This window comes from Lupinus angustifolius, chromosome LG04 (assembly GCF_001865875.1).
Source record: "Lupinus angustifolius cultivar Tanjil chromosome LG04, LupAngTanjil_v1.0, whole genome shotgun sequence".
NCBI classification, from domain to species: Eukaryota; Viridiplantae; Streptophyta; class Magnoliopsida; order Fabales; family Fabaceae; genus Lupinus; species Lupinus angustifolius.
Window position 1 is genome coordinate 8,028,060 of NC_032012.1, and position 60,948 is coordinate 8,089,007.

Here is a 60,948-nt window from a genome sequence, read left to right on the forward strand (position 1 = left end):
GCCAACTCACCACTCTATCCTTAATTTGGGTACCTATGCATTAATTGCAAATAACATGTGGTCTTTTATTTTTAAATAAGAAGCTAAAAGGAAAAAGCCAAATAATGGAAGCTATCATAGTCATAGTCATAGTCATGGACCAATTCCTTAACCATTCAAATTCTATCCAAATTAACGGTCATTTTTCACTCTTTTCATCTTTTCTTTTCTTTTCTTTTTTTTCCTTCAAAATTTTCCATATTTCCCCACTCTCCTTTGTTTATTTTCCAATCCTGGCACTGTAACCAAGGTCAATATTTTCACTCTAGAGATGGCAATTCTCATGTTTCAATCTTATTTCATTTTGTAATAAAGTAATATTGAATAATAATAAGTATAAAGGATTTATATTATAAGTTTGATTTAGAAATGTGTTTTAGTGCTATTATTAATCAACCAGTGGACCCAAGTCCTCAACGTATCATCATTAACCTCATCTCATAAATTGTCATTATCTTTCACAAACGCTCTTAGGACACCATCAACATTTAGGCCCATAAATATTTCTTTTTAAATATGTGCACATCAAAGTGTATATATATATATATATACATGTTCATGAAATTTTCAATCAATTAGATATTGGTCTAGACTTTATTAGATCTTTATAATGATCAAAATATCAAAGTTTCAATTCATATGAGCGACATTTATTATGAGAAGTTAACACATACACAAAAATATTAGTTTCTTAATCATCGAGTGAAGAGATACAAATGATAGTACCAAAAAATGATTTTTTTTTTTAAAATATAGCATTCTTATCATAGTAAAAAATACAGTCACCATAGAGGGGATACGAAATTTCACTCATTATTCATGTATTAGTGTTAATTATCATTAAATAAAAATAAAATATGTGAATGAAAAATTACACTAAAAATGTAGAGTTATTAAAAGAAGTTATCATCAAAGAAAGGAGTGGTTGGACTTTGAAGCATTTGTATGGTGTAATGGTACTAAGTATAAAGTGTGTGTGCATGAGAATTGAGATGATGAAAAACACAAAAAACAATAATAGTAACTTAAAAGCAATCATAGTTTTCATTTTTGGTTACTAAGGGTTAAGAAAAACTTGTTCACAATTTTTTCAAACACTTCAAAACTTCACCTATATAACCATCTCATTAAAATAGCATAACATGTATAAAATGATTTATTTAAACAACAAATTGATTCTCTCAAAATACATAAATGCCACCAATTATAAATAAAAGTATCAACATATGAAATAAGTTTCATAAAGTTAAAATGTCATCACATATTATACATTAAGTGCATGAAAAGTTTCAAAACTCATCAAACAAATATGTAGAATGGTCAACACAACTTAATGAAAAAACCAAATTAATAATACTTAATTGTATAAAGTATTCTAACAATAATAATAATAACACAAACATAGTGAACTTTATAGTAGCAATTGCATCATGTAATGGTGTACTTGTATATAAGCGTGTGTATATGTGATGATGAAAAAACACAAACACCAAACAACAATAATAGTCACTTTTAAAAGTAACACAACACTCTCATCTGTCACTTTTTTCCTCTGCTTCATTTCTAACCTCAGAGAGAGAGAGAGAGAAAGAAACACTAACATAAGCATTCATAATTGATACTGAGAGAATGGGAGAAGGAAGAAGAAGATCAAAACTGAGAGAAGCAGCAAGGAAAGTTGCTGCAGCAGCTGCAACATATGCATGTGGTTCATTATCAAGAAGGAAAACTTTGGTGGATCCACTCACTATTGAAACCTCTTCTAGTCTTTCTGCCATTGTATGCATTCACTTTCTCTCAACAAGTTCATTTTTTTCTTATCTGGGTGTTTAACATTTTCCATAAAGATTCAAACTTTATCTGCATTTTTTAATTCACTGCAATTTTACAAAACTGGGTCTTCCTTTGAAAATTTCTGCCTCAGTAAAACTGAAAAATGTGGATATTTTTAATTCATAATGTTCCTCACTTCCTATAATCCTACTTATGTTTGCTATTCCATTTTTATTTTGTGGTTTTCCATTCTCATTTGTTTTCTCTAATAATAATTTTTGTTCATAGTGGGTTGATTGGACCAGCTATGAATTGATTGTGATTATTAATTTCATTTTGTTTTTATATTTCAATTCTGAGGGAACTACTTTATATTTTGAGTGTTTTTTCATTCTTTGTCTAAGAAATGGTAGAAATAAGAGATTTTGATGATTTTTATTTTGGATTTTGTGCATTTTGCAGATCTCAAATTCCTCATTTGTGTCTCCATCAACAAAAAATAATTCCTCAGGAGAGATAATAGAAGACACAGATTCCAGTATCACTACCAAATTCAATAACCATGAGCTTCATAGTAAGGTAAATTAACCTCTAGTTCCTTAAAAAATCCCAAAAAAACATGTTTTTGATTGATTAATTATTATTAACAATCTAGAGTTGTAGTTTGGTCATATCATTAAGAAATTTTGTACCAAAAATATTATTAAGAAATTCATATTTTTGCTGAAGTTTATGATTAAAGACAGTTCTCCACTTTTTCCACACACATTTTTTTTCCTCTGAACCATTTTCACTTTAAGGCTTAGGAATACAATGAGCCTCAAAGTTTGACCTTATGCAACGGTTCATTTCTTTATTTTATTTTATATCTTTTAGACTACCCTTCTGCTTTATTATATTTCTCATCTATGAATGATTTGGCATCAGTGTTAAAGCATTTATTTTGGTACTGAAATTTATTTATAAATTATAATAGTAATGGTATTGAATTGAATAGAGGATTCTAGCATGTGGATGCTACAGCACATGGCACAATAGTGAAGCCAAGAATCAAATCATCATAAATGCAGACCCCACTTTGGGAAGTTTCACCTGCTACAACATGCATGATCATACCTTTTCCTTCTATTATCATGAAAACCTCTGTGGACATGTCCAATAGCTTCGTAATGAAGGGAGTGAACTTTTGTGATGCACACAATCTATTGTCACTTGAGTGAGGAATTTCATTTTTTTTATGACCCAAAAGCTTCACTGTGTCTGTCCCTACTTCAATCAATTGGTAAAAAGTGAGATAAGTTTGGTTAAGTTTTGCATTTATCTATGAATGTTGGCATAAATACAATAAGCCTTTACTAAAGCCTATATTTTTACTTATCATATCTACCTATGAGTGAGGATCACCAATAATAACCAAAGAATATTATGCATCTGTTCTCATCTTCATTTGATTTTAGCCCAACTTTGTCCATGTGCCACTACTCTTATTGAAAAGAGCTTCTTCCAATGAACTGTTAGTTTTGAAGTACTTTTGTGTGTTTGTTCCAATGTATCACTATTTTGAATAGTATCACCAATTAATAGTATTATTTGGAAGATCAAAGATAATAATATTACCAATTGGATCGCCCAAATTTCGTGTAACCAATTAAGTCCTTTAAAGATGTAAAACAATGTTAATTTGGAAGACTTAATTGGTGACTTAAGTCGTTAGAAAGACCAATATGGCTATGCTTTAAATCTTTTAAGGACTTAATTGGTAATAGAAAAACTTTCAAGGATCTAAATGGTGACTCTATCTTTGGAGAACTAAATTGAGCATTTACTGATTTTGAAAATTATTGAGGAGTGTGTGATAACAGTGTGTCAGTGCACACATCTGTACATTCAGAAGTTCCGGACAATCAAACAAGCAAAGTAAGCTTGTTTAGTTTACTCGTAGACTCATAGTAATACATTCATTTTGTTGATTCATTTATTCTAGAATCAAAGCTTAGTTTTTACTCATGTTGTAACAATGTTATTTTCTTGGTCTCTAATGTATATACTTGTAGTCCTTCTCTTCATAGACTGTTCTTTTGGTTCCTCAGCTTGTTTTACATGTTTTGCAGAATCTGTGCGCAATATGTTTAGATCCTCTGAGTTACCACAGCAAGGCAAGCAGTCCAAGCCAAGCTATATTCACTGCTCAGTGTTCTCATGCATTCCATTTTGCCTGCATCTCGTCCAATGTCCGCCACGGTAGTGTCACTTGCCCCATTTGCCGTGCCCATTGGACACAGCTCCCTCGCAATCTGAACAACAACCTTTGTGGTTCTTTCACTTCTAGTCACCAAAATGATCCCATCTTGCGAATCCTTGATGATTCTATTGCAACGTTCCGTGTTCATCGCCGTTCTCTTCTGCGTACCGCCCGCTATGATGATGATGATCCGGTTGAGACTGATGACACACCTGACAGTCCTAAGCTTTGTTTCTCACTTGAGCCTATCCCACCGAATGCGCCGAATAGTTTCCATCCAGCTTTGCAAGTTAGCAAGAATGCATCATGTCCATGCAATCTATCCCTTCATCCTTTAATATGCAGCTCCTCGTCACTATTACAATCTCCACATATGCAAACCCCTTATGACATGTGTCCTTCCTCCAATAGAGCTTATCTTTCTGTAAATCTGACCCATGAACGTGCAACTGACTTGGTCCTAGTTGCTAGCCCCAATGGTCCACACCTAAGGCTTCTCAAGCAATCAATGGCTCTTGTGGTTTTCTCCCTCAGACACATTGATCGCTTGGCTATTGTGACATACTCATCGGCCGCAGCTCGTGTCTTCCCTTTAAGGCGCATGACATCCTATGGGAAGCGCACCGCCCTTCAAGTTATTGACCGCTTGTTTTACATGGGGCAAGCTGATCCGGTAGAAGGTTTGAACAAAGGGATTAAGATACTCGATATTGGTCTAGACTTTATTAGATCTTTATAATGATCAAAATATCAAAGTTTCAATTCATATGAGCGACATTTATTATGAGAAGTTAACACATACACAAAAATATTAGTTTCTTAATCATCGAGTGAAGAGATACAAATGATAGTACCAAAAAATGATTTTTTTTTTTAAAATATAGCATTCTTATCATAGTAAAAAATACAGTCACCATAGAGGGGATACGAAATTTCACTCATTATTCATGTATTAGTGTTAATTATCATTAAATAAAAATAAAATATGTGAATGAAAAATTACACTAAAAATGTAGAGTTATTAAAAGAAGTTATCATCAAAGAAAGGAGTGGTTGGACTTTGAAGCATTTGTATGGTGTAATGGTACTAAGTATAAAGTGTGTGTGCATGAGAATTGAGATGATGAAAAACACAAAAAACAATAATAGTAACTTAAAAGCAATCATAGTTTTCATTTTTGGTTACTAAGGGTTAAGAAAAACTTGTTCACAATTTTTTCAAACACTTCAAAACTTCACCTATATAACCATCTCATTAAAATAGCATAACATGTATAAAATGATTTATTTAAACAACAAATTGATTCTCTCAAAATACATAAATGCCACCAATTATAAATAAAAGTATCAACATATGAAATAAGTTTCATAAAGTTAAAATGTCATCACATATTATACATTAAGTGCATGAAAAGTTTCAAAACTCATCAAACAAATATGTAGAATGGTCAACACAACTTAATGAAAAAACCAAATTAATAATACTTAATTGTATAAAGTATTCTAACAATAATAATAATAACACAAACATAGTGAACTTTATAGTAGCAATTGCATCATGTAATGGTGTACTTGTATATAAGCGTGTGTATATGTGATGATGAAAAAACACAAACACCAAACAACAATAATAGTCACTTTTAAAAGTAACACAACACTCTCATCTGTCACTTTTTTCCTCTGCTTCATTTCTAACCTCAGAGAGAGAGAGAGAGAAAGAAACACTAACATAAGCATTCATAATTGATACTGAGAGAATGGGAGAAGGAAGAAGAAGATCAAAACTGAGAGAAGCAGCAAGGAAAGTTGCTGCAGCAGCTGCAACATATGCATGTGGTTCATTATCAAGAAGGAAAACTTTGGTGGATCCACTCACTATTGAAACCTCTTCTAGTCTTTCTGCCATTGTATGCATTCACTTTCTCTCAACAAGTTCATTTTTTTCTTATCTGGGTGTTTAACATTTTCCATAAAGATTCAAACTTTATCTGCATTTTTTAATTCACTGCAATTTTACAAAACTGGGTCTTCCTTTGAAAATTTCTGCCTCAGTAAAACTGAAAAATGTGGATATTTTTAATTCATAATGTTCCTCACTTCCTATAATCCTACTTATGTTTGCTATTCCATTTTTATTTTGTGGTTTTCCATTCTCATTTGTTTTCTCTAATAATAATTTTTGTTCATAGTGGGTTGATTGGACCAGCTATGAATTGATTGTGATTATTAATTTCATTTTGTTTTTATATTTCAATTCTGAGGGAACTACTTTATATTTTGAGTGTTTTTTCATTCTTTGTCTAAGAAATGGTAGAAATAAGAGATTTTGATGATTTTTATTTTGGATTTTGTGCATTTTGCAGATCTCAAATTCCTCATTTGTGTCTCCATCAACAAAAAATAATTCCTCAGGAGAGATAATAGAAGACACAGATTCCAGTATCACTACCAAATTCAATAACCATGAGCTTCATAGTAAGGTAAATTAACCTCTAGTTCCTTAAAAAATCCCAAAAAAACATGTTTTTGATTGATTAATTATTATTAACAATCTAGAGTTGTAGTTTGGTCATATCATTAAGAAATTTTGTACCAAAAATATTATTAAGAAATTCATATTTTTGCTGAAGTTTATGATTAAAGACAGTTCTCCACTTTTTCCACACACATTTTTTTTCCTCTGAACCATTTTCACTTTAAGGCTTAGGAATACAATGAGCCTCAAAGTTTGACCTTATGCAACGGTTCATTTCTTTATTTTATTTTATATCTTTTAGACTACCCTTCTGCTTTATTATATTTCTCATCTATGAATGATTTGGCATCAGTGTTAAAGCATTTATTTTGGTACTGAAATTTATTTATAAATTATAATAGTAATGGTATTGAATTGAATAGAGGATTCTAGCATGTGGATGCTACAGCACATGGCACAATAGTGAAGCCAAGAATCAAATCATCATAAATGCAGACCCCACTTTGGGAAGTTTCACCTGCTACAACATGCATGATCATACCTTTTCCTTCTATTATCATGAAAACCTCTGTGGACATGTCCAATAGCTTCGTAATGAAGGGAGTGAACTTTTGTGATGCACACAATCTATTGTCACTTGAGTGAGGAATTTCATTTTTTTTATGACCCAAAAGCTTCACTGTGTCTGTCCCTACTTCAATCAATTGGTAAAAAGTGAGATAAGTTTGGTTAAGTTTTGCATTTATCTATGAATGTTGGCATAAATACAATAAGCCTTTACTAAAGCCTATATTTTTACTTATCATATCTACCTATGAGTGAGGATCACCAATAATAACCAAAGAATATTATGCATCTGTTCTCATCTTCATTTGATTTTAGCCCAACTTTGTCCATGTGCCACTACTCTTATTGAAAAGAGCTTCTTCCAATGAACTGTTAGTTTTGAAGTACTTTTGTGTGTTTGTTCCAATGTATCACTATTTTGAATAGTATCACCAATTAATAGTATTATTTGGAAGATCAAAGATAATAATATTACCAATTGGATCGCCCAAATTTCGTGTAACCAATTAAGTCCTTTAAAGATGTAAAACAATGTTAATTTGGAAGACTTAATTGGTGACTTAAGTCGTTAGAAAGACCAATATGGCTATGCTTTAAATCTTTTAAGGACTTAATTGGTAATAGAAAAACTTTCAAGGATCTAAATGGTGACTCTATCTTTGGAGAACTAAATTGAGCATTTACTGATTTTGAAAATTATTGAGGAGTGTGTGATAACAGTGTGTCAGTGCACACATCTGTACATTCAGAAGTTCCGGACAATCAAACAAGCAAAGTAAGCTTGTTTAGTTTACTCGTAGACTCATAGTAATACATTCATTTTGTTGATTCATTTATTCTAGAATCAAAGCTTAGTTTTTACTCATGTTGTAACAATGTTATTTTCTTGGTCTCTAATGTATATACTTGTAGTCCTTCTCTTCATAGACTGTTCTTTTGGTTCCTCAGCTTGTTTTACATGTTTTGCAGAATCTGTGCGCAATATGTTTAGATCCTCTGAGTTACCACAGCAAGGCAAGCAGTCCAAGCCAAGCTATATTCACTGCTCAGTGTTCTCATGCATTCCATTTTGCCTGCATCTCGTCCAATGTCCGCCACGGTAGTGTCACTTGCCCCATTTGCCGTGCCCATTGGACACAGCTCCCTCGCAATCTGAACAACAACCTTTGTGGTTCTTTCACTTCTAGTCACCAAAATGATCCCATCTTGCGAATCCTTGATGATTCTATTGCAACGTTCCGTGTTCATCGCCGTTCTCTTCTGCGTACCGCCCGCTATGATGATGATGATCCGGTTGAGACTGATGACACACCTGACAGTCCTAAGCTTTGTTTCTCACTTGAGCCTATCCCACCGAATGCGCCGAATAGTTTCCATCCAGCTTTGCAAGTTAGCAAGAATGCATCATGTCCATGCAATCTATCCCTTCATCCTTTAATATGCAGCTCCTCGTCACTATTACAATCTCCACATATGCAAACCCCTTATGACATGTGTCCTTCCTCCAATAGAGCTTATCTTTCTGTAAATCTGACCCATGAACGTGCAACTGACTTGGTCCTAGTTGCTAGCCCCAATGGTCCACACCTAAGGCTTCTCAAGCAATCAATGGCTCTTGTGGTTTTCTCCCTCAGACACATTGATCGCTTGGCTATTGTGACATACTCATCGGCCGCAGCTCGTGTCTTCCCTTTAAGGCGCATGACATCCTATGGGAAGCGCACCGCCCTTCAAGTTATTGACCGCTTGTTTTACATGGGGCAAGCTGATCCGGTAGAAGGTTTGAACAAAGGGATTAAGATACTCGAAGATCGCATGCACAAGAACCCTGAGTCATGCATCCTTCACTTATCGGATAATCCAACAAGACCATACCATGCAGTAAGCATGGAACTGCCATCTACACCAATCCATAGATTTCACGTGGGGTTTGGCTATGGCACTTCTAGTGGTTTTGTAATGCAAGAGTTCGAGGAGTTCTTGGCAAAGATGCTGGGAGGCATCGTTAGAGAAATCCAACTTAGAATATGTGGGGCTGAGGATGAAGTTGGGAGTGGCAGGGTCATAAGAATTGGAGAGATAAGAGGTGGAGAAGAAAGAAGAATTCTGTTGGACTTAGGTGATTGCACTCATGTGTATGTAGAGTATAGCTACATTGAAGGTGAAATCGATGAGTGTGTTAGAAGGACAGGGGAAACTGTTGTAGGTGTTGGAGACCATAAAGGGGACGATGTTACAGAAGGCGCGGAGGAGATAGGGAGGGATATGAACATAGGTGGTAGGACTAGCAGTGTTGAAAGCTTGGATTTTCATGATCCTTACATGGCTAGAAGATGGGCCAAGCACTTGCATGGTTATAGACTTTGAAATTGCAAATATGTATATGCAGATCAATACAAATGCATTCCTTTAAGGCTATTCTGTTCTTAGCCGCATCCACCTTTTTTGTCTTCAGTTTTTAGCTAGGTTTGTAATGCTATAGAACTTCAGAAGATACAATATATATATACAAGATTATTTCTAGTGCACCACCCAACAATAATTTGTGTCAAGAGGAAGGTTAAACAAAATTGCACTAATCAATAAATAAAAGAACTTATGTCAAAATGAGTTATGTTATGATTCCACTAGACTAAAAAGGTTATGATAAGAAACATTCAATTTTTTTGTACTTTTACTAAGGTTAAACAACCCTCTATGGATAATGTGTCCAACAAATTGAACAGATACCAAAGACAAACCATCATATTGTTGTTGTTACTTACTACTCTAGAGGCTTTTGCCAATAGATTTCTCCTTTTTCATACTATCAACAATGGCTCCACCATTAGCCCATTATTACATATGAAATATTACAAGCAGGACCACACCCTTTCTACTTTTCCATTTTCTACTCTCATTCTGCTTAACCTTATCAAACTAATTCAAATCATAACCTTCATCTAACTCACACCCCTCTAACCCTTTTCTCAGGATTGGACAAAGAAATCAATTATTGATATTTTAGTCTAGAGTGTCTATTAGAAAGAGCAAGGACATTGCAAATTAGAACAAAAAATTACATGGCATACAGATCCTACAAACTAACATTGTTTTTTTTATAAACTACAAAGTAACACAAGATACTAATCACTAAACAAACATAAATCAACAACATCAATAATCCCCTATAAAACATCAATCATTAGTCATTACAAGAAGTTGACCATCTAAAACACATCATTAGCATATATATTTTTCTATTTTATAAGATAATTGAATTTCATTTTTTTTTTGTATAACTAAAATTATCTTCGCACCATGTGAGTAATTAAATCCTTTCAAGTATGATGTTGTCCATCCAAATAAATGTTTCTTAATACTCAAACTTTGACCTGATATCTTATTCATTGAACCTTATACTATTAGAGCAATACACATTTGTTGAGTTTCAATTTAAAACTATAGACTAAACCTCAATAACAGATAGAAAAAACAAGTTAATTGATTGTTCATTATCAATTGCACATGCACCACTGCTGAATAGATTATGTTAATCACCCACATTTCCTTTCTCCAAACACAATCCACATCCACATGACCACATTCACTCCATTTAGTTGCATTATTACAGCACAGAAAAAAGGACTTAATGACATAGATACAAAAATGAAAAAATAATTAGTAAAAAATACAGAGAAACAGACAGAGACAGCAATAATAGACCCACACAACAATACACAGAGACAGCAACAACAACCCTTAAAAATTTCTGTTTCTTTCTTCTCTACGTTGAGAACAAAAATGGAAAAAAATTCTTCTAATCATTTTACCCATAAGAATGTAACATATGTCATAAAATGATACTTTATTTATTAATCTTATAAGTTATGTGTGTCACAGGAGGATTTAGTAGGAGATATAGTATCGCTAAAAATAAATAGAAAGAGACAAAATCCCTGAAAGGCGTGCCACTATTAACGTCACCTTCTGTTTTACTCGTACTGTGTCTGTTTTTTCACCCTTCACCTTCACCACCTTTCTCTATCTTCACTCAAATCTCAAAAAGTTTCCACCTTTACAACACAATTCATCACTCACACACTCTTTCCTCTCTGGGTCTGTTGAATTATCTCCATTGAATAAGAAAAGGAACCATGTTCCCGAGAATGATACACCCCATTGAAGATGTTGAAGGTGATGGTGGGTCCAACTTCTCTCACAATCACAAGGGAGATCCATGTCTTGTTCTCACTGCTGATCCAAAACCTCGCCTTCGTTGGACTCAGGACCTTCATGAACGGTTCATTGATGCTGTCACTCAGCTTGGAGGTGCTAACAGTAAGTGTCATTTTCCTTTTATCTTGTCAAAGTTTTAATCTTTTCTTCATTTTAGTTCAGTTTTCTTTACATGGCATATATGCAATTTCCTTTGTTTTTTTCATGAAAAAATTTGGCAGACTTTAAGTCTTGGCTTAGTTTGATGCATAATCTATGTCGGGATGCTTTGAAAATGATCCAGCTTTGCCTTTGAAGAGCAAGAAAAAAATGAGGGGCTTTCTCTGTTATGAGTCTAAACTTATGTGTTATGCATTTTGTTTCTAGTTGTAATCACGTGGAGTTGTTTTTATGTATATAGAATAAGAGTGATCTTGCTTATAATGCATGTGGTATATAGTTCATACAATGTTTCAACAGCCAAATGCAACAAGTATAATTTGTATTAACAAGTAGAATTTGTATTACATGATATATTTAATCTTCAAATAATAATATGATACAAGGGGAATTGGTTTGCCCATTAAAAACTAGTAAAGTAATGTTTGATCGCAGCCATTATGCCGAAGTATAACCGTAATGCTAATCCAGTATTAAGAATGGCTATTCTGCTTGTGATATTAAGAAGCTGAAACTGAGTGACTCTATTGCATTCTTAGCCCAGCTCATTCCTTAATATTGCATGATACTTGAGGGGTGAGGCCCAATGACTATTGCATTGTGAAACCAAACACATAACTCGATATTGCGGCCGATTTCGATACTTACACCATCTTGTCTTGTCTAGCCGTGATTCTTGAGGAGTGAAAATCGGTGATTATTGTGTTGCATAGCCAACCAACATTACTCAGTGTTGCATTTGAGTACTCCATGGTACTTACACCGTTCTACCTCGTCTTGGGACTAAGAGCTTGTAATTTCATGTGTTGTACTTAGGGATATAAGTGGATTCGTCCAACCCACGAACTAGACGATTCTGTTCCGATCCAAAACGGATTTGACTGTTTGTTTGGTTGAACCGGTTGGATTGGAGTTTCAGAGGCAAGTCTTGTCATCTTTGGTTCGGGTATCTAGTTCAATAATTTTGATCTTTGAACCTATCTAACCCGGACCGAACATGGATACTTATTTTTTCACAATCTGATTTGTGATCAACTGATTAATTAGATGATTTTCGTTGAATCCAATGAACGAGTTGATTTATGTTTATGATTGGGAGGTTGAAAGTGTAAACATAACATCTTGCTAGACTTCAACTTAGACAGGCTAGGTCATCAATTATTTTCTTGCTTTTGAGTTGTTATTGATTGTCTTATGAATATATTTTAGAGACTCTCAACAATATGACAAATATGAGTAATAAGAAGACAACTTGTGGTTTTATCACATGTCTGGTTTGAATATTAAGAAGATAACTTGTGGTTTTATCAATTATCACATGTTTGGTTTGAATAGGTGGTATTTGATATTATGACTTGATGCATTTGCATTCTTAGGTCAAAACATAACATAACTCTGCTTTTAAAATGTTCAGTTGAGATTAATTAGCATAATGGTTTTTTATTTTCATATGAAAGTATCATGCACAATATATGAAAGTAAGTAATTATGATATAAAAATATCATCCACAATATCTGGATGTTTCATGCTAATAAAGTTTACAAAATCAAAATAATTGTGCTATATATCTTCGTCTAATAACTAATTGTGCATGGCAATCACATATTTACCTAGTCAATTATTCTAAAACAGTTAAAAATCATTATCATAATAAATCTCAACTTAAATTTAATAGCATAGTTATGTGGAAGTCAAATGCTGACAATTCAAAAATATATACCAATCAATTAAGATATATCCATTTGAAAATAATTGGCAAGGAATATCCAAAACAGAATCGCAAATGGTTGGCCATTCCTGATTGAGTTTACCGTCTTACAAATGGTGTGGCTGGGCCTAACACACACCCAAAGGCTAGCTCAAAGGGTGTGTTATAAGCATTATGTTTGGTCTTTTCTCGTCCCATGTAAGATCTCTTGATAATACTTTTGCACAGCATATTTAACATCCTATGTCTGTTGAGGCTTATAGATGATCTTAGCTTCACTTGTTTGTGAAATTGCTACTAAAGCCTACTTTCGAGTTTCCATTTTTGACTAGATCCTGTTGGAACTTCATGTATAGATTATCATAAATATCATTTTCTGACATTGATGTTGCAGAAGCTACACCAAAAGCAATCATGCGGACTATGAATGTCAAGGGTTTGACTCTATTCCATTTAAAGAGTCATCTTCAGGTCTCTTTAATTCTTTACATAATGATAATACTCTGCCCAATTTTGAGCTCTGTGATGTAAGTCGGACCTTTCCTTGCTGCATCGCAGAAATACAGATTAGGCAAGCAATCAGGCAAAGATATCGGTGATGCATGCAAAGACGGTATGGTTGTCAAGTTTCCAATCATGTTCTTGTCCTCTGAATTTTTCCTATCCTACATTTCTTTGTGCCATCCAATGTGAACCGATACACATTAGTGGTGGCACGATATATTACTGATACACATTAGTGTGGAACTGCCGATGTAGAATAACAATTTGGGAATCTTGGTGGACATTTTCCATATAGGGAGCAAAACACCCAAGTTTTGGAAGAGTGAATAGCCAAGTAATATATGGTTAACCCATTGATTAACTCTTTGAATTTGAACATTTATTAACCATTCTTTGTTCGCTTTGGATAACTGTTCCTAAATCGAAAGAAAGTTTGCGAGGACATCCTAAGTTGCTTAAACGACCAAGTCTTTTTCCATTAGGTGGGACCCGGCTTCATTGATCCAACAACGTCATAATGTCCTATTGTAAAACATGTCTATCTACAAATCATTTAAATCTAAAAGATATCCTATATTGTCATTTCAGCTCTCTTTTTTTTGTTTTGTTATAGTCTTGGCTTCTGATAACTCTTGTTGAAATGTATGGAAGGAATGTCAGGCTCATATCTTCTAGAAAGCCCTAGTAATGGTAACTCTTCTCCGAAGTTGCCAACTTCTGATACAAACGAGTAAGAACTTTCATTTAATTCTAAAAAATATTTCGTTTTCCTGCGGATCTTCGACGATCTTGAAATTAATGTTATGCATAGGGGTTATGAAATCAAGGAGGCATTGAGAGCACAGATGGAAGTGCAAAGTAAACTACATTTGCAAGTAGAGGTAAATTTCCTTTTCCTAGTGCAAGTTGTGAATCCAATATGGCTTAGTTAATTTATACATCATTTGTCGGTACTTTAAAGTTAGAGGAAGTTAGCATATTGACCGTGATTGAAGCAAGTTGCTGCTTGTTGCTTTTGTTAATTTATGACATTATTAAGAAATTCTTCGAAAAATGATTTGTAGGTAATGTATACTAATAATTATAACAATTTCACTGTAGGCGGAGAGGCACGTGCAGATTCGCCAGGATGCAGAGCAGAGATACATGGTCATGCTTGAAAGAGCTTGTAAGATGCTGGCTGATCAATTTATAAGTGCTAGTGTTATAGACACCGATAGCCAAAAGTTTCGAGGAATTGAAAGTAAAGCACCAAGAGATCCCATGGTTGATGCTATTGGTTTTTACTCCTTGCCATCTTCTGAGGTGGCCAGAGTGCATATCCCAGAAGAAGAAATACCACCGAGTCTGCCACCCCAACGGGGTGATTGTTCAACCGAAAGTTCTCTAACTTCACACGAGACGTCCGGAGGAATAGGTTTAGAAGGAACTCCTGGTGGCGGAAAAAGAAGGATGTCGGGCATGGAGTCGATGGCAGCAGCACCTTTGATATGGAGTGAAGCTAAGATTAGAACTCAAGCCGTCAATGTAACTCAAGGTAATTTTCATGGAACGACTAGGTATGGCATGTAAGGATAGCTACATGAACTCTCTGACATGTTCGTGTCTAATGTCTTGTTAACGGGAACCGGGAAAAGAAGCGGAATGTACACATCCCACGGTCGTCAACCTACGCATTATCCCACGTTGTAAATTCAACCTATGGTCGTCAACCTACGCATTAGGCCACTAATTTTGTTAACTTATTACTTAAAAACTCATGGCTCCATAAATAAGCTATCTATCCTTTCATCATGCTCTAGTAATGCATGGTGGATTTGTTTGTTAGTAGTTGTGCATTGGTTCTATGATGCATGTAGTAGGAGGAATTTCACAGTTAGCACATGTTGGAGATTGATTATTATAACATAAATGGTGTTATCTGCTGAGTATGTCATAGTTGTGCAATGTCTCAACAATGAATTAGAACTTGCTTAAAAAATGCACATGAATATTATTGAATAAATCATTTTCGATGTGCGTTGTTGAACTATTTTGTATGATTAAATGAGAAGTTAACTAATAAATATAAAATGAATAAAACTTATAGTTTATAAGTTCATAAACAATAAATAACTTGTCAAATAGAAGATTATAAAGTTTTAACTTATTAAATATGTTTATTTATAAAATTCATTTATTCTCTCTCAAACAAACTAGTTTATAACTTATGAAGTCTTTGATAATATTACCAGAAATGGTCTCATTCACATTATTAAAGGCATGAGAATATTGGGAAAACAAGAATTTCACAAGTCTAGTTTTTTATCAAAACTCCAGCTACTGATAACAATAATTTTTTTAATGATCATATTGCATCTTCTATATCAAAAAGTGTGTTACCTACTTGTGATTGATTAAAAAAATATATTGAAGTTAAAAAATTAATAATCAAATATTTTTCTAACTAATCACAAATGATAGCACAACTAATACACTTTCGAAACAAAAGATATCATCAAATAATGAAGGACCAAATTTTAATTCACAAGCTATCCTATTTTTTTATTTTTGGTGTATTTCATGCTGTCCACTATTGTAGTTTTGTACATACACTTCACAACTAATGAGTTCTTTACTTTGATAATTTATACTATATCTATACTATATATATATATATATAAGTAAAACATGGTGTAACTTCCATCATGATGTAATTTTTATACCTTCACATTATTTAATTTTTACAAAAAAACCATATAATCCTAATTAATCACCAGTAACACATTAATTAATCACGTCTCTCACCTTAAACTAAATATTATCAAATTATAATATAAAGTACACCAAATACAATAAATATATTCTAATTATAAAAAAAATGAAATATATAAAAATTAAATACGTAGTACCATATAATATTGACCAGCAGATACGAAGTGTCTGTATACACTAGTATAGTATAAAGGCAAAACATGATGTAACTTCCACGTGTAATTTTCACATCTTTTTTGCTCTTAACATTATTTAATTTTTACAAAAAATTATATAATTGCAAGTAATTATCACCAACACATTAATTAATCACATGTCTCATATTAAATTGAACATTATCATAAATAAATAAAATATATAATATAAAGTTCACTGAACAAAACAAATATATTTTAACTTTAAAAAATGAAATATGTAAAAATTGAATACGTAGTATCATACAATATACACCAGCAGGCGTGTCTATACACACTAGTGGAACATAAACTACATCCTTGTGGAATATGACATGCTTGCCAAATAAATAACCTAGTTGATATTTCATTCAAATACTTAAGATAAAATATTAACCAAGACTATATATTTATATACTTCTACATACAGCATGTGCCATTTTTTTCTTGCAAAGAATATTCTTCATAAGCGTTTTTGGAAGAAAAAATGGATTTAGGTAACATTACAAGTGATTTTAAATAATTTGGACTTTGGATGTTATATTAAAAAAAACAATTTTTATTTAATGAAATTATAATTAATGAGACAAAAAACGACTTCAAAAACATGTGTTCGAAAAAAAAAACATTTAAAAATTAATAATTTGAAAATTTGTCAAATTAAAATATCAAAAAACTAAATTACTTCAATTAGGATAAAACTAAAATATGAAGCTTATCCATGAGAGAATATTCAATGAGTAATGTCATTAATGAGAGGATATTTTGGAAAAAAGTATTTTGGTTAGAAAGTTGAGGGTTCGATTTTAAAATGCTCAAAAAGTTGAAGGTTCAACTTATGTGTGAACGACACTTGTTAAAATGGATAGTAAGCAAATACATATCCCGAAAGAAGGGAGTAGTTTCTTATCTTAGTTAGAGTGAATACCTGTTTGATTTTCAATTTATAACAAACAAAAAACATTAATGTAACAAAAGAAGAAAAAGCTTAATAGAGGAATACACAGTAGAATGATACAGTTCCGAAATTGAAGGGGGCGAAATTTTGTTGGAATTTATAGATCTAGGTATGTCTTTGTAATTCTATTTGTTTTCCCTTTCATTCTTTTTCCACCTTCTTTTTCAACCTTCTGCTTCTTCTTTGGTTTTGTTTTGTGTTTATGTTTTGGTTTCTTCTTACCTTTTTAAGCTTTTACCTCTACTTTGTTATTGACCCAACTTGTCAAGTTTTCTGCTTGGCCTTAGTAAATCCACATTTCTCAGACTCTGTCTCAAAGGGTGTCAAATTTTCAGCTTTTCAGAGTTCTTGGGTTGTTTGTGTTGTGGAGCTAGAACCCCAATTGAAACTTTTACTTTTTATTTATTATAATATCAATTCATTGGTTTTTATTATATATTTTCCATTGTTTTAGTCATGGTTTGTCTTATGAGTGTTCTCCTTCAATTTTGAGGATTTATATGATATTCTAGGGAACTTGTAAAAAATAGTCAACTTTAGTCATGTTTCCAATTTGCTGATGGTGTTGTATTGAATGAATGAGTTCTCTGTTAAGCGACCATGCTGATATTAAATTTCAAGTTCTCAACACAGGAATTATACATTTATGGTGGCTTATTGAGTATAATGACAAATAGACTTTATTTAATGGTGGAAGGCCATGTTAGATCCTCATAATGACCAAAAGGTCAAGAGTTCGATTCCTGGAGTGACACTTGTTAGGAGATGCACCCCGAAAGGATTAGTTTCTTACCCGAAAAGGGCGAGGGATACCCTTGGTACTACAAAAAAATAGACTTTATTTAATTTCTAATATTATTTTTATTCCAACAAAGTTTAGTTTTTTTTAGGTGATATGTCTTACATATTTATGTTAGGGAAAGAATTATTAACTTGAATTGTGCCAGCTTCTCCTATATTTCTAGCATTCTTGGTATATATCAAAGAGTAAATTCTCCTATATTTACTCTTTTTTGTTTTTATAAATTTAACTCCCGAGCCTGTGAGCCAACCTGGTTTGAACCTACTTAAGCCATGGTTAAGTGAGCTAGTCCATGGCAACCGAACCCTACCATTTTGGTGGGTCGAGCAGGGTTGGCTAGCAGTCCACAATTCACTTTTGGTGGTATTCCTATCTTGAGGGACCAATATATTTATGTGTCTTTGTATGCATGTCTGATTTTCTGCACATTTCTCTATTAACCACTTCCAATATGCAGTTAAGTTTGATATGTTAGTATTGATTTTGATATTATATTCTGTTCGTTTACTTGTTTGCTGTCAGATAAATGACAAATGTATCATCCAAAGAGCTTTCCTAGTCAAAGTCTAATTAGAAGCAATTCATTAGTTCATGATCACCATATAGATTGTGGTGGCAGCACAATGGATCCTGGCAATGCAGGAAACAATCTCACCAACGATCCTAATCTCTCTTCAAAGCAACGTCTACGTTGGACGCATGAGCTTCATGAGCGCTTTGTGGATGCTGTGGCACAACTTGGTGGACCAGATCGTGAGTATTTTCCCCCTTTTTGGGTAATTGTAAATGGTTTTTTCTTGTTCTCTACCTGAAGCATACAACATGATTTTATTTAGTAAAATGTGATTGCTAGTCTATGTAGCACATAATAAAATAAAATGCCTAGTTCTCATCAACTTTACATTAGTTACTCCAAATATGTCAAGTGCCAAGTGTTACTTTTTTTTTGCATCACCTGTGAATGTTTACAGTTTTAGTAATCGCTCGCTCTCATTTTCTGCACAGTATGTGTACATGAGTAATTATTTTTCATGCAACATTGTATCAGATAGGCACACCTACTAGATAACTCATTGGGAGATCATATGAGAATTTGCTTGGCAAGAAATTCATAAGATAATGTAAAAAGTGACATCTGAAGAATATTGGTTATGTTTTCAGATGTTTAATACTAATGTTTGCTAGATATCGTAATGTTCGATGAAGAATTGTCAAGGTCTTACGCATGATTTTTACATCTCTTATGATAAAAATATTTGAAATCTTTAATTATGCTTTTTCCAGGTGCCACACCCAAAGGGGTCCTCAGAGTTATGGGTGTTCAAGGCTTAACAATTTACCATGTCAAAAGCCATTTACAGGTAATGTGCACTTTAGGACCCCTTTACTTGATGTCCATTTTTCTTTTCATTAATCTTCATTGACTTATGTTTCTACTGCATACAGAAATATCGTCTGGCAAAATACCTACCTGACTCCTCACCCGATGGTATGTTTATCTGATTTTTGTTGTTTCAAATGACCATGCACATAATATTTCGGGCTTATTGATTAGTGTTCTTAATTCGTTAAGCATATTCATTTTACCTTGTAACTTTGTATTATCCCGTATATTTGTCTGCTAACTTTTAAAATTGTTGATAGAAGGAAAAACTGCTGACAAGAAAGAAACAGGGGATAGGCTTTCCAACCTTGATAGTTCATCGTAAGTATAGCTGGATGTTTGTGCTTTTGGATTTTCATACTTATGCAAGTTGATGGAAGCTTATGGTCAAAATATTTGTGTTCTTGTTGCTAGTGCACATTACGCTGGGCTTTAACCGCATCCCATGTTTTACATCCTGGAGTCATATTTATGCCAGAGTTAACAATATGGACTTTGTTATGTATTTTTATGTGTTCAATGCCTCAAAAATGTTACTGGGAAAAACAAAAGTAACTTTTGTATTACAAAATATTGATTGTTTCATGAGTTGTAACTGAACGAAGTTATTAATGGATTTGTCCGTCTGCAGCGGGATGCAGATTACTGAAGCACTAAAGCTTCAAATGGAGGTGCAGAAGCGACTACATGAACAATTGGAGGTATCTTTTGTTGAACTGATCTAACGACTTATATTAGAAGATTGTATTATTTATGATTCCTATGATGTTTAATCATGCAAGAGATGATGAAGTGATGAGATTCATCTTTTGATTAAGGGCCGCTTGTTTAGGCTTTTAAAAAGTGATGCTGACATTAATGTTCTTTATGAAAACTCCAGGTTCTAGTAAAAGTTGAGTTTAAACTTTCCCCCCTAAATAAATGTTTAGTAAAAGCCCAAACAAACAAGCACGTAATTTCAGAACTGTTTTTTTAATTCCAATCACAAGACATAGTACATTACATGTATGTACTTCTAATCCAGGGAGACGAAGATAAGGTTGTTAAATACCTTATGCAATCCTAATCTAGGGAGAAGAGGATAAAGTTACATGAATGCATCTGCAGGGTATTAAGTATACAAGTAGTGAAGTAAACTAGTTCTGTGTTAGTAAGTTATGCAGTGGAAAAGGCTATTGTTTTAACAAGATGTTGAATGGGTAATTCTGACAGCAAAAGATGATAAGCACACTGTTGTTCATCACATGTTAATGATAATCATAGACAACTTCTATACAACAAGCAAGCCTTAGTTCCACTAGGTTGGGTCGGCTACATGGATCGGACGATGTCATAATGTTCTACAATAAATCATGTCCATTGACAAAGCCATATATACAAATCCTATCTAGTTTATAAATCCAAATTGAACATGCTTTCTCCTTCTAATTTTCAGTTTTGAATCAAGGAAAGGCAGAATATACAGAATAGTGAATTATAAACAAGATTCTCAGCTTGTAATTTTTTTATGTGAAACAGGTGCAGAGACAGCTACAATTACGAATCGAAGCTCAGGGTAAATACTTGAAAAAGATAATTGAAGAGCAACATCGTCTCAGTGGGGTTCTTTCAGCAGATGAACCTGGCTCTGGAGTCGCACCCTCAGCTCAAGGAGGTGCGTGCCACGAACATGATAACAAGACTGACCCGGCAACCCCTGACCCAGAAAAGGCTGCCAAAGATCATGCCCCGGCAAAGAGTCTATCAAATGAATCTTTTTCATCTCACCATGAACCACTGACACCAGATTCTGACTGCCACATTGGTTCCCCAGCTGAGAGCCCTAAAGGGGAGAGATCAACCAAGAAGCAAAGGGTGAGCATGGAGGAAGCAGCATATTCTAAATCAGATATGGTGCTTCCACATCAGATACTGGAGTCAAGCATGTCATCATACCAGCAGCCGAATACTGTTTTCCTTTGCCAAGAGCAATTTGACCCTTCATTGAGGGGTATATCTAGCAGAAATGGTGAGGAGTTGGAGAAGTAATCTGATTTGATGTGATATGTAGATTGTGCACTAGGACTTATTATAGTTTTTCTGTGTTTAATCTATTCCTTCATAGATTCCCAAGGTTTTTATTTTTCAGTTGATTATTTGACTGAATGGTTTTAACTGGGATAGATAGCTTCTTGTCACAGCTTTTAATTTCATATCATGGTGACTATGACTGAGAGGCTAACATGATATCTTTGATTAGACAGAAATGTAACTATGCTTAGGAACAGATGAGTGCTATATGGTTTTGCATTGTGGTATATCTTAACATAATATACAGAAAATTGACTCTGTTTAAAAGTGAAGTTTGTAATATCTAGATGTGTGCATGGGAAATCTGCCTTGTGATATTGTATTATTTATGATATATAGCAACCATAAGTAATATTAAACTTAACAATTTGCATTCTACAGGTTATATGATAAATTTGTCTGCATAGTCTTTAATAAACATTCTGAAAGACATTTTAACATTTTCTATTTCCAAAAACTGTTTTCATTTTAATAAAGCTAAAGAAAATATCAGTGTAATTTCAAGCAAGGTTAATGTGCAAGTGAAATCAAGCCTTAAAAGTCATTTGCTTCATTTCATTTTTCTGAGTTTTTAACTGTCACATTATCCATTAAAAGGGATTGGAAATTTGAGGAAGAAAAAGGTTACTTGAATTACTTGAAGTGTTTCACAGTAAATTAGTAACAATGCTACACAACATACAGAGCTCAGGCATGTCACAACAAAAATGTGGTGAAAGCAAAGCTAGGGAGAAACATGAGCATAAGTACAGATGTTGAATTTCCTAAAAGATAATCCCACTACTCCCACTTACAATTGAATTTCAAGAACTTCCTAAATGAAACATTGGTGTTAAGAAAACAGTTAGTGTTAGATTAAATGAAATATATGATACAACATCAGTCAAGACAATGACTTGTGTCTTCGATGGGCGGATCCCCTTAGAAGGCAACACCGTAGACGTCGACTGAGGGACTCCAACCTCTCAAATCTGTCTGATTTAATCTTCTTCGCTTTCTTCTTTTGATTCTTACCGTCTTCTTTCGGGACTGACGACTGTTCTCTCATACTTCCCCGAGGTGTTGCAAATACCTTGAGATAGTATTTTGATATTATTCACATGGAGCACATAATAATGGCAATGTAATAATTCGAGAACTTGTGTGTGTGTGTGTGTCAGAGAGAGAGAGAGAGAGGAGGGGGGAGGGGGAGACAGACCTCGGAATTGTTATCATCACCCCTAAATTCTGGCAAAGATTCTTCATCACTGAGTGCCAAAGAAGAACATCTGCCCCAGCTTTCTCTAGTTGAGCTAGCACATGAGTAACATTCTTCAGTCAGGCCATTTGGTTCATTCTACAAAACCATTAAAAGTCACTTTCAGGACAGAAAAAATAGTCAATATCAGCACAGGAACATATTGAAACCACTAACTAAATTGATAGTGAGCAGATAATGGCATCTCAACGCACGATACTCTCACTTAGTGGGGCCTGGGAATAGTAGATTACACAACCTTACCACAACAAGTGAAGCGGCTGTTTCCAGGATTTGAACCCATGACCTAATGGTCACTAAGCAAAACCTTACCATTACGTCAAACTCACCCTCTGATAGTAACTAATTACTACATTAAAAATACTATTACTTAATTCCAGAAATGGTACTTGATAAAATCACCTTTGCATATGAAAGCTCATCATGGATAGGCTCATTGTAGCCATTCATGACTTCTCTGATCATGGACTCCTGCATTAAAATTGACACAATATTTAAACAGAACAGAGATTCATAAGAAAATAGCATGGACAGAAAGAAAGGCATCCTACTGGAGTCACTGGAGCAACTTCTGAAAGAAGTTTGCTAACTGATGCTTCGGTCGAAATGCTTGGAAGAGCAGACGATGAACTAGCAGCATTGGTAGTTGGAGACTGCAGGCTAGCGAGTATCTCATATAATAGACTCTATCATGGAAATAATAGCAAATTAGTGCTCCATGGAAGTAACACCTACATAATAAAGCTGAATCAAAGAAGACCAATACCTACAACATAAAGTTGTGTTTGGTTTGTGAAGACATTTTCAATTTCTATTACCTACAACATAAGGTTGTGTTTGATTTGTGAAAACATTTTCAATTTCTATATCTTATTATAATTTCCAAAAAAATAATTTACATTTTCAATTTTCCTATTTTTGAAAATATGTTGTTTTATTTCTCATTTTCATTTCCTTATCCCCACCATGTACCCACATCCCAAATTCCCAATCTCTCAGGTTGTGGCTAAACTTCACTCTTATTCTTCCTCCTCCCCCATCACACCAGTTTCAGATAGTTACGACTAGGAGATCCTGTATATCCTTTACCAATTTTGTTCATATATGAAGGATTATCATTTGAAGCTTTTGTTGATCTATCATTCCAAGTTCACAAGTTGCATTCAGGGCACAAAATATAAATTCGGGAAAACTTCTTGTAGATCCAGCTTCTCTTTACAGTGCAGCTGCCACTTTAGGGTCTTCTGCGACGGGAAAGAAGGAAAAGAGAAGGCTTCAGAGATCATAGCCATCTCACAAGTCATACGTGTATTTCATGGTTTCATGGTTCCTAAGTCTTCTATTTCCCTTCTTTCCCCTCCAAAATTCAACTCGCAAAACAGACCCTTAGTGGAATCATCAATGTTGACCAATAGAGTGATCATAGGGGAAATATACTGAAGATAGTATTTAACCAAGCAGTAAATCCGAACGGAATTCCAAATGCTAATTACCTCATCAGAACCAATTCTCAAACTCCCCAAATTGTAATACTTCTCAAGCTTCTGAGCTCTAGAAACGTGAGGAGGGCGAAGGACATTGTAGAAGAAATTGGAAACTGAGTCATAAAAGGACTGTGGTCGAGAGGAGTTGTGATCACCATCAAATTTTATGATATTTTTCTCCCCCTACAAATATAAAAGATGGAGTTAGATACTTTGGCTATGTCAAAGGAGTCGAAATCGCTAGAAAAATATTTGCATTTAAGGTTTGAAATAATACTGCATAAGATTCAGAGATGAGATCAGAGTGGTGAGGCTGAACAAATTGGTCATCATTAGCATGTCCAAATAAAACAGGAATGAATGTCTTCGGTGCAACCTGCAAGCTTTAAAAGCATTAATTTAAGATAGACATGGAAATGATATAACTCAAAAAATTGTTTAAGCCAGAAAATGAATGCTTCTAAAATTTGAAAGTCAAAATATGCACGATAAATTAAATTTACATTAATAACTCTACAATTTCAAATTTTACATTGATCTCTAAATCTTTCTTAATGTTTTGCCTATGGTTTTTCTTACCTCCCTCTTCTTCTAAAAATTGGACTAACCTCCATTTGATTTACTCTCCTTCCTGAGACTTCACCGTTCTTTTAAAAATAAATAAAAAATTAAGAAAAAAAGGCTACAAAATTAACTCATACCTGCAAACAGTTCAGATCCATGATGTCAAACTTTGCCCTCTTCTCAATAACTCGCCTCATGTAGTGTACAGCCATTTTAACCTAAGCAGCAAATCTCAGAATAAATACCAAAACTTGAAACCCAAAATACAACAATCCAGAAGGCAATCCAAGTTTAACATTGGTTTTAGATCCATGTTACTCAAAGGATTGAAAAACGAAAGGAAAACCAGCATAAAAGGGGAATAAACACAAAAGCAACTAACCAATGCCAACTAAGACAAGAAAGCAGATATAAAATCTCTAAGATGAAACACCTTACCAACTTCACAATCACAGATATTAAACAATCATACAATCGGTTTATTGAATCAAACAGGACATAGATCCTCCAAAGAAGAAAACTATAAACCTAAAAGCACTTTCAAACCTAATGCATAGATAAGACTCAGAAGTGTAAAACTATATATATGTTTTTCACTTGTTACTTTAAACTACAGTGATTTTCCCCGATAATTGCACCAATAAACAGCATCATTGTTCATTAATGAACATGGATCCCGCCTTGAAAAAATTCTGCAAATATCCATATGAATTAATGCCAAAAATATCCTAGTAAATAAATCCCTAGTTTCGTAATTTAAATTTTACAAATTGAAAAGAAAAAAGCTACATTGTAAGGAACCTGAAATCCTAAATAAAATCTCATCAAAGATAATCTTATTCTTCATTCTCTGGGATTCCTTTTTCCACTTTAAGAAAGAAGTGAATTAAAAATTAAGATGGTTATATTAAAACTATGATGCCCTCATACTTCAGATTAGCCGATAAAGAAATCTCTAAATCAGAAGACCTGAACTACAGTCCAGCTGATAGGCTAAAATCAGAATAACTTAGTAGAAGGCAAGGCCGGGTGGCAGGTATCCTAGTTGGCAGGTGTTGAACATATGAAAAATGTCCTTACTCCTTAAAGGAAATGAGAAATTGGAGCGCTGCTTAATCTCCTTCAACAACACAAAGAAACAGCATATTGATTTGAGTCATAACAATGCAACAGTTAAATCTTTTACAACCAGAGAATGTTAAGATTGATGATGCGACCCCTGTGGCAGACATCATGCACTACAGGTTCCTCATTCATGTTGCCGCATGGCAGTCATGAGGGAACCAGATCATCCTTTTCATTTTTAGTTGTGCATTTATGAGACGAAGGTTCCATCTAAATCCTATGCACACACACAGAGAAAGAGAGAGAGAGAGAGAGAGAGAGAGAGAGAATACAGTGAACTTTGGAAGCCGAATGTTATATACATCGGCAAGCTCCATCATCAGATCATATAAATTTGAAAAGGCACTATCCAACACCATTCCAGCAATAGAAGGGTCTTCAGCTCCATAAAGAAGGCTATAATACACCAAAGCAGGGTGAATAGTCAATTAGAGTATAGATTCTTGGACGACTCATGATTACATATACATATATACATATAGGGAAAAAGGGGCTGATGGATAATACTTCAAACCCATATATAAACTTTTAAAAACTATGTATTCAAAAGTTTAGAAATAAATAAATGATATTGTGTTTCAGTTCCTTATCTCTTTTCCTTCAAAATCTCATTTTTTTTTTAATATATCCTTTCATTGAGGACCATTTTGTTTCGGTGTTTAGGTCCAACCTATCATACAATTAAAATAGTAAAGCGCAGAAATCCTTACATAAATCAGACAAGTTAATTGGAAGATATAATACCTGGTAACAGCACCCATCGATCGTCCCCAGAGACCTATACAAGATACTTGCTTGTTGCTTCTTAAGTGTGACACCACTATCTTCAGATCTTCTTTCTGTTAACAGATAAAATAGTTTAAAGTTTCTCATATATAAAGTAACAGGAAACATTAAGCTTGAATACTTCATAAAAACATTATGGAAAAAATGCACAAGTAAGCATGAAAGTTTTTAAATGTGATGTATCGCTAGCGTTGTAAAATAAGAAATATGCAGGATCTCAAGTTAACAGCCAGAAACTAATTAAAAATAAATATATGTGGAAAGAGGCTACTTACTTCATGCCAACCGAGGCTAACATGGTCTCCATCAGATAAGCCTGATCCCGAGAAGTCAAGAGTAAAAACAGTAATATTTGATGGAAGAAGGATAACAGCAGCTTCATTGGCATCAGCCCGACATCCACTGCAACATTGTACACATACACGCATATCAAAAGTGAGGAAATTGTCTATTCAATTGAAATGGGCATGTCATGCTGAACATATACAATATTAAAAGATTGCATTTGTAATTGTAAAATTCAAAATCAGACCAATATAGAATCTTTCATAGGCAGCAATAGCAGTACATATAAAAATTGAAATACCTGTTTCCATGACAATATATAACACAAGGAAGAGAAGTATCTTCTGGGAGTGGCGAAGGGAGATAATGACTACACTGCAAGGTATGGCCTCTGGCATTCTCGAGCTGCAGTATTACGAAAGGAAGAGATAATCAAGCTTCCAAAAATAATTGTAATCATCAATTAGCTTCCAAAAAAATAGATAACTTCAATAGCATATAACAAAATATGCCATACTTGCCTCCAAATCCTGCCTTTGGTATGTTTTTCCAGCAAGGGTGAATTCCTTTTCCCATAGATACTGATCTGGATTGTACTCAGCCCTGTATATGCAACAAAGTAGATACACTGAAACTGTAATCTGATTATCTTGAAAAAGGTAACCACAAGTTGATCAATGAACGCAGGGGCACTTAATTATTTGCATTAGTTGAATATAAGAAGACAAATTTCAGAAACAACATTAATGAAGTCTATGAGACATGTCCAGTTGAACACAATACATTGAAAGGGGTATTTCAATCAAACAAAAAGAAAAATCTACTAGCTTGAACATTCCAGTATAAGTTTGCAATGCAAATAAACTAGCGCCGAGCCACACGAACCAGTACAGCAAAAATCGATACCTGGGAGGCCGAATAACGAAATTGATGAATTGCTCAATCATCTTGCTTTTCAATGTAGCTCAGAGCAGCTCCGCTTCAGACTACACATGCAGCGGAGTCTCTGAGAAGCTCTAAGTCAATTCTCCCCCATCTACCAAAACAAATGAAAGTTGTTGATCTGCACTTAATCTCAAATCCTCCCAATATAGAAAGAACCCTACTTATGAATTTGGATGCCAAACATTAATTAAGTGCAACTATTTCCAACACAAGCTTTTAATGCCCAATTCATGTAAGAAAAAACAACTACCTACCTACCTACTAAAAAGTTTAATTTTGAATAAAAAGGAAACACCATGAATGAAGCTCAACACCAACTTTTCTTTCAAATTTACAAGAAATCTGGTCCCAAGTAATGATTTGAAAGAGAGTGTGAGATGAATAAAGCAAAAGCATTTCCAGATCAAAATCAAAATGCCCCCAAAATTTTACCAAAGCTGCATCTAGAAGACCATAGAAAGGAGCAGTAAGTCAATGGTTTTAACCCCAAAACCCAAACAAAAAGTTAACTTTTTTTCCCACCATTATTTCAGAAACTTCATTCAAGGTAAAAAAAATCAAACTTGAGTTAATGGGTAGACGCAAATTCAATGAAATAAGTGTCAAAAGGGAGAAAAATTTGTAGAAAAGGGGTAATATCTCATAAAAGCAAAAATGTGGGGTTAGAAAAAGACAAGGGACAATAATTCCTAGTATTGATGAATGATAATAATGCAAGTGCCCTAAGAATCTGATTTTGGAAACAAAAAAGGAGGAAGCGGAGAAAACGGAAAGAGAATAAGAAAAAGAAAAGAACTTTACCGGAATGGAAAAGAGGGTGTGACCCCAGCAGAAGCAAAATGGTTGTATAAAGTGTAAGCAATTGAATAGAATGGAATAGAATAGAGACTTATTGTTATGGTTGTTGATGTTGTTATAGATATTAGATAGTGCTTTGGGTTTTAGAAAGAAGGAGAAATAGTAGGAGATGATGGGAAAGGACAGATAAGAAAGTTGAGACAGACACAAATCACAATGGCTGAAACAACCAGAAATTCCTGTCTTTTCTCAAATTATTATTACTTTTTTATTTTTGGATTCTTTTAATTATTTATTTATTTATTTGGATTCATCATTCATTAGATTCATGAGAGGTTATGTTTCAATGGTTAATAAAGAATGGGACTAGAGGTGTAAACAACTTCACACATTTTTTTAACCACACAATAATATTGATTTAATTCTCAGTGAAAAGTGGCTTATATTAATTTAATTTTGAGATTAAAAAGTATGTATAGTTTTTGAAAGTTTTGGTTTCACACAATTTCTCAATTTCCCTTGTTACTAATTTTTTTTTGGTTACTTTACTCTTTTTTTGGTTACCCTTGCTACTAATTTAAATGAATGCTAACCATTTTAAGTTATTATATTATTTTTTTTATATAATCAGTCTTATTGTGGATAAAGAATTAATTCTTTTCTAGACGTGTGATTGTCGTTCTTAACAAATATCACTCCCAAAAATCAAATTTTTAACATTTTAGTCTACATAGGTATTTAGTTTGAGCTTATATCACTAAAAGTGGCACCAGACAGATAAAACTTTTCTCAAATAGCTACTCTATGATTGAACTTCTTACCTTGGAGATCCACTTCTACTTTTTGGTATCATTAGAACTATTGATAACCAAATTTTAGAAAATTAGTGATACCAGCTTTAGTAAAATGATTTGCCTGTAAGAATCTTTATTTGGAATCCATGAGTATATAAATGAAATAAAACATAAACTGTTCAATTTCAAAAATCATCAATTCAAGACATTCACTTAATTTTAGACCCCTCTTGTCACACCCTTTTCCTCCAACCAGATATGGCATTAATATGGTAAATGAAGCAAAGTCTGATTAGTTTGAAACATAAGTCTAATACCTTACCCCTTAATCAGTTCAAGTAACAACAATATTTTTCATTGCACAAGAGGAAAATAACACAAGTTTGTTTTGGAAACAAAAATTAATAAACTTGATCTGAAGTTTAAGCCACATCTTCTTGCCTTGTAGGTTGGGTGATAATAACATTTTAGCACTTGGAAATAGATTTTTCATAAATCATAATTTTTACCATCAAGATAGAAGAAGAGACAATGGAGAGTAAAATAGCAGGTTATCTTTTCTGTAGCACATGATACACAAATTACAGAAGCATATTTTTTTATATCTGGAAACCTGAAGTTGTGTTTAACCTGAATCTAACAGCAGCCACTGAGCAGCATGAGTTCACTTCAATGAACATCTGTGCTCTACACTGCCAATATAAGAAGGATTGAGATCCTGCACATTATCCTCAAAAAAAATTCTTCGTCTTCCCTCCCGTATACTTTCTGAAGTCATTAGCTCTGACAGCCATGACCTTAACTCAGGCATTTTGGATTCATAGAAGAAGTAATAATACTTCAAAATTTCTATTTTTGTGCATCTATTTATAAGTTAAGCTTGTATAAAAAAAATCTGTAACAAGCTAGCTGCTTGGTTTTACTATGCCCTGAAGCTTCCACCCACCAAATCCTGCAGCATCAAATGCCTGCAAGATAAAATGTTAAATGCAGATATGTTTGTTAGTTGAAAAGTAAATAACTTTTCCTTCTGGAAGATAGTATAATATTAAATGAAAAACTGAGACTCACAACTCTCCTAAAAGCTGAAGTTGTTGGCTCATGAGTGACTTTATTACGTCTCTAATAGAAACAAAATCTACTCCAGAGAAAAGAAGCACAAATGGAGTGTTGTTTCATTGTTATAGTGAAACTGTGAATTGTGATCTGAATTATTTGGGGTGTGTTCAAGTATTATGTGTACCACTATTGACTTGTTCTCATCGTCATAATACTAAGACATATCCGATTGTAAACCTTGATTGACTTAAGCAGAAAAAGAATATGACTGCTGCCTTATTCATTTAGTATATTTTTGTTGCTGCGGGGATGAAAACGTTTTACTTAACATGCACGAGGATACTCCTTCGAGAATCGGGATACATATTCTAGAGAGAATTATCTAACTCCAAGTTTATAGCTTTCTGGCAAAAAAGCATTAAATTGAACCGTGTGCGATGGTGGCATGTGAGTAAGTTAGTAGCGCAACTGACTTCCCAAAAGTATAGACATAAATTGTCATTATTATTTATAGCACACAATATACAGTAGAGGCAGTGAATCGACTTGGAAGAAGATATCACTGTATGTTGTTGTATGAAGTATTGAAATCTAACCTCATCCCAAGATTTTCCAGTAGCCTCAAGCAGTGCAGCGTTGCATGTCTTTAATTCTACAGATGCCCCAGAAAACATTGAGGCCGCCTCTTCCCACCCTCTATTGTGTCCCATGCACCTGCAAATACCACCCATCAGATCTTATAAATTGTAATTTGTAAATCAAAATTATTTCTCAGAAATCAAATGGAAAAGATATTATCACAAAAAACAAAGGGCTTCTATAGAAATTTAAAATGTACTGGACATTGCTTCACTAAGTATAGACGTTATATAACAGAATTAATGTAACAACCACCCAGATGAGGTGGCCTTCATGCTAGATTCAACCACCATCATGAGTGAAACAATATGCATTTCAATTGACTGTGCTTAAAAAGTTCAATACACTGCACAAGAAGTTCACAAGTGGGGTGCAAAAAAAGGAAATGTTACTCCACTGGTTTTCCATATTTGACATTAACATGTGATTTCCCAATAATGTCAACAAACAACAATAACCAAGCCTTAATCCCACTAGGTACTGATCATAGCCATGTTTGTATCCACACATTTTTTGCCTTACTAGCAGGAAAGGATTAAAAGACATTTCTCTAGTATACATTTAATAGTTTAAACTTTAATCATTCGGCCACTTCCTTCTAAAAATATTATAAACCACATAAAAACTTGGAATTCGTATATACTCACATGATGGTGAGCATCTCATCCTTTGTATATTTACAAATAACCTTTTGAAGGTGCTCTGCCGTTTGTCCATCCATTGCTGCAATTGAATAGAAACTAGGAATAAAATGAACCTCAGCTTCCAACAGTTCCTGCACTTGCTCCTGCATTATCTTGAGTGTTTCCTTAGTTCGTGCTGCATCACTGCAACAATAGAAGTCAATGTTGAGAACCTTAAAATGCTACCTACGTAAAGCTGACTAACCCTACGAGCCTTCAAAACAGTAAACCATATCCAATGACTAGCGTTGCATAACAACTGCCACAACATTTCCTAACCTAGACAGGATAAGTTCAGGAATCCAACCAAGCTGTTGGAGCTTGCGGGAAAATCTCACAGCATCCGCTTTCCCAGCTTTACTGAGAGGCCGGTCATGATCTGCAGAAAAACCAAATTTTCACTTAGAATCAACACAATTCTAAAAATACCATGTTTCCAGAAGAACCTAATGCAGCATCACAACAAAACATGTGGAAATTACTCACATGTGTACTACTAAAGTTCAAGATTTTAAGCATCAACAGTGTTCAAAAATTGCAATAAAAAACATGTAGCCCACCATTTATTCTACCTAGAACAAATAACATTTTTCCAATTTCAATCCAATTCTTAAATGGAAACATTCCCACTTCACCCAATGAAGAAAAAATTTGATATTTGAGAATGTGAACTTGAAAAAGCTATAAACTGCACAAAACATAAAACCCACTATTTGTGCTAACTAAAATCAACAACTTTTTTCCATTTCCAATCCAAATACAAAAACGGGAACGTTCCCACCTCACAAAAAACCATAAAGTTTGAAACTTTAAGCTTAGGAGAGGTTGAAATAGGGTTATTACCGCGGAGTGAAGGATTTTGCCATGAACTATGAGCATGGCGAAGGAGGATGAGGCGGCGAGACATTGATTGAGATGAGGGTTGGAGTAATTGGGGATCTTGATTTTCAATTAGGAGAGAAGATTTGATGACAAATGGATTAGGTTTTCGAATTGGGTTGAAGTTGAGAGGAAGAGAATGCATGTCATAGAGTGCCATATTCATTCTTGTGTTACTCTCTCCTTCTTCTCTGTTTGATTATTATGTGGAGTATAATTTCTTTTTATTTTTTTTATCCATTCAATTTTGTCTACAAAAAACAAAACTTTAGTCTTAATGATTTTATTTGGGTGTGGTTAATATTTTCACCATTTACTTCTTATTTGAGTTATATTTTAATTATATTTATTGGGTGAGGTATGTTATATGATAAGTTCTGTGAGTACATACAAATATGGTTTGTTTTTATTCTTTTTTGGCAATTAAAGAATTTAGTGTAATTTTGATATTTTAGCTTATTAAAAAATGACATTTTTATAATGTGACATTTCTCATTCATAAGCTAGAGTATTAAATCATCTTTTGTTCTTCTATAGTTGGAGAATTGTGTTGGAGAATATAGATTATTATAGTGATATTACTTCTAAGTATGCAATTTAAACACCCTTAGTTGGACATTTCTTTTAGTAACACCTAGACCTACCTTTGAATCTCAATGTTCAATAAAATGTCAATTTAATCTTAGGGATTGAAATCATTAAGCAATTTGGTCCCTAACATTACAAAAACACATCATTTAACTTTGCATTTCAATTAATTTGGTCATTAGTATGACTACTACCATTATTATTGTAAGATTAATCTTTCCCTTAAATTTGTTTACAAATTAAATTCGAAAAAGAAATCATTCACATGCTCTTAAACCCTCACTCAATCATAAGAAATCATGTTTGAATAGTTATTCCTTTCTCTTATTTGGAATGGTACTCATGTGAAGAACTATGGCCTTTACATGAATCTAGGGCATGAAAATTGTGCTCCCTCTTTTTGAATCCAATATAACTCAATTTCAATTAAGTTTTGGTTCTAACATTAGGATTGTATATTCATTAATCGATACAATCTAATATTAAGGAATCAAAAAAATCATTCAACTTCAATCACTATGACTACTCTACAATTTCCACTTTTTGCCACAACATATCATAACATAGTTGTTTCTTCATAATTGACAAATCAACATTTAGATACGTTAATCTTTCCTCTTGTTCATATTGTAATCGGCTTGTTCAGATGCAATAGGAAATCACGAAGATCGTTTTGTAGTTCTCTTTCCATTTAGCATGGACCAATATGAAAATTGAAGTCGAGTTTGAAGTCGTGCACAAAAGCCAATCCAATATACTTGATTCATTCCAATCCATCCAAACAACATGATGAATTGCATTCTAAACTTAAAATAAGCTAAACTTAATTCCAAATCATCTTTTTAGGTCGTTATGAAACTATTTTCAGTTTTACTGTCGTCCAACTCATTCATCTAATTACTTTATCTCATCATAGATAATTTTGATTGAATCACACACAATCAAAAACTCTTTTCTTTTAAAAAAACATCATACACACAATTTCAACCTCTAAAATTTATTGGAAAAATTGCATATTTATTATTTCTAGTTAATAAACCAAAAATCTTCCAAAAACACTAATCCATAGTTTATGATATGAATGAAACTCAAATGAAGATGAAGTTGCGGTTAAGGACAAATCGCATTGTGTTATCTATTCTCTCTCTCTTTGATTTCTGTTCTGCTTCTTCATTGGTATAGGTGCAGATCAGATTCAAACCCTTATCACCCAGATCCAACTTCCCATTTACGATTACAATCTCCTTCCCCATTTTCATTATTCATCAACCCTCAATTAGAACAACAACAAAAATCAAGGTCAGGATTTTATGATACCCATTAAACCCCTTCTTATTATTTCATTCATTGAATTGCAATTGCTCCACCCCTTTAATTTTTCTCAATTCAATTAACCTTTTTCTATCTTAAAGTTTATGTTTTTACAACTTTGTGTATGCATATGCTGCAAATTCGTTTCCGGGTAAGTATCCTTTTGTTTAGGGAAAATAGGATTTTTTTTTTTGGTTATGTATGTAGATGTTCGAATTCGGTTTCTGAAGTAATTGAAAATTTTGCCCAAATTAATGCTAGTTTCTCTCAAATTTTGCTAGTTTTGGCTTATTTAGTGCATGGTCAGGTTTAAAGTTCAAATTAGATTAGGTGAGATGTTTTTTTATTATACAAAAGAATTTAGTTTAGGGTTTAGTTATTGTGTACCTTACTGCTAAATATCCATAACTGGTATGCTTTGCTCTATAAAATTAAAACTTTAGTATCTGTACCTTCAAAGGTCATATCATACAGAATTTTATGTTTATGGAATTTGTGTTCTTTACACTAAAATTTAACGGTAGTATCTATAGCGTATAGGTCATAGACTTTTATGTTTAATTTTTTTACTTAATGTGTTTATGAAACTCATTTTAGTTTACTTCCTTTATGTACTAGAGAACTTCCTTGAGAAACATGTCTCAGAACCAAGGAGACGAAATGGAATACGCTGCTAATGCTGATGATAATGAAATGGCAGACGTAGAAGATGATATATATTTCCGTGGCAGAGCATTTGGAGAATCAGATTCCGATGAGGAGGAGGATGATGAATATGACCCTTTGGTTTGTTTCGAGTCTTGAGCAAAACTTCTGTTATCATTTGAACTTATGCTGCGTGTGATTGTTTGTCAACTCCTGTTGCAAAGTCTTTCAATGTTTTTCATGTTTGTTATCACTCTTGTATTGTTGCTACTTTCTGATTTGCCTCCTTACTCCTAGGATGACTTTGGTTTAAATGACTAATATTTGCTACAGTTTTGCCATTGTAGTAATTTTTCCACGTGCTTGCACTGTTTAATGTGGTGGGGCATTGGGTTCTGCAGGAAAACCGGATAACAGATACTAGTGCCGCAGAAGCTAGAAGGGGTAAGGATATCCAAGGTATACCGTGGGGTAGACTGAGCATTAGTCGTGAGACATATAGACAAACTAGATTAGAGCAGTACAAGAATTATGAAAATATACCACAATCAGGGGAACGGTCAAAGAAGGTAAACTATGCCTTGTTTACAGATCCTACGTATTTGAGTAATGATTTTGAGGTCATTGACCTTGTAATTTTCCCCCTTATTGTCTACAGGAATGCAAACCAACAAAGAAAGGGGGGATGCATTATGATTTCTGGCAAAACACTAGATCTGTGAAGTCAACGATACTTCATTTCCAAGTATGTTAATATAGTAATCCTTTACCTTTTAATCATGCGTGGATATGATAAGATTTGTTTGGTTTACACTCCATGTTATCTTGTCTCTCGTGGAAAGACATGTGCCTGCATGCAGACCTGTGTTAAGTAGCTTGTCCTACTGGGATTTATCTTTATGATTTCCTACTTGCTTCTGGACACTTAAATTACGCAACTGCTGCCAATAATGTTAAGTATCACTAATGTGAAATTTGTAATTTGTCATTCACTCATTTGCAGTTGAGGAACTTGGTTTGGTCAACATCAAAGCATGATGTATATCTTGTTTCGCATTACTCAATTGTCCACTGGTCTTCATTAAATTCTAAGAGATCTGAAGTCCTGAATGTATCAGGACATGTAGCCCCATGTGAGGTAGGTAACCATGCTGGCACTGTTTTGTTGTTGAAACTTGAAAGCATCACTTAGAAAATGCTTCTGAGACTTTACGTGTCTAATGTGAATAGAAACATCCTGGAAGTCTCTTGGAAGGATTTACACAGACACAAATCAGTACTCTTGCTGTTCGAGATAAGTTGTTGATTGCAGGTGGCTTTCAAGGAGAACTTATCTGCAAGGTTTTTCTTTTGTACTTATAGTTTCATTTTCTGGAATGATAAGTATTTTTTAGTCAACATTTTCTTAACAGATGTAGTTTTTCATGTAACATAGTCAATGAGATATAATTGTCCTCACTATTGCCATTCCCCCTGCTTTTTGTGGCACAATTAGTTTGTGTTTTACGCTCATATACTAATATATGGATGTTCACCTTGCTTTTGACATTAGGAAGAGCTTATTCCTTGGTATGATCATTTGAAAATTTACTGATTAACAGTTTTAAATAACTGGAGTCATCGTTAATTTATCTTGATTTTCCAAATCAATGTTTTTGTCAAATGTTTATTGTCAATTGATGACACATAGTTAATGTCTTGTAGTACTTAGATCGACCTGGGGTTAGCTTTTGCTCCAGAACTACTTATGAGGACAATGCTATCACAAATGCCGTTGAGATTTATGAACATCCCAGGTCTTTATTCTTCGCTTTCTTGCTTTCCTTTTCATTAATTTTTTTAGTCTTAAATTGTTGATCTGATGTTAGTAACTACTGGTCACAACAACTCTCACCTATGGATCTACTAACAATGAATTAATCTGCCAGTGGATCTGTTCATTTTATGGCTTCAAATAATGACGGTGGGATAAGAGACTTTGATTTGGAGAGTTTTCAGCTTTCCAAACATTTCTGTTTCCCCTGGCCAGTAAATGTAAGTACTAAGTACTTTCACTTTACTTTTCATGTTTGAAATAATAGATATGAAAAATGAATTTATTAGTTTCTACTACTTCAATATACAAGAGAATGACAAGAGATAGAAAAGGGAAAGAACAGAGTTTTGTCTTGTAAAGCAGCAAAGCTTACTACAATATGATCTGAATTATATACTCCCACCTTTTCCATTATTTTTAAAGTTTTTGCTCTAGCATTTTAATTGTGTAGCATTATGGTCATTGGGCTCTTTGATTTGTCTCGGAATTGAAATCACATTTAAAGTTGCCTTTAAATATTTAGCCCAACAACAAAAAAGTTCCGCCTTCAATGACTTTATTAGTGAAACAGAAATACCATCTTTATGGTCCTTGAAATCAGGTTTTTTTTTGTTGAGAATTTACCAAAAACCAGTTTTTGTAATATTATTTACTGTTCTTTCATTCTTTTGCTGCTTCTGATGGTTTTCACTATATACTCCTTTTTGTACTGCCTGACCAACTGCTTTGCGAAACATTTTGGTATGTTTTCACCTTTTTCTATCCTGAATTTCTACAAGTTGCTAGTAAAATGAATTTACTCTATGTACTTGAATGTTGAATATCGTTTTTTTGTCAATCGGGACAGCTGTGAGCTTATCTGTTTGTCTATTTGAAGGAAATTCCTTAGTTGGTGTCAATTTTTATCTTAAATGTGTAGTGTTCTTTATTTCTAACTGTTGAAGATGATGAGATAGAGATATGGAAATTTTAACTTAGTCACACTGGCATCTATTTATGAAACTTCTTACAAATACAAAATAATACTCCCTCTTATAACTAATTCACACATTAAGAAAGTTGGTAAAAGTAGTTGCGACTCAAATTTATCAAAAATTATATTAACATTCCAAAATTACCTATCCACTCATCATGGTAAGTGAAAGGTTTGCTGGAATGTTTAGGGAGCGATAAATAGAGTGAAATTATAGAGGGGATATTTGGAATATATTATTTAATGCTACCTAAATATTATGAAGTGACTTATATTTAGGGACAAAGAAACTTTCTAAAAGGTGGCTTATAAACAGGGAGTACCGGAGTAGCATAATGAGAAAGTTACATCTTATCGTCAAAGTTTAAAAGGGGATGAATGGAGAATAAGTGTCTAAATATATTTTTTATTGTTTCATTGAACTCGCATTGTGAATGCCCACCACTAACTACTATTGGAAAATAAGTAGTGAGTTCTTTGGTGAATAGCATAAATGATTATATGAATTTGTGCCCATTCGGTCTACAGCATACTTCATTGAGCCCGGATAGTAAAATAATTGCTATTGTTGGAGACAACCCAGAAGGTTTACTGGTGGATTCTCAAACTGGAAAGGTTGGCACTTTTTTGCTTTGTCTATGTTACAAATTGTTGGTTGAATATTTCTTTTTAAAATGGTGTTGGGGTAGATGTGCTAGGTGTGAAAAAACTATGAACATCTAATTTAAATTCTGGTTGTCATTGTAGACTATCACATCTTTATATGGACACTTGGATTATTCCTTTGCATCTGCATGGCATCCCGATGGGCGCATTTTTGCCACTGGGAACCAAGACAAAACATGTCGTGTTTGGGATGTTAGGAACTTGTCTCAGTCTGTTGCCGTTCTTAAGGGAAACCTTGGAGCTATACGTTCAATACGTTTCACATCCGATGGACAGTTCATGGCAATGGCTGAGCCTGCTGACTTTGTGCATGTCTATGATGCAAAGCATGGGTTTGAGAAGGAGCAGGAGATCAATTTTTTCGGGGAGATCTCTGGTGTATCTTTTAGTCCGGACACTGAATCACTTTTCATTGGTGTCTGGGATCGTACCTATGGAAGTCTTCTTCAATACAATCGGCGCAGAAACTATATGTATCTTGACTCCTTGTAAATTTATGAGCTTTATACTTGTAAGTACCTAGAGCTTATGTCCTTTCATCTGAGTATTGTGGCACCATCTCACCAAAATCAGAAGAAAGACCGATGTATACTGCCTCATTACACAATGTTGAACATGGCCTGAGGATGTTATAGTTGTACACCATTATGTTAAATAACATTGACTGTCAAACTATGTTTTTTTATGATAATAATGATAGGGAAGGAACAAAGTTTGCACATGCATTGTTTCACTTTGTCTTCTACTGCATTTGTTTGGTTAAAATATATTCCTGAGGGTACATTGTCTCACCAGATATGAGTCATATGTACCTTGCATTTCCCTGTTATAATGAAGATTGGAACAATCACTGGAAATAGGATGTAACTAGGGTCGCGTAATCGAAAATCGGGGCGTGATGGAAGGACTTTAAAGTCAACAATTCTGGGAGGCAGGATTCTTGTTTGATAACATGCCAAATTAGTGGTTGAAAACAACTTATATGAGAATCGTGCTAAATCAACATAGTATTAGAAATTAGTTGTATTTAGTTACCTGAGATAATACAAGTTAAAAAATGTTGGTGCTGTTGGCTTATTCTTGCTTAGTTGTACCAAGTGTCAAACATGATTATATAGTTTAAGCCTAACATGGCTCCAATAAATTATCTTATTGAAAATGGTTCCAACAACATTAATACTCAGATTTCTTTTCCTCCAGGATTCTGGATTGCTCCAATAAATGATCTTATTAAAAAGGGTTCCAATCCAACAATAATAATCAAGATTTTTGCACTAGGTGGAATAACCAAATCTATCATAAACCAATTCTTTTGATACACCATTAGTTCTAATTCTTTCTAATGATTTTACACTTTCAGTTGACTTTTTTTCCCTAATTTTTTGTCCCTATAATTATAAGATTATTTATCAATCTATTTTCTTTAATTACTTACAATTATCTGTGTATTTGGACTCATCTTGTACACACAACTTGGCTAGCTCTGCAAAATTGGTTATGTAGCAGCTTCTTAATCTTCCCTCAGCAGATATGTTACACTAGTATATATGAATATTGATGGTGCAGCCAGAAACATGGTGCACTGTTTTTCTCGTGTAATATAGTAATACACCATGGTTATTACAACAATATATTAAATACTAAGTACCACTATAGAGTATGGCAATAATAACATCATTAATCACTTAATCCAAACATGCAAAAGTGAAAAGAGAAATGGATAGGATTGTGAGACCTTGTGCCAACTGCTAAGTATTAATTTAACGATATCCTTTTTGTGTCGATGTAACTCTATAGGTCAATCAATATTGAATAAAGGAATAAACAGGCCATAAATATAACCAACTTCTTCTGTCATTGGTTTTGATTATCTCTACAATTATTACCCAAAAAGAAGAAAAACAGACATATCAATGGGATGCATTGTATACCTGAAAATTATATCACATCCGTACCTGCATAATTCAAAATTACAAGGAAGAAAGCACACGCAATAGAGGTCTAGAGACATTAGAGGTAGGTAAAATTAGTTATAAAACCACCCATTATCAGAGTCAATCACGCCGAAATGCATTGCCTTCACCAGCAGACCTGCCTTGAGAATAATGTGTCCGACGACGGACACTCTCAGCTATTGATGAGCTACCCCCTTCAGCAGCACCATATACACTTTTTTGAGCAGCATCCAAGAAATTCCTGCCACCAGAACTAGTGTTCTGGATTGCTTCCTGTGCATCAGTTTCTTCAGCTTTCTTTATACGTTTCCATCTCTGCTCTTCATGCAATTCAGCAGCCAATTGCATCTGTCTAAGTTTAGCAGCCCGCTCTTCTTCTGAAAGCTTAGGAGCCGCATTTCGACGTTTATAGTGCTGTCCACGTTCAGGTGAGGTTGCAGGTCTATTGGAGCTTGACTCGGGAAAGCTTCCATTCCCCATTTTGGGGGCTTCAATATTAGACCGACCACCTGAATCATATCTTTCTGACTTGGACTTCTTATAATTTCTGTCGTCAGCATCTTCATTATAGTCTTTGACATTTCTATGCCTTTGGTGGTGACTGGGTGACCTTTCTCTGTTGGAACCTGACTCGGGAAAGCTTTCATTCCCCCTTTTAGAGGAATCGATATTGAACTGACCACCCGAAGCATATCTTTCTGACATGGACTTGCCATAATTTCTGTCATCAGCATCTCCATCGTAGTCTTTGACATTTCTGTGCCGTTGGTGGTGACTGGGTGACCTTTCTCTGTATTTTTTGTCTTCATAGTGATTCTTCCTTCTTATCTTTTCTCCTCCACTTGATTCATACTCTGAATCTGATTGAGCCTTGTGATACTTCTTGTCAAAGCTTCGGTCAACAGTCTTTCTTTTTCTCCTTTCAGCACTGTCATCTTCATCTTCTGAATCGGACTGTTTCTTATGCCTAGATCTATCATCAGTCTTTCTTTTTCTCCTTTCATCAATGTCATCTTCTGAATCGGACTGTTTCTTATGCTTTGATTTACTAGAATGATGTTTCTTCCGCTTCTCCTTCTTACTGCGACTTTTCTCCTTGTGTTTCGTTTCTTCAACCTGGCATTGTTAGGACAGACCATAGATTAGTAATAACATCAAACAAAAGGTCTTCATAAGAGTCGACTAAAACAATCATCTTTGACATCATTTTCAGTCAATGTGAGGATGGTTGGTTCAGCTTATGTTTTCTCCAAAAAAAAAGCTTTTATCTATATAAGAAGTTGTGCCCAACATGTAATCGTGTTTGGCTTCTCTTTGTGCAAAATCTTTAACCTGTTTTGACTTTATAAACAACATCCTTAGAGATCAATGCTTTGCCGATGAACATGATTTATGATAGATTATTATGCCATCGTTCGATCTATGTACCCGGCCCCACCTAGTGAAATTAAGGTTCGGTATTTGTTGTTGTGTTCTTTCTTCACATCTTACCCCTCCCCAATTAGCTAATAAATAACTGTTAGCAATTCATACAAACAATTATATCCATATTCGTAATCTACCCATATTCTTTTTTATGGAGGAGGATGCACATAAAGCACACGGGTATAAGGAACTTTTTACAACTGCTACCACTGATGGAAGGCCACTGAGTATCCTACCATGAGACCACCAGGAGTGACAAGACTTACAGAAGTGTGAGAACCAGAAGTTATAAGTAATGAATCTTGGTATTTGTCGAGTCACGATAAGATAATGGTAGGTCAGCAGCTTTTTCATGTTTCCGTAACATGTTCACCAAAATGGCCTAGCTTATCTAAGCACAGGGCTCCTACCAGTAAATTCTATTGTATAATATATAACTTAAGACACCACCCCATGAAATCCACTTCTCTGCCCACCTACCAGTACTACATCCACTTTGCATGTACATGTGTCAATATATATCAGTTTCACCTCAGTCAAGGGCGACAGAAAAATGGAAAACTCTCTTCCCAGATATGTAGAAGTACACCTATGTATGAAGACCGCCTAATTGGATGAATAAATAACTCATACATTGAAACCCTATATTATCTTAAATTTATAGGCACACAATTCCAAACTAGTTTAATTTCAAAAGGTTCTTTATTCTTAAAATATATTTCGCCAAGTCATTGATTTGTAGCTTCTGAGAAAAGCATGAGAGAAATCTTACTGATTTTTTTATCATAGCCATCTTGATAGGGTTGTTCTTGATCTTTGCAAGCGCTTCCTGTTCACGCTGGCGAATCATGAGCAGGGGGTCAGAATGGAGCTTCCTCCAAGCATCGTTCGCAGATTGAGGCTTGTCCTCGAACAAAGCTCCAGGCACGCTTGCCCCTGGCTGCTCCTGATTGACAATCATCACAGATCAATTCAGAACCAATCAGAGAAAAATAGAAAAAAAAAAAAAATCAGTTCCTGATTGTTTAAATCTATTCACACAAAAAATGATTATTTTGATATAAAAAAATCACTTTTTTCTAACCCAAAACAAAGTATTCCTCAATTGAACCTACCTTAGGAACAGAAGCAGAGGAAGAAGAAGGTGCATCAGTTCCATCAGATTTGGGAAAAGCTTCAAGGGCCTTAAACCCTTCATTATCGGTAGATCTACCAACGGACAACCCCGAATCATACAAAAAATCCAACCTTTCCTGAGCACTGCAATAAAAATCACCGATTTTTTGGGGTTAAAACCGAAACCTGTACGGAAAAACCCTAACCCTAAAACGTAAATTAAATTGGGAATTGAGCGCAAAACGAGTTAGTAACTTACGGAACGAGGCCAGCTTTAACCTGAAGAAGACGGAATTCATTGCGTTCACGCTCTTCGTGAATTTGTTTGCGAAGTTCATCCAATTTCTTCTCCTCCGCTTCGTGCTTTTGTTCCGCTTTCCAAACATTCTCTATGTTCCTCAAACTTCCTGTGTGCCATCCCTTCTTGTTCAGAAACTTCAGTGCCATTTTTCCAAACCTCTCTTTCTCTCTCTTTCTTTCTCTTTCTCTCTTATTGATGAAGATAATGAATGAATCACCTTATTATACAAATGAAAAATAATCTCTCTTCTTCTCCTCGGTGTCTTTTATAATCGATTATTTATTTAGGTTAAATTAATATTTTTTTCCCTAAACTAATGATCATGTCATTACACTTATTTTAAAATTTATAAGGACATTAACATTTTAATTTTTTAGGGATAATTAAGTTTTTTATTTATTTTCAATCACTAAATTTGGAGCTCACTTAATATTTTATGTACATGTAACTTTTTTTATTTCTCAGAAATCCTTGCAATCATGTCCGAGCTAGGAACTTGATTCTAAACATTAATATATTTTTCTAATAAACAAAAAAAATGATAATAGTGTGGATTTGGCCATTTTCTTCTTAAAAAGATGACAATATTTTTATATGTACAAAAAGTAATGTAGATTATCATTTTATTTTGGCAAGATCAAATATATTCATTCGATTATAGGTACAGACTAATCTCTTTTTTATGTGTAAAGATTATTCTAGTGAATTTTTGTCACTACTAATAAAAGTCTCTTTGGAGATATCTATTTAGTTATTGTTTGTTAATTTAATTATTTTTACTCCTATAGGCTACAAGAAAAATACATAAGCCATTTGCCATTGAAAACACCCAATTGCTAAAAAGCAAAAGGAAAATAACCATTACAATACAACAGCCAAATATTTATTTCACTACTATATGATGATATCGGCTCCATAAGTAGAACAATGTAATAATACTTTACCATAAATCTTAATCATTATAATATAGTATAAAGATTTTTGCTTGTATGAGAGATATTCACAAAAATGAAAGATGCTCAAAACAAAAAATATGCTACAATTTGTACCAAGTAAAATTCAATTAAAGGACAAAGTGTCCTATTACTTTTATTACATCATCCAGTGAATGAAATAGGGAAGAAGTGGTGAGTGAGAGTGACTAAGCTCTATACACAAATTATTATTACACATACAACAATACAATCCTTTGCACAATACAGCAACTCAAACAAACTTTGCATAATGAACAAATCAAAACTTGCATGTTCTCCCACTTTTCTCAACCAATGGAAAAAGAATGGTACAAATAAATGAATCTGAAGGTCTTGCACTTAGTTTCACAAACTATGAGCAGCATCATCAAGATGAGTTGATATTGTATCATCCACACTTTCCTTATGTGGATTAGCACTTGAATTATCTGTTATTTCTTGTTCTGTATTCTTATGGCAAATCGAATGAAGTTGGATTATTTGGCCCCTTAAGCTACACTCCTCCACCTGAAAATTAGAGCAGCTTCAAGATATTAAAAATCCAGCAATTATATATATATATATATATAATGAAGATGGCAGAGGATTGTGTGCAAGAACCTGTGACTTGTGTGTCTTTGACAACAAATCTCCACATTCTCCGATAAGTGCTTTTTCTCCACCAGCAACTCTGGCTAATTCTGAAATAGAAATGTCTGTTTCTTCCGCCTGAGTTCGACAAACTTCTATTAGTCCTTTGCCACTAGGTAAGATTGACTACATGAATCAAATGATGTTATCGTGTTTTCAAAATCCAAGTGTTTCTATATTATTTATGCAAAATCAAACCGGTAATGTGTTTCTTCACCTAAATTGTCAGAAAAACCCATCTTTTGACCCAACTGGCTATATAATAATGTAGGAGAGGAAGCATTATTAAGGAAGATTTTTAACTAGAAAGTTACAGTCCAATTTGACCAAATCGATGGCTGGAAGGAAAATAAGTGCATTTCCAAACAATTGAGTGCATTTGTCTCACCTTTGGCATAAATATTTGGATATGGGAAACAATTGTTTCCATCATCTTTAATGCTGAATTTAGTGCCTCATCCATCTCTCTTACATCAATCTGTAGCGAATACATTTTGGTTAGTCGACAATCTCAACGCACAAGCTTAACATGGAGACAATTAGCACAACTCACTTGTCTAGATAATCGACAAACATAAGAAGAGGATTCATACCCTAACATTCTCTTCAGTTGGAAGTTGCACAGAGGCATTTAGCAAAGCCTGAATTGCTTCAGTGATAGAGACTGAATAATCTTCTTCCAGAGCTGACCACTCATCTAGATACGGAATCTGTAATTTTATCCAGATATTACGATAATCATTTGTTGGTTTAAAATGAGACAAAAATAATATTAGAAAACAAGACTGGGAATGATGAGTGAAAAAATCATTTTGAACACATAAAAGGGAAATTGAAAAAACCATACATGAAGAAAGAAAGACCGCTTCCACTTTTGGTTTGTTTGGTTAGGATAGTAAAAGGAACAGGTATTCTCGGACTTTAAGATAATTTAATTGTGTGAGTCGTTATGTTGAAAGAAACAGAATAGTGACTTGAAAATTGATACCATAACAAGTTATAATGTATCCAGGTAGAAAAAAATTCCTATGAAAACAAATAAGCATTGCTCTGTGCACAGCTTGAGTGCAAAACTGTAAAAGAAGAATTCAAAATTTATTTATGGCCTTACTTGAGCTTCAAGGATCTTTAACAGTGTCTGCAATCTCTGCAAAACCCCCAGTTCTAAGCGTTTCGTGTTCACAGAACCACGCAACTCTGATAGTTTCATTGCAAGAGAATATAGTGCTTTCTGCAAGTATTGAGAAAAATAAAAACATTGAGTAACTAGAAGAGCATAAAGTGATTAGATTGTACAAGGTTCTTAAAGATTGCACATAAGCTATAACAGAACCAACTGAAATACTGAATGGATATAAACTTAACAAAGAGAGTTCTAAATAGCTAAGCACAATAACACTTAAAACATGATATAAATGTAAATTATAATTATCTGTAAGCCATAATATAACTTTATTGGGGCGTAATTTGAAGTTTGAAATAAACTACATTACACAACCCATGAACGAAGATGTAATAGTCCGTATACCTTCAAAACTAAATTGTCCGTATATGACTTAGCTATATCTTTCAAAGATTGCACCTATCAGAAGGTCCATGGAAGTATCAAGCTAATGACAATATCTTTCGATTACGACCAAGTCATTTCCGCATTTTCTCCTAGTTAGGTTTGTAGTGTGATTGAACTAGAGATCCACTTTCATGCTTGTGATAAACAATCAAACCATTTCCTCCTAGTTTGCACTATAAATTTGTTCATAAGTAGTGAGGAAAAAAAGGTAAAGACTGACCTCACTTTCGCTTTGCTGAACTTCCATCGTGGCCTTCGCTTTTGCATTGGCAAATCTCCATTGCAGATAGCGATTATAAAGCAATCTCATGGAATGCAAATCTTCCTGGTGACTAGAACCTTTCTTCCCTTTCCTTGCATCTACGACCTGTTTCGCACAAGGAGCGATAGGTGGCAAAGAAAGGCCTCCTACCTTAACATGATTAGGTTGATTTCCACACTGCTTTGATAAAGAACAACCTTGCTGCTTCTCACTCCCTTTCACTGAATGAACTAGCAAGTGACCACTTCCGGAATGAGATGGTAAATTAATTGACCGAGACAAAGGGGTATGAAATTTCATATCCCCACTACTAGTACTATTATTACTCCTAATTTTTTCAACTACTGACCTAGTGGACACAGTAGGCAACACATCTCCATCAGAACACAACTCGGGAAGTGACTGTATGCTACAACTTATATCCGAATCGCGACTTTCATCATCCGAACAAACCGAACCCGTGTCTGAATTGGTTTCAAGCTGAGACAAACCAGAAGGAGTGCTAGCATTGAGCTTGAGGTGATGATTATTGGAACTTGAAGAAAACATTCCACTTGCTTGTAACAATTTAGCAGCAGCAGAAGCATTTCCACTCATATTAGCAGAAGATCTATGCTGCTGTGTGATCCTATATCTTGAAGAAACAGTAATAGTTGGAGTATCAGGTCTACAAGAAGGTGTAGCAAAACCATTGCTTACACCAATTCCAATTCTACCAGAACATGATTTTGAAGGGTGTGGTGGTGGAACATGTTCAACTCTTCCAATTCCATTGTTTTCCTTGAAAAGCTTCACACTCCTCTGCTTCCTCTGGTTGGTGGGACCCACACTAGGTTTACACATAGAATTGGAATTCCCAAATGGGAATGGGGTTTCTGAATTCTCAACAGGTTTATTATTCTCATCCTCTTCCGATTGTTGATGTCGCCGCCGTTGCACGGTGGAAACAGCCGGTGACATGAATCTGGAACTAACCTCCCTGACCCTAGGCCGGCGGTTGTTAGAAGGGGTCGGCGGCAGAGGCGGCGGTGGCGGCGGCGGCGGAGAAACAGAAACAAATGTTTCGGAAATGGGGTTTTGTGAAACAGTGATGGGTTGGTTTTGTTGACTCATATTGGGACAAAGTTGGATCATTGAGTTCAGAAGAAGAAGAAGAAACCCTAAATTGGGGTTTTGTGATTGAAGAACCACAAAAGGTGAAAACTTTGGGGAAGAAGTAAACGTGGGTCGATGAGAAAACAGAGGAATGTGTGAAAAAGGAAAGAGAATAATGGTGTTGTATTGGGGAAGAGAAAGAAAAATAGCCGTTGGGATTGAGATGGTGTGTGTAATTTACTTGCAACGGTTATAAGTTCAAAATTAATAATTAATAGTGATAATAAATAAATTTAGCATTTGTTTCTACAATACCTTATTTATTTATTTCCCAAAAAACATTATTTATTTGACTTGAGATGTTTCAACTTTGAATATGAGAAATTTATTCTCTAACGTAATATGTAGAAATCATTTTTGTATATGTAGTGAACTATTGAAATAATACATATTCTTATAAGTAGTTCAACCACACTTTGATTAAAGGGATAATGAAGATGATTAAGCTTCTAAATCCACTTGGTTTGACTTCAAAATCCAGAAGTCGATGATATCATGGGTTGGAGTCGTGGAGGTTTCCTGCACGGAGAATAAATTACTGTAGTGATATTTAAGTTTAATAGGTGACACACTTACTAAAATTATGGACTGGTATAACCATATGTCAATGTTGAGTTGTTATATGAAAAAAATAATGGTAATGACTCAATGTAATCAATGACCGTAAATTTATGAGGTTATAGGTTTGAATCGCAAAGGTTTCCTCTTGGGGGCAATAAAATACTACGTGAATATTTAAACTAGTTAATAGGTGACACTTAATAAATTCATGGACCACAAGGGTAGCATGTTGGAGCATCATAAGTTCAAAGATATGAACATCTATCTCTCACGTGCTTACCACCCAATCCAACTTGAATAAGTAGTTTTATTTAAGGTACAAAAGTAAGGGTAGGAAATTGTTCAAACTAATCAAAATAATTAGGATCAGATTGGATTCTTTCAAGAGTAAATTCAAACCAAACTTACTACTCTAATACCATTTTTGGTTATCACAATTTTGTTTTCCATAAAGTAATAATATCAATGTTTTTTTAACATTTTCTTGTAACACTCCAATCCTTGACAAACAATGCTAGGAGGTTATAATTTAATGAGTGTGTCATCCTTTGAGTTTAAATACTTCTAAAATAATTTATCCCTGAAGTCATGATTTTAGTAATTTCATCCACTCACTATTCACTAAAAGTGCACAACCATTAATATATTCCACATGCACGATGGCTACAAAAACCAAACCATGTTGACATTTAAACTATTTTCTGTTTGGTTCTATAATTTTTGTTGTTGTTTATATTCATCATTTACGTTAATTTTTATTTTCAGATCGCTCTTTCACTTGCTTTCTATTTTTTATTGGTTTCCTTATTTGTTTTTTTTGTAGTTAAAGCAGTCGTGTGTGAATCGGATTTGAAAACAGCTCTAATTTGCAGTTTTAATTAGGAGCGAGCAAGATCCAGTCCGATTGTGTAGACACGTCTCAACCCGATGACTTAGGGACAAGTTTGACCCGTCCAAATAAATAAAAAATGACATATCCGATTAAAAGGGAAGACATGTCGTCAAAAAAAGACGAGTTCAAATCTATGTCTGGTTCACCCTACCCATCCCTTATAATTATATATCAAGAATAGTTGAATAAGTATATATCAATATTCATCGTTCAGCCCACATAACTCAATTACCTACAAGCCCACACAACATATTCACTCCATTTAATGACATAAAAACAATTAGTTTTTAGTTTTTGCGTACTTCAGTTTCATTTTTTTAGTTAATAGTTAGTTATTATATTCATTTTTGTGTGAACGTTTGAGTATTGTCATGGTAGTTCTAATGTGTTTTTTATCATTTACAATAACACTTCAACTTGTGTTGATATTTGACAGTTTAAATTGTTCTAAATTTTTTAATATCTTATATAATTTTCAGTCATGGTGATTATGATAGTTTTTAGTTTGAAGGATACAATTTATGGTTTGTAGTTTATATACTGATGTACGTGAGATGAAGGTATTAGGTGAATTTACATACAGATTGTGATAATTTTGATTGTACATGCTTAAAGATTTGAGAAACAAATCTACGTTTGTCTTTTTGTCATTTTCCAACCCGAACTTGTCCCTATCTTGACTCGTCTGATTTTGGACTCGTCCTTCACGCATCTTGTCCTAATTAGGGATGGGTTCAGGTTCCAAAATTGACCCGATCAATATTTAGGGACATGTGAGGACATGCTTAACCCGTCTCAACCTACCCCATGCTCACCCCTAGTCTTAACCGAGCGAGGGTTTGAACGCTTTGAATCGGAGAAATTTCAGTTCGTCCATAATAAAACCGATTAAACTGGAATAAACTAGAAAGTAAACCAGACAGTTCACTTAAAATTCATAAAAACAGAATAGTACTCTAATCTTTTCTTTCACTCCGGTTCAAAAAATGATGGAGATATATTATTTTAATATAATTACACATAACTATTAATTATATAAAATTTTACATTTATATAATTATATATTTATAGAAAAAATATTAATTATATATGAATCACCAGATCCGAGTTTAAATTAAATACGAGACTTCTTACCATTTGACTTCAGACTCGAGTTTCATAACATTAGTTCAAAGTCCACTTCTTAAGGATATTAAAAAAAACTAGTTTCTCTCTAAACTTGAACGGAAGCAAAAATCTAACTAGCTGTTGATCTAAGACCCTATTAGATCTAATGTCCACAGTTCAATTTCAATAAATGACAATATTCAATAAGATGGAGAATCACAAACCTCGGAATAGATTATTTTTTAGTCCAAAAATAACATGAGGATAGCACCAACAAAAAATGAGAGAAGCAAGTAATCCAATAAATAAAGCATAGAAAATGTGAGTATATATATAAATTTGATTGATATAAGAGAGAGCATGGTGGTGGAGAGGGAAGAAGAAGAGTGAAATGTACGTAACTGCATTGGATCGACGCCATTTTCTGAGATCTGAACATCGCAATGGACAAATCAAGCGCATTAGAATATATCAATCAAATGTTCCCCAACGGTATTACACTACTACTACTACTCCCACTCTTTTCCATTCAATCTCAATAATAATATTCATAACCTCATTGTTTTACATTGCAAAATCATAGAGCCATCTTTATCCGGCGTTGAACCACTGATGCAAAAAATTCAGAACGAAATTCGCACCGTTGATGCTGGTATTCTAGCTGCTGTTCGTCAACAGGTCCGTAATGTTTTAAATTGCATTCACCGGTCACTGTGATTGCGGTCGATTGTTGTAGTGTGAATTTTTTGTGATTAATAAAATTTGTTTGAATTTGATGCTACCCGATGCGGTCTTAATGCGGTAATAACAACCTAATCAAATTTGTTAACAATCTGTTAACAAAGATTTGGTTTGTTATTATCGCATTAATGCAGCCTAAATGTAGTCCGATACGGTTGTGGTGTGGTCACATTATTTTGATTTTGTGTCACATCACAATTGTAGGGAACACAGTTGTTGAGGTCACTGCAACTGCTATTATATCGCCGCATGCAATTTGATACAATGTATGGACCGAATACAATAACGGCACCTTATCATGATTAATTTCCTATTATTAAGTCGATATCATATATGATTTCAGAGTAATTCAAGGACTAAGGCTAAACAAGATCTTGCTGCTGCTACATGTGCTGTTGAGGAACTTATGTATAAGATCCGAGAAATTAAAACTAAAGCTGTTCAGAGTGAGACAATGGTTCAAGAAATTTGCCGAGATATTAAGAAATTGGACTTTGCTAAGAAGCATATCACGACAACTATCACCGCACTTCATCGTCTTACTATGCTTGGTAAGTACTACTACTCTTGCTTTTCCTTTCACTTTTTTTGTATGATAAACTACTATTAGTTAGTTATGTAAGCATGTGCATTACACTGAAATTCACTGGTGACGTGTTTAGAATTTATGAGGTTTCAGGCTACTTTTTTTTTCTGGAGGAGCCTAGTATAGTTTTTCTCATCAATCTTCAATGCGTTTCCCTGGTTTTCAAAGTTGCAAAATGATCACAAAATCACAATGCTTCAGAAATAGAAATGACAATTGACACTGTTATTATTTAGTAAGGGATAAAAATGATCAAGGAAGTTATTAGCAATAATTTAGACATGAGATTGAGAATTGATAGCAATTAATTATTATGTTAACAATGGATTTGTTTTAACGTGGCATAGGAGATCCAAAAAACTAAACCAAAACTGTCAGTGTAAAGCTTGTCACCTAAATTAACAGCAAGTCAAGGTTGTTAATGGTATAAGGAGATTTGTTTTGGGTGCTTTGGTGGCTGCCTAAGTGTCCCAAGTATAATCACGACCTCGTAATTCACTTTCAACCACAAATTTTATATGAACTTTAACATTGGAACTTTGAAAGATGCTAGAACCATCCTCTCAATCAATTTAAAAACATGGTCATGTTTACTTCAAATGACTACTTACTCTGTAATATGGCTGTCACATTGCAAACATGCATAATCTTTAAATTACAAAAGTGCTGATTTTTTAGCATTATTATGTGGCTAGAGATGACATTGGGGTGATTTAATCCCATATAACATATTATATATGGACATAGTACAACTGCCCATAATTGATTGCAACTAATGTTGTCCAAGCCAAGGTTGCAACTGTATATATATATAACATCAACACATACTAAACCACGAGACAGTTTTTTCCTATGCAAACATTTAAATCAAGTGGGTGCAATTTTAACCTATAAAGGGAAAGTGCTACATCTGTTTATAGGTTTGTTGGGTACTTGATAGCTTTTTAGATGCATAGACAGTATTCGTTCTGTTACTTCAACAAGCTTACCTATCATATGGCAGTCTCTGCTGTTGAACAGCTTCAGGTCATGGCTTCAAAACGTCAATATAAAGAGGCAGCTGCTCAGCTGGAGGTATCCAATCTGTCTTTACAGCATGTTTTCTTGTAATTGTTGCAATTCGAATATTAGCTTACTGCATTAGTGCTTGTCCCACTGCTGGATGAATTTCTTAATTTTCAGATATCTCATGGAGAAAGTAACGCCTCTTGTTTTGATAAACTAATTTATGAAACTTCACATTCATTTTATCTATTGATTTTTCCATCTTGTATTTCAGGCAGTGAACCAGCTGTGTAGTCACTTTGAGGCCTATAGGGATATTCCAAAGATCATAGAACTGAGGGAGAAGTTTAAGAATATCAAGCAAATACTAAAGTCACATGTGTATTCTGATTTTTCCAGGTATGTTGTTATTATATCCATGTACTGTTGTTTCTCTTCATCCGCACTGCATCGTGAATTGGATATACAATTTTCATTTAGATTGCTTATCTGCATTCTTTTTTATATTTTATGTTATGCCATGTTATTAACCTCACAATATAGAAATCGTTTGGTTCTAGAAAGGCTCTGTGTAACTGGATTTCTCAATTACCTATCTTTGTCTCAGCTTAGGTACTGGAAAGGAGACAGAAGAAACGAATTTGCTCCAGCAGTTGTCTGATGCCTGCTTGGTTGTTGATGCATTAGAGCCTTCTGTAAAGGAAGAGTTGGTAAATAATTTCTGCAACAGGGAGCTTACTTCATATGAGCAAATTTTTGAAGGAGCTGGTATGTTTGATTCAACTGTCATGTAAATTTTGTGTTTTTTTTATTCGTAGAGTTCTTGTTAAATACTGAAATATCATTAAATTTGACTTTTGAATTGTTTCCATCTTTTAGAACTAGCAAAGCTGGATAAGACTGAACGAAGATATGCTTGGATTAAGCGCCGAATGCGATCGAATGAAGAAATTTGGAAAATCTTTCCATCTTCATGGCATGTTTCTTATCGGCTCTGTATCCTATTTTGTAAGAAGACAAGGTATGGTATTTATTTGTTTATATCACAATCTTAATATAAGTTATATATCAATTGATCTTATACAAAAAGTGGCAGTTAAGCATTTGAATGAATATTATGTCTTTCCGTTTGTGCTAAACTTGTTTGAGGATTATCATGTTAAAAATATTGTTGTGTTTATGATTCTTGTCTCTACAGGAAACAGCTTGAGGAGATTCTTTCTACTCTAAAGGAAAAGCCAGATGTTGGGACCTTGTTGTTGGTAAGTCATGGTTTGTCCAAGCATCAACCAATGAAATGCTGACGTTTCTGTTATAGTAATTGCTTACAAGTTATGTTATGCAACTACACTCCTTTGTCACTTTTCTCTTTCTCAGGGATTTTAATTACAGAATAGTCGTTGACAAGTGGTTTTATTCTATTTCCTTCATGGTGGTTGTAATGTATAGGTTATTTAATGTATTTATGATGCAATACTTAGATTTTAATGTATTATTTCAGTGTTTCATCTGTCAATTTCCTTCAGGCTTTACAGCGAACCTTAGAGTTTGAGGATGAATTAGCTGAAAAGTTTGGGGGAGGCACACAAAACAGGGAGATAGGAAATGAGATTGAAGAGATTGGTAGAGGGGCTAACTCTAGCATTAATGCTTCAGATATCCGGAAGAAGTATGAGAAAAGGCTTGCTGCACATCAAGGAACTGGCACTGAAGTATGCATTATGAATTTCTGAAATTGACAATACTTATTCATGAGGACTTAATTTTTTTAAATGACCATTGTGTTTTGCTTTTGTATCAATAGGAAAAAGATGGAAGTAAAGATTTAGCAGTGCCTGGAGCTGGGGTATGGTTTTATGTGACTATTTTCTAACATATATTGATTGTGTAGGTTAAGTGCATGTATTTACATCTGTGGTCCCTGAAGTGTTGACATGATGATATAAATGCTTTTGAGATTTACCTTTTTGAGTTTTTCTTCATGTGGTTTTGGTTTTTAGCATTTCTTTATCGCTGTTCTCTAATATGGCTCTGTATCGAATAAGTCCAAGCTTAGTTTGCAACACATGCTCAGTAATTGAATAAAAATTCCAAGATCTGCTACATTGTGATGTCACTTTACTATTTTTTTATAAATTTTCTCATATTTTCCTCTTAATTGAAACTCTGAAAATTTGTGAATATATCGTTGATTTCTCCACTGCTGCACTTTTTACTAAGTTGTAACTTTTGTGGAAACTATTTTCATATTTATAAAAATGGAAAAGAGGGAAGTGAAAATTTCCAAATGGAATAATATGTCAACTAAGTGAGGTTGATATCTTGGTATTCTCTCTGATGTTGGTCATTATTATGGCTTTGTCAGAGGTGTTCTCATTTTATTCCTATTGGTCTGTTTCATTTAGAAATACTTGATAAAACATAGAGCGGTTGTTTTGACAGTTCAACTTTCGTGGGATCATTTCATCTTGCTTTGAACCTCACTTAACGGTATATGTAGAATTGGAAGAGAAGACACTAATGGAAAGTCTGGAGAAACTTGTTCAGGTAATTTGTGTCTAGCCTTTCTGATATGTGCTCTGTGATATATTTCTGTGTTTTTCCCTTGATCAAACTCTTCATCCACTATAGGAGGAGACATGGGATACTGAGGAGGGAAGTCAGAATAGTATTTTATCCAGTAGCATGCAGGTGAGTCACTAGATCTTTTTACAGGTCGTGTTACATGATAGGGCAACTTTTCTTTCTATATTATTTCATGTCTTACGAGCCCTTAGAAGTTCGTATAGATGTCATAAGTTTTATAGTCCCCCTTCCCACTTTTCTTACAATCAATTTGTTAATTTGATTGTATTTTTTTGTGCCTATGTAGTTATTTCTTATAATCAAGAGGAGCTTGAAGAGATGCAGTGCGTTAACAAAGAGCCAGACATTATATAATTTGTTCAAGGTAAACTCCTGAATTATAGATTTCAATGTTTCAATTCTGTGTCAAAAGTGGCAATGATGTAGTCTGTCTATATAATGTTTTCAGCATGGCGGAGTATGGTGAATGTATTACATAAAACAAGTCATACGATCCCTCTCCTACATTAGGGTGATAAATGATTAAAAATAGTAGTATAATACCATTTAACTTCCTGGGAGTAAAGGGAACTGGTTTTTATTGCAACACATAATGGAATGTTGTACGTATAGCATTATGCAGTCATGACTTAATTCCCTTTCAATGTTAGGTCTTCCAAAGAATTCTTAAAGCATATGCTACAAAGCTATTTGCAAGAATCCCAAAGGGGGGAACAGGTATTGTTGCTGCAGCTACAGGCATGGATGGGCAGATAAAGGTATGTCCAAAGGAATGGGTTTTCCATGATTCGTGAAAATTACATATTCATATTATCAAACAGCTCTGCTTTATTTTACTTTTTCTATTTTAACCTTTGGATTTGGAAATATTGAACAGACATCTGATAGGGATGAAAGAGTGACTTGTTACATTGTCAATTCGGCTGAATATTGCCACAAAACGGTTAGTTAGCTTCTTTTAACATTCATAGTTTAGTTGATAACAATTATATGCCAGTTTTAGTTAGTAACCTGGCATTGTATTTGACAGGCTGGTGAGCTGTCTGAAAGCGTTTCTAAAATTATTGATCCTCAATTTGCAGACGGGGTGGATATGTCAGAAGTGGAGGTAATAATTCCATCTTAATAAGTGATGTTTTTTCTACAACGCTCACTCTAACAAAACTATGCAATCATGCAGGACGAATTTTCAGCTGTTATAACGAAATCATTGGTGACCTTGGTGCATGGCCTGGAAACCAAATTTGACATTGAAATGGCAGCGATGACACGCGTCCCATGGGCTACTCTTGAAAGTGTTGGTGATCAATCAGAGTAAATTCCTTAATAAAATTTAACTAGTGATTCCTATTCCTGACAAAGTTCTTCAGTTTAATTCTTGTTTTTCTTGCAGGTATGTAAATGCCATAAATTTGATTCTTACCACTAGCATCCCTGCACTCGGGAGCATACTTTCACCCGTCTACTTTCAATTCTTTCTGGACAAGGTGATTATAAAGTGGATTAAATGCATGGAGTTATGTTCTTTGACATCAACCTTGGTGTTAAGGGAATTTCTTTTCTAGCATAGTAGTCATAGTTCTATAATTAATATAGGATACCTTGATTTTTAAAATCTTTTTCTTGTAGATATGTCATTCTATTATTTTATATTCATGTTTAATAAATTGTCACATGAATTTTTAGCCTATCCAGGGAGTGTCTGTGGATATGTGTATCAAATGTTATTCATGTTTTTTGTGTTTCAGGATTCTGACTTATAGTTTTTAGACGATCTTCACCATTGCTGGATTTGTCCGTCATTTCTGTTTATGAATATTTTCTGAAATTTATTATTCATGACATCTAGAAGTACATCAATTTAATTATGCTTGACAGGTTGTCTTGTGTTTAGTTAGTTGTCTTCTCTAAATCTACATTTTTGTGAATATTTGCTGATATTTGTTATTCATAACATCTAGTAGTTCATCAATTGAATTAACCTTAATAACTTGACTTGTATCTAGCTAGTTGTCTGCTTTAAATCTATATTTTACTTCATTATCTGCAGCTCACATCATCCCTTGGTCCACGGTTTTATTCTAACATTTTCAAATGCAAGCAAATATCAGAAACTGGAGCTCAACAGGTACTGAGTACTGACTGTTTTATTTTTTAGTAACTTATAGTTACATCAGAGAGTAAAGTTAAATCACTGATTTGATGAGTTTATATCCGAAAGAAAGTTTTTGTTTACGGAAAAATAAAAATTACTAGATGAGAAAATAAGAGTACAAAAAAGGAGGATAAGACGTCATTACAAAAAGGAAAAAAAAATATGACCAGAATGTATGAGATTGTGTCATGCAACAAAGCATGCCACATGTGTAACAAGGAAAACCACTAAAGGATGTCACTGGAACAAAATATTTGTCACACACATACTAATAAGATTCCTTTACTTCATGTCAATAAAAGATGTCATTGAAGATATCTGAAATAAATACAACATTATTAAGCATGTATTTCACTTCACTATGTTTTGTACTTTGAACTGTTTTCCATTCTCTCAGGGTTTGATCCTCTGGTTTGTCATTTTGTTAAACTGTTTATCACTTTATTGATATATTATTGAAACTTATTTTATTTTATACTAATCTGTTTGTGAGGAAGCTCAAGAACCTACTAAAGATGTTGATAATCTAATGAAGTGCTGCTCTTGCAGATGTTATTGGATACCCAAGCTGTTAAGACAATCCTTCTCGAAATTCCATCCCTTGGTAGACAGGTAATTCAGCTCGTATAAATATTAATGTTAACTCCCAGTCATAGTTACGAATGCTTATATAATTATAATGTGGTAGTGCTATTGTCATTGCTGCAAGTATCATCACCATTGAGACATTTCCACCTTTTTCTGGACTGCATTTATCTCGTTTACCAGAAGCATTTAATTTTTTTCTCTAGGTCCAGTTTTGCAAAGGAGAATGTTATTGATAATAAAATTTGCAAGAAAACACACACACATCTGGACTAGAAATGGACATTTTAGAATCAAACCAAGCTGAATGAGAAGAATGAAACTGAGTTTTCAGCTTTTGCAGGTTATACATCCCGAATTATGTTATATTCTGACCATACAAAACAATCTACTTTTCGGATGGTATTAATACATTGATATAAGCCAGTAGAAATGATCTATACTTTAGTATGCTTAGTGATTAATGAAAAAGGAGCTGAGTTAGAATAGTTTGCAAAGAATTGGTTGCCTAATATTCTAGATTATTTGTAGACTGAGTGAGAAACAAAAATGGAATGACTATCTGGACTGGCCAGCCATTTTGTGTTGCTTATGAACTATATTGTGCTCATGTGCTGTGTAGACTAAAGATCACCTCCCAGTAATCTTGAACCCTTTTCCTTGCAAAATACATAGTGAAAGTAACATTTTTATAATTGCGTATTTAATTGTCAATTTTTTGTTGGGTTGCCTGCAACAGACATCAGGTGCTGCTAGTTATTCCAAGTTTGTAAGCCGTGAGATGAGCAAAGCTGAGGCCCTTCTGAAGGTTTGTTGCCCATTTATTTGTAAGAAGAAAAATAATTTTGTTCTTTCTAATGAAAGTTTGTCTGAATTTCAATGTTTAGGTTATACTCTCTCCAGTTGATTCTGTCGCTGATACTTACCGTGCATTGCTACCTGAGGGTACACCCATGGAATTTCAGCGAATATTGGAGCTTAAGGTTATAATTAGCTATTTCTTACCATCTTTTCTATCGAAATCTATTGTTTGCCGCTTACTGGTTGTTGCATTATTTATTTGTTCTAGTCATCGAGATAAATTCTTCTAAGTCTATACATAAGCAGATTCACTTTCAAGAATACCTTCGTGAAAATCTGTAGTAGATTGTCTCTCATTAGTGTTGATTCAAGGTTCAGTACTTCATTAGCCCATTACGTCTTTAGTAAGTTTAGAATGTTAAAGAAGTAATCTATTACTGATTCTATGAACCTTGTCTATAGCCTCATTACATCAAGAATTGGATCTAATGAAGAAGCAGATTTGGTTGCCAAAATGTTGAGATTGATAGGAGCATTTAATGTCAAATTCCGACAATTGTATTAAAATTGAACGTGAACTACTTATCCAGTAAGACAACTAGTCATTGTTCATTAGTCATTCATGCTTTGCATATGGCTGCTATCACAATGCTAATTATTTATGGTTTTTTAGATGCGACTGAATGCATTTCTATAAGTTATGTTTCATATTGGTTTAACTTATGGGTCGTATTTTCAGGGTCTAAAAAAAGCTGATGAACAAAGCATACTCGACGACTTCAACAAACATGGACCTGGAATCAAGCAAGCTCATATTACACCTTCAGTTATCCCAGCTCCAACACTAGCTCCTGTGGTACCTAGTCCCAATGTTGCTGGACTCATTGCTTCGCATGAGGATGTGCTAACCAGGGCTGCTGCACTCGGACGAGGAGCCGCCACAACAGGGTTTAAGCGCTTTCTAGCTCTAACCGAAGCTGCCAAAGACAGGAAGGATGGGCCTTTCCGGATGCTCTTTAATCCATAACGAACAGAGTAATATTACTCAATTTTTTTAGTGAGAAGCTTATGTTTTTTTCTTGTTAATTTTTGTTGTAGGTTTAGTCTTTGATTCTGTATTTAATGTCATGTTTGTCTGTATTTCATTCAATCCATTAGAAGTTTGTTTTACAAATAAAAAGGTTTACAAACTTGCATCATTACTTCACTTCTGTTTTCCTCTTTTAGCAAGAACATTATATGCAATGGGTGAAATAGATCGAAAAGCTTTATTGGATAGATCAAGAAGATTAAACAATAGATGCTTGGAAAGCTTTACCCAATTGTATGATTTTTTTCTACTTGATTCAAATTAGTTAGGATTCAATGCGATTTTTGAAAATTGAGATTCCCAAACCCAAAAATGAATAAGTGCT

The 60,948-nt window shown here is 34.1% G+C and overlaps 9 protein-coding genes and 1 long non-coding RNA gene across 24 annotated transcripts; 5 read left to right on the forward strand and 5 right to left on the reverse strand.

Moving 5' to 3' along the window:
• Window positions 1,466-9,622, forward strand: LOC109345481. Of its 5 annotated transcripts, none has more exons than XM_019584504.1 (4): window positions 1,466-1,773; window positions 2,275-2,391; window positions 3,924-4,754; window positions 8,898-9,622. In XM_019584504.1, the coding sequence occupies exons 1-4, from the start codon at window positions 1,669-1,671 to the stop codon at window positions 9,462-9,464; spliced, it is 1,620 nt and encodes a 539-aa protein (XP_019440049.1). In that variant the 5' UTR covers window positions 1,466-1,668; the 3' UTR covers window positions 9,465-9,622. The 5 variants fall into 5 exon arrangements, with proteins under 5 accessions (XP_019440049.1, XP_019440045.1, XP_019440046.1 ...); XM_019584500.1 differs by having other exon boundaries at window positions 1,467-1,818; XM_019584501.1 differs by having other exon boundaries at window positions 1,467-1,818; window positions 3,924-4,734; window positions 8,878-9,622.
• On the forward strand, window positions 11,007-15,514 carry LOC109345482 (protein PHR1-LIKE 2-like). 4 transcript variants are annotated; one of them, XM_019584508.1, is made up of 7 exons: window positions 11,007-11,417; window positions 13,578-13,654; window positions 13,742-13,796; window positions 14,339-14,417; window positions 14,499-14,568; window positions 14,789-15,090; window positions 15,124-15,514. In XM_019584508.1, exons 1-7 carry the CDS (start codon window positions 11,234-11,236, stop codon window positions 15,257-15,259), a joined length of 903 nt encoding a protein of 300 aa, XP_019440053.1. In that variant the 5' UTR covers window positions 11,007-11,233; the 3' UTR covers window positions 15,260-15,514. The 4 variants fall into 4 exon arrangements, with proteins under 4 accessions (XP_019440053.1, XP_019440051.1, XP_019440050.1 ...); XM_019584506.1 differs by having other exon boundaries at window positions 11,007-11,172; window positions 11,223-11,417; window positions 14,789-15,514; XM_019584505.1 differs by having other exon boundaries at window positions 14,789-15,514.
• LOC109345486 (uncharacterized WD repeat-containing protein C2A9.03-like) lies at window positions 17,219-39,845 on the forward strand. Of its 2 annotated transcripts, XM_019584516.1 has the most exons (11): window positions 17,219-17,223; window positions 18,702-18,705; window positions 35,659-35,812; window positions 36,073-36,240; window positions 36,330-36,416; window positions 36,675-36,809; window positions 36,902-37,012; window positions 37,376-37,467; window positions 37,600-37,705; window positions 38,989-39,075; window positions 39,208-39,845. In XM_019584516.1, the coding sequence occupies exons 3-11, from the start codon at window positions 35,663-35,665 to the stop codon at window positions 39,616-39,618; spliced, it is 1,347 nt and encodes a 448-aa protein (XP_019440061.1). In that variant the 5' UTR covers window positions 17,219-17,223; window positions 18,702-18,705; window positions 35,659-35,662; the 3' UTR covers window positions 39,619-39,845. The 2 variants fall into 2 exon arrangements, with proteins under 2 accessions (XP_019440061.1, XP_019440060.1); XM_019584515.1 differs by lacking the exons at window positions 17,219-17,223; window positions 18,702-18,705 and adding an exon at window positions 34,768-35,014 and having other exon boundaries at window positions 35,645-35,812.
• Window positions 17,570-22,086, forward strand: LOC109345487 (myb family transcription factor PHL7-like). 3 transcript variants are annotated; one of them, XM_019584517.1, is made up of 7 exons: window positions 17,570-17,681; window positions 18,897-19,127; window positions 19,659-19,735; window positions 19,821-19,863; window positions 20,010-20,079; window positions 20,390-20,459; window positions 21,277-22,086. In XM_019584517.1, exons 2-7 carry the CDS (start codon window positions 18,908-18,910, stop codon window positions 21,784-21,786), a joined length of 990 nt encoding a protein of 329 aa, XP_019440062.1. In that variant the 5' UTR covers window positions 17,570-17,681; window positions 18,897-18,907; the 3' UTR covers window positions 21,787-22,086. The 3 variants fall into 3 exon arrangements, with proteins under 3 accessions (XP_019440062.1, XP_019440063.1, XP_019440064.1); XM_019584518.1 differs by having other exon boundaries at window positions 20,019-20,079; XM_019584519.1 differs by having other exon boundaries at window positions 20,022-20,079.
• LOC109345491 lies at window positions 22,436-29,255 on the reverse strand. Its single transcript, XM_019584532.1, has 14 exons — window positions 29,077-29,255; window positions 28,237-28,366; window positions 27,852-27,933; window positions 27,632-27,735; window positions 27,321-27,447; window positions 27,004-27,098; window positions 26,532-26,655; window positions 25,272-25,352; window positions 24,848-24,946; window positions 24,580-24,753; window positions 23,638-23,772; window positions 23,489-23,557; window positions 23,027-23,164; window positions 22,436-22,900 (listed from the first exon to the last, which is right to left on the reverse strand). The coding sequence occupies exons 2-14, from the start codon at window positions 28,275-28,277 to the stop codon at window positions 22,712-22,714; spliced, it is 1,458 nt and encodes a 485-aa protein (XP_019440077.1). The 5' UTR covers window positions 28,278-28,366; window positions 29,077-29,255; the 3' UTR covers window positions 22,436-22,711.
• LOC109345492 lies at window positions 23,782-24,573 on the reverse strand. Its single transcript, XR_002107419.1, has 3 exons — window positions 24,471-24,573; window positions 23,905-24,318; window positions 23,782-23,852 (listed from the first exon to the last, which is right to left on the reverse strand). It is a non-coding gene; the product is annotated as an uncharacterized LOC109345492 (long non-coding RNA).
• Window positions 30,405-33,341, reverse strand: LOC109345490. Of its 2 annotated transcripts, none has more exons than XM_019584530.1 (5): window positions 33,092-33,341; window positions 32,513-32,627; window positions 32,213-32,392; window positions 31,523-31,640; window positions 30,405-30,835 (listed from the first exon to the last, which is right to left on the reverse strand). In XM_019584530.1, the coding sequence occupies exons 1-5, from the start codon at window positions 33,291-33,293 to the stop codon at window positions 30,773-30,775; spliced, it is 678 nt and encodes a 225-aa protein (XP_019440075.1). In that variant the 5' UTR covers window positions 33,294-33,341; the 3' UTR covers window positions 30,405-30,772. The 2 variants fall into 2 exon arrangements, with proteins under 2 accessions (XP_019440075.1, XP_019440076.1); XM_019584531.1 differs by having other exon boundaries at window positions 32,528-32,627; window positions 33,092-33,339.
• LOC109345485 (pre-mRNA-splicing factor CWC25 homolog) lies at window positions 41,023-51,158 on the reverse strand. 3 transcript variants are annotated; one of them, XM_019584513.1, is made up of 5 exons: window positions 51,148-51,158; window positions 43,882-44,087; window positions 43,622-43,766; window positions 43,279-43,452; window positions 41,023-42,197 (listed from the first exon to the last, which is right to left on the reverse strand). In XM_019584513.1, exons 2-5 carry the CDS (start codon window positions 44,067-44,069, stop codon window positions 41,181-41,183), a joined length of 1,524 nt encoding a protein of 507 aa, XP_019440058.1. In that variant the 5' UTR covers window positions 44,070-44,087; window positions 51,148-51,158; the 3' UTR covers window positions 41,023-41,180. The 3 variants fall into 3 exon arrangements, with proteins under 3 accessions (XP_019440058.1, XP_019440059.1, XP_019440057.1); XM_019584514.1 differs by lacking the exon at window positions 51,148-51,158 and having other exon boundaries at window positions 41,023-41,691; window positions 41,866-42,197; window positions 43,882-44,151; XM_019584512.1 differs by lacking the exon at window positions 51,148-51,158 and having other exon boundaries at window positions 43,882-44,150.
• LOC109345484 (protein ENDOSPERM DEFECTIVE 1-like) lies at window positions 44,926-48,685 on the reverse strand. The gene is made up of 6 exons (XM_019584510.1): window positions 47,318-48,685; window positions 46,639-46,758; window positions 46,121-46,237; window positions 45,916-46,005; window positions 45,498-45,605; window positions 44,926-45,404 (listed from the first exon to the last, which is right to left on the reverse strand). Exons 1-6 carry the CDS (start codon window positions 48,491-48,493, stop codon window positions 45,243-45,245), a joined length of 1,773 nt encoding a protein of 590 aa, XP_019440055.1. The 5' UTR covers window positions 48,494-48,685; the 3' UTR covers window positions 44,926-45,242.
• On the forward strand, window positions 51,423-60,732 carry LOC109345483 (vacuolar protein sorting-associated protein 53 A-like). 2 transcript variants are annotated; one of them, XR_002107418.1, is made up of 23 exons: window positions 51,423-51,566; window positions 51,658-51,752; window positions 52,159-52,366; window positions 53,405-53,475; window positions 53,681-53,805; window positions 54,014-54,174; window positions 54,286-54,427; window positions 54,605-54,668; window positions 54,933-55,118; window positions 55,211-55,252; window positions 55,849-55,953; window positions 56,038-56,097; window positions 56,279-56,356; window positions 56,643-56,750; window positions 56,870-56,935; window positions 57,023-57,100; window positions 57,173-57,306; window positions 57,386-57,490; window positions 58,043-58,120; window positions 58,697-58,759; window positions 59,472-59,540; window positions 59,620-59,715; window positions 60,273-60,561. XR_002107418.1 is itself a non-coding variant. In XM_019584509.1 (23 exons), the coding sequence occupies exons 1-23, from the start codon at window positions 51,518-51,520 to the stop codon at window positions 60,558-60,560; spliced, it is 2,460 nt and encodes an 819-aa protein (XP_019440054.1). In that variant the 5' UTR covers window positions 51,424-51,517; the 3' UTR covers window positions 60,561-60,732. The 2 variants fall into 2 exon arrangements, 1 of the variants encoding a protein (XP_019440054.1); XM_019584509.1 differs by having other exon boundaries at window positions 51,424-51,566; window positions 57,386-57,479; window positions 60,273-60,732.

Excerpts from the sequence above, each read along its gene's own strand:
- LOC109345481 (XM_019584500.1), top strand. The coding sequence starts at position 1,669 with ATGGGAGAAGGAAGAAGAAGATCAAAACTGAGAGAAGCAGCAAGGAAA. Across the intron at positions 2,392-3,923 it reads ACCATGAGCTTCATAGTAAG|AATCTGTGCGCAATATGTTT; the intron begins GTAAATTAACCT and ends CATGTTTTGCAG. Across the intron at positions 4,755-8,897 it reads GTTTGAACAAAGGGATTAAG|ATACTCGAAGATCGCATGCA; the intron begins ATACTCGATATT and ends AAAGGGATTAAG.
- LOC109345482 (XM_019584505.1), top strand. The coding sequence starts at position 11,234 with ATGTTCCCGAGAATGATACACCCCATTGAAGATGTTGAAGGTGATGGT. Across the intron at positions 11,418-13,577 it reads TCAGCTTGGAGGTGCTAACA|AAGCTACACCAAAAGCAATC; the intron begins GTAAGTGTCATT and ends TTGATGTTGCAG. Across the intron at positions 14,418-14,498 it reads CCAACTTCTGATACAAACGA|GGGTTATGAAATCAAGGAGG; the intron begins GTAAGAACTTTC and ends TGTTATGCATAG.
- LOC109345487 (XM_019584517.1), top strand. The coding sequence starts at position 18,908 with ATGTATCATCCAAAGAGCTTTCCTAGTCAAAGTCTAATTAGAAGCAAT. Across the intron at positions 19,864-20,009 it reads ACCTGACTCCTCACCCGATG|TGTTGATAGAAGGAAAAACT; the intron begins GTATGTTTATCT and ends AACTTTTAAAAT. Across the intron at positions 20,460-21,276 it reads GACTACATGAACAATTGGAG|GTGCAGAGACAGCTACAATT; the intron begins GTATCTTTTGTT and ends TATGTGAAACAG.
- LOC109345491 (XM_019584532.1), bottom strand. The coding sequence starts at position 28,277 with ATGATTGAGCAATTCATCAATTTCGTTATTCGGCCTCCCAG. Across the intron at positions 24,754-24,847 it reads TCATCTCTGAATCTTATGCA|GGGGAGAAAAATATCATAAA; the intron begins GTATTATTTCAA and ends TTATATTTGTAG. Across the intron at positions 22,901-23,026 it reads GTGATGATAACAATTCCGAG|GTATTTGCAACACCTCGGGG; the intron begins GTCTGTCTCCCC and ends TACTATCTCAAG.
- LOC109345490 (XM_019584530.1), bottom strand. The coding sequence starts at position 33,293 with ATGAATATGGCACTCTATGACATGCATTCTCTTCCTCTCAACTTCAAC. Across the intron at positions 32,393-32,512 it reads TCTAGGTTAGGAAATGTTGT|TGATGCAGCACGAACTAAGG; the intron begins GGCAGTTGTTAT and ends CTATTGTTGCAG. Across the intron at positions 31,641-32,212 it reads GATGAGATGCTCACCATCAT|GTGCATGGGACACAATAGAG; the intron begins GTGAGTATATAC and ends TGGTATTTGCAG.
- LOC109345486 (XM_019584516.1), top strand. The coding sequence starts at position 35,663 with ATGTCTCAGAACCAAGGAGACGAAATGGAATACGCTGCTAATGCTGAT. Across the intron at positions 36,241-36,329 it reads CAGGGGAACGGTCAAAGAAG|GAATGCAAACCAACAAAGAA; the intron begins GTAAACTATGCC and ends TATTGTCTACAG. Across the intron at positions 36,417-36,674 it reads CAACGATACTTCATTTCCAA|TTGAGGAACTTGGTTTGGTC; the intron begins GTATGTTAATAT and ends ACTCATTTGCAG.
- LOC109345485 (XM_019584513.1), bottom strand. The coding sequence starts at position 44,069 with ATGGCACTGAAGTTTCTGAACAAGAAGGGATGGCACACAGGAAGTTTG. Across the intron at positions 43,767-43,881 it reads GTTAAAGCTGGCCTCGTTCC|TGCTCAGGAAAGGTTGGATT; the intron begins GTAAGTTACTAA and ends TTTTTATTGCAG. Across the intron at positions 42,198-43,278 it reads TGGCTATGATAAAAAAATCA|GTTGAAGAAACGAAACACAA; the intron begins GTAAGATTTCTC and ends TAACAATGCCAG.
- LOC109345484 (XM_019584510.1), bottom strand. The coding sequence starts at position 48,493 with ATGATCCAACTTTGTCCCAATATGAGTCAACAAAACCAACCCATCACT. Across the intron at positions 46,006-46,120 it reads CAACTGAAGAGAATGTTAGG|ATTGATGTAAGAGAGATGGA; the intron begins GTATGAATCCTC and ends TATTCGCTACAG. Across the intron at positions 45,405-45,497 it reads CAAAGACACACAAGTCACAG|GTGGAGGAGTGTAGCTTAAG; the intron begins GTTCTTGCACAC and ends TCTAATTTTCAG.
- LOC109345483 (XM_019584509.1), top strand. The coding sequence starts at position 51,518 with ATGGACAAATCAAGCGCATTAGAATATATCAATCAAATGTTCCCCAAC. Across the intron at positions 51,753-52,158 it reads TAGCTGCTGTTCGTCAACAG|AGTAATTCAAGGACTAAGGC; the intron begins GTCCGTAATGTT and ends ATATGATTTCAG. Across the intron at positions 53,476-53,680 it reads AGGCAGCTGCTCAGCTGGAG|GCAGTGAACCAGCTGTGTAG; the intron begins GTATCCAATCTG and ends CTTGTATTTCAG.